This window comes from Ammospiza nelsoni, chromosome 5, assembly GCF_027579445.1.
Source record: "Ammospiza nelsoni isolate bAmmNel1 chromosome 5, bAmmNel1.pri, whole genome shotgun sequence".
NCBI classification, from domain to species: Eukaryota; Metazoa; Chordata; class Aves; order Passeriformes; family Passerellidae; genus Ammospiza; species Ammospiza nelsoni.
This window is the reverse complement of record NC_080637.1, coordinates 44,019,994-44,091,303: the sequence shown is the minus strand read 5'-3', so window position 1 is coordinate 44,091,303 and position 71,310 is coordinate 44,019,994. Positions and strand designations below refer to the sequence as shown.

The following is a 71,310-nucleotide window of genomic DNA, read 5'->3' as shown; positions in this document are numbered from 1 at the left end:
CCTTGTCTTAACAACAAGCATCAATGGAAATTACTACTCTAAGCTAATTTTGCTCTTCCACAAACAAAACTGCAGGGCTACTGGGAGTCATCAACATGTTTAGAACGAGTCCTGCGTGACTTTTCATTACATTGAAACATTAATTTCATAACCATTACTATCAGAGACAGTACTTTAGCTGAAATCATTACATATATCCAATATTGGCAATAGATGTGTTTGATACTATTATATGATGACTTCAGGACAGAGAGAGAAAGTAGCCCTGGAATACACATTACATGAAAAGGCCACAGAGCAAAATATATTTACATACCAATTGTAGTCTTCAGGGAGAACTGAGTATGTAGATTTATGGCAAGCATGATACACAGCTCCACCTGCAATAAAAATAAAGAACTCTGATGTAGAAACAAGCAGAGCTGTGCCCAGTTAAGAAAGTTTATATTTTCAATTTTCATTATTTCAAGTCTTAATCAGGGATTATAATCATATTCAGTTTTAGATTAACATAACCCAAATACTGTCTAAATAGAAGTTCATTTTAGTACACAGCTTTCTAGCTCAAAAAAAAAAAAAAACAGTGTGCAGGCAGCTATGACCTATACTTATCTTCCTAGTTGTATTGTTTTCCTGAGTAAAATCACTATATGAACAAAATACCTGGAGAAGTCACCATTAGGAAATATCCTTTATATATGTAAAGAACCTTAGAGGACTTAGAGGGAAGGTCATAATTTCATTCACAGCAATATTTATTATAAAAATGAAAAGGAGTGAAAAGGAGGGGCTCTGACTGGATATGTAGAGAAATGTTTTCTTCATGAGGACAGCAAGCCAAGGGGATGGGACTCAGGCAGGTTTGTGAGTTCTCTGTCCTTGGAGATTTGAAAGACCCAGCAAGCCCTGAGCAACCCAATATGACTGCAGAGCTGACCCTGCTTTGAGCAAGAGCTTGGATCACAGACCACTCAAAGTCCCTTCCCCATGGTTTGATTCTCATTGTTTTAATAGGATCACAGAATAATTTAGGTTGGAAAAGACTTTAAAGATCACAGAGTTCAAACACAACTAATCTAAGTTGTTCAATAGCCCCTCACACAGGAATCATCCTGTAGGCACTGCCTTCCACAACAAAGCAGATATCCAGGCCTAAGGTGGGCCTGGGAAGTGCCTGGAGTTGACTTCCACTGAGAAGCCCTTTCCTAATTGCCAGAACCTGAGACAAATCCACATGGAAGTTTCTGTGTCCTGTAAAGCTTTATTCAACAACTACACTTTTAGAACACAATTATGATCACAAGAAACAAGTCTTCACATGTTCTGAGCTTTCTGTTAAGTCATAAAAAGGTTTCAACTTTATCTGACATTATTTTATTTAGACCATCTTTTAATACAAATAGGATTCTTCATGGCTGCTCCTAGCACAGGGAGAGAGCATTCATTGTGTCAAGACTGCAAAGGCTGAAAAAGCCAAGAAGAAACTTTTGTGTAGCTATTGTTCTCTCAGAAATATTTTAGATGCAAACTCTTAAATTCAGAATTACTGTTAGCACTTCCACTCTTCAGTTCTTCTAATTAAACTATTCTTAGCTATTAAGGAGTTGAGTTCCGGTAAACTGCAATTAGTTTGTATGTCTTCCTAAAATTTCTTTCCCTTCCTTGCCCACTTACCTCTAAGTGGTAACATGTCTATTCTATTTCCTCCATTACTGTCTTTTCTACCACCTTTACTATCTTCCCTATTTCCTTCTCTTGACATCTAAAACATGGACAAAAATCTAAGAAACAGTACTGCCTGTTTCTACTTGTTCTCTGTTTATGTTAAGTGAGATTTTACTATAGCCTTTTCTCACCACTTTTCTAAGTCTGAAAAAATCAACTTAAATCTTCAATGATAATCAGTGGTAAGAGGGAAGTATTTACAAGCTAATCAATAATTTGGGGTGCATCCTACTTGGACCATGAAGGTTTTCAAAGCATAAAAAAAGAAAAAAACAAATTAAGACATCCTTTAGATTACTATTAGAATACAGCACAGACTAACAGACTAGATTCTGTTCAAACAGAAAAATCACTTCCATGCTTCATTACTTTAAACCCTACAGGAAAGAGGTTCTCAAGGAACAAATTTTAGTACAGGACTTCCACAATTCCATCACTACTTACTCTGCAGTGGGACCTGCTTACAGGTTGCTGCTGAACGCATCCAGAGGAGGCTGGGCCATACAGTTCTAAGTGACACTGCCATGGTGACAGCAGAGAGGAAACCAGTCCTGGACAGATGGGACTTAAAGAACTTTTTCTCTGCAGAACACCCTCTGAAAGAAACCAGTTCTGTAACTATTCAGGATACAAAAGACTAACAATTAAACTTCTTGAATATCTTAAGGAAAAAAATTGTGCAACATATTTCTTCATTATCAATTGTTTATAAATCCTTATCACTTGAGATAATGGTACCTGTCTCCTTAACAGTCAAAAATAGCACAAGACATTATTTACTGAAGGTTAAACTTTAAAAAAAAGCTTCCATGCCTGTGCCTTCTCACAGGCTTTTCTACTGGTACTCACCCACCTAAAACTTGCATCCTTCTTTCTGACACTCCATAAAATTACTCATGAAATATGCTTTTCTTGTTAACAATGTAAATAACACCAGCCCGTACAAAAATAGAAATACTTATAAACTACACTTGCTGTAGTTAAAAAACTCTTGAATGCAGTTAATTGGTTTCAACCATTTCAGCAATAGACCTGAAAACTCACAAACACCATTTAGGATACCTTAAATGTTACCTAAATTTCACAGAAGCAGAAGGACACCTTATGTTTCATTGTCTACTGAAAAAAAATAATTGCTTTAAATAGAAACTTATAGTGAAAACTAGAAAAACGTAAGTGGAAACAGTTTAAACACACACACATTAAAAAAAAAGAAAAAAAGAAACAAGAACCTTTCAAAAGTACTTGAAATTTTGGGCTTCAGAACATCACCAGAAACACGCATTTTCCAATTTTGACATATAATTTTTCAGCATTCTTTTTATCTGTGCCAATGCTGCTGAAGTTAGGGGAGCAGCAGCACCTACAGAGGCGCTCATAACTTGCCCTCAGAGGCTCATGAACAAAGAGGGTGCGAGGAACGCGGCGGATCTCGGTCCAAGGACAGGGTCAGGCACCTGACAGGGCTCAGCCCGTTCCCGGCCCGTTCCCGGCCCCACTGCGAGGACCGCTGGGGTTTGAATGGGAACAGCCCCATGCCTGAGACAGCGCGCAGCAAACTCCAGCAACACGCGGGAGCACGAAACCCGCGGCTCAGAACTAAAGATATTTAGCACTACAAACAAACCAAGTCACTAATCCGTCAAAGCAAGGAAAAAAGTACCCGTTATGAAATCCTGAGCACGCCGCACAGGGTTCAGCCCCTCCGAACGTGGGCAGAGTCTCTCCGGCCTTGCCCGGCGCTCCCCCGCGGGCCCCGCACCAGCCCCGGCGGCGGAAGCGGCGCCGCGCGGCCGTTCCGGCTCCGGCGGCGGCTCGGCCCGCGGCACGCCGGGACTCGTAGTGCGGGCGGCGAGGGGGCACCGGCACCGGCCGCCTCCCCTCGGCCCTCAGCGCTGCTCCGGCACCGGCAACGAGCCCTCAGCCGCTGGATAGTAATATGGATGCCTGGCTAAGCCGGGCCGTGGCTGGCCGGGCCGGGGAGCAAGCGGACACACAAACACATATTAATGGAATCAGTTAGGTTGGAAAAGATCTCTGAGATGATCCAGTCCAGTCTTTGACCCATCTTTGTACACCCTGACACCTAGGCCATGGCAATAAGCGCCATGTGCGGTCGTTTCTTGAACACCTCCAGCGATGGCCATGCCACCATCTCTCTGGGAAACCTGTTCCAGTGTTTAACAGTCCTTCCTGTGGAGGAATTCCTCATGATGTCCAACCTGAACCTCCCTTGGCCTGAGGCCGCTTCCTCTTGTGCTGCTGTCCCCAAGAACCCAGATTCATTACCTGGCGTGCAATAAGCCAATAATTAACCACTGTGGACAACACTGTCATGGGTTGTCCAACCCCTACCTTATTACAACCTCTTTTCAGGCAGTTGTAGAGAAAGAAGAGGCCCCCCTGAGTCTGCTCCAGGCTAAACACCCCCAGCCCCCTCAGCGCTCCTCAAGGGACCCTTGGTCAAACACTGCTCACCCTGCTGGTCCCTGTGCTGGGAGAGGCTCAAACCCGCAGTGAGGCGCTGAGGCGACCTCGGCATTGGCAGCAGCTGTTCAGCTGCGGGAGGGGGCACAACGCCCCAGCAACGGGCAGCAGTGCACCTGCCGGTCCTGGGAACGTGCCAGCGTGCCATAGTCTTATATTAGCTGCAAAATAACCCCCTCTAATCCCATAATTCAAAGGGACATCTCTATTGGTTATTTCACAAGCTTGCAAGCATAGCCTGCTTGCTTTCAGGTTAAATTACACAGTGGCTGCAGCAGCTTCCTCTGTTCAGCCAGCCAGATATTCACAGTACCTGTAACAATCTTCTACAGAGAAGGGCTGTGGATTTTATGTAGATGAAATTGCATGTTTTCAATATTCAAGGCATACAGAAAACTCACCTGAATGTCTCAGGCACACGGCTTCTCTGAGGCTACCTGCTGTACTTCTTTCATAGACTGAGTCACAAAGCATTTCAAAGACAAGGTTATATTTACAAAATATTGATAAAAGGCAAGAAGAAAAGACAAAAATCAATTGTCTGACCTGCTGCTCTAGTATCTGGAATGGCTCCAGCACTTCAGGCATTTTCACATCCACAAAGCCTCTAAGTCACATCAGCAGACTGTGTCTCCATTCCTGTCACAGCATTACCGTTTTGGAAACTCTTGGTTATTGTCTCCTGAAAGGCAGCAACCTTTTCCAGAAAGCTTCCAAGGATTGCATCTTTTCTGGTCATTGACTGTGGTACTGCAATTTCATGTTGTCATCAGTGAAAGCCTCACAATTTCAGCTAAGTTTATCAGTGCAGCTACACTGATAACTTCCAGCAGTATAGCAAAGTATAGCCAGAAATCAGTAGTCAGGAGCTGATCACTCCCAGTAGCACTGACAAAGGTTTCTTCTTGAGTATTTTTCTATACGAAGGAAGATGGAAGACCCCCATTTTGGGTCTCCTTGCAATATTAGATTCATTACACCATAGAAAAAGGGAGCACAGATGGGCCAAAATGTTTTACATACTACTTAGAGAGATGCAATCAAGGTGAGAAATCACATCCCCCCTACAAAGCTCCTCCAGATTTGTGGAGATAAACTCATTTTGTAATTCCAGCAAGTTTCTGTGTGCAGATACAGAGGCATCTGATCTGGGCTCATGCACCAAACAGAAGGAACACAGTTCTATCTAATTTCTGCTGTGTACTAGCTTATGATTCCCACAAGGAAATCCTTGTGCTGTATAGGATGAGGGCAGCATCCTATACAATGAAGCAAACATCCAATACAAGCAAGACAGCAGTTCTACTGATGGACAAATAAAACGCTTTGAGGATTTTAAACTCAAGGACAGTGCTGAAAAAATAAAATGGCAATAAACTGTCTGAAATAAATGCACTCTGGAAATTAAAAGAAAGGAATGAATTTTCATTTAAAGAGTGAGCTTCAGGAATATTTTGTCCATAAGCATAATAGGGGTAAACAGAGTTATTTCAGTATTTTCAGGATGGGAACTGCTCAGGATTCTCCACTTTCTTCTGGTCAGCTGCAGTGTGACACACCTGTATGCAAATGCAATGTGTGCTACTTGTGAGTGTTTGTGTGTGAACCTCTGAGAAGTACATTAAGCCTTCATTTCCTTCCTAGGAAATACTAAGTAAAATTAAGGCTTCTCTGACTTTTCTTGAAGATGCTTATGATTTAATTGTCATAGCTTCTTTAAAAGATTGCCTAAACTCAGGGATGATGAGGACTGTGGTTGACAACTCTGATTCTTAGTTGTTTTCTCAAAAGGACATTGTTCACCCATGTAGGAGACAAAAATCCTTTGCTGTGCACTGGAAAACTTGAAATTAACTCCCTTCACAACTGAAGACCACTGTAAATTTCACCTGTTTCTTTCTCCAGTGCAAGACACTTTTTAAAAATCTTTTCTATATGGAGCTGTACCTTCTTAAAAAAAAAATAAAAACCTCCCTAGCCCCTTAGAAATTGTCTCCCAATACAAAATACTAAAACTTGATATGCTTGAGTATACCAGTCATGATTACAATATAAGACTTCTGTGGTGCTCCTACATTACTGTTTCCTACATCAATTTAGTTGCTTTAATAAAGACAATTTTTTACTCTTCAATGCCATTTGTACTTCCTGAGGACTGCATACAGACACACACTTGCAGATACGTGTGCTCTCCTCAGACAGGAGTTTGAAAAAGTAGAGTTTCCAATGTTCCTGATGAATGTGACCAACAAGTCTCCTAATGGTGGGATATTATAGGCTGGTGGCATTGAGTTGTTAATAGCTAAGAAGCTAATTCATTAATGAGATGGTAAAGATCAACAAAAGCTTTAATTTGAAGCTACAGTCTGTACTGCTTGTTTTGAATGACATACTTTTTTCTGTAAGGTTCTTATTCTGGCAATGTGCACTTTTAGAACATCCCTGTAATGACAAATCTTAACTTAAATTAAGATTTAACTGATTTAACTTAACTGTAACTTAAATCCTAGTTCTGAAAAGTTGCAATTGAAAGTACCACAGAACTTTTATTTTTATTTTTTTAAAAGCTGAACCACATACCCTGTTAGGCTTCCAGGCTATTTTTAGGTAGTTTCTATAAAAAGATTTTTAGGAGATAGTAGATGAGGTCTACCCCCTCCCTGACGCATAATGTTCTGCAAGTATATTCTTAGCAGCATGTTCTGACAGATTACAGCTTTCCAAATGGAGATGGGAATTGCTTAAGGACAGCTCAGAAGCGTGACTGCACACTTCTCCAGCATGTCTGGAGATGGGGTTATTAATAACTGCCAAGGCCCTTGCCTGCCTCAGCAGCTTGTAGACAGCAAAGGGGAGAGTCACTCAGTCTGTATTCGCTCAGCAGGAAGATTGTTCTTTCTGTTTCCTCTGGAGATACGATGGAGGCACTACTGCTGAGTTCCAGACCTCTGGGACTTCCTGTCTCTGGAAACCTGGGAAGTTTTGTTTCTAGGTTGCTCTCTTACTGAAGATAAACCATCAACCTGCTCTTACTCCAACAGTCAATTACAAACTTCTCCAGGAAATCTCCAGCTGATCAGATGGCTGAGCTATAGTTAGGCTGCAGACGCTATGTAGTGATGAGGGCAGCACTATGTTGGTTGGCTCTGTTTTAGATGAACAAGTTATAAATCAGAGATATCATCTGCACTGGCGTGGGTTTTGTGTGAGCAGTTGCACACACACATACACAGACAGCCCTTCTGAGAAATGGAAAATTAGGACCTGGCTGTTCCAGCTCTTTTGCTGCAGTGACATATTTAGGAAATTGCTTCTTAGGAAAATCATTCAGGCTAGATCATTGGCAAACTGAATATAATACACATTTATTGTTTTCACAGAAACCACAAGGTTTCAAAATATTCCTAGGAATAAGCATTTGGCTTCCTTTATTTCCTTTTAAACTGGCAAGGTACTACACAATCATACCTAGAAGTGGACCTGAATTTGTGAAGGGATGGATGTGTTTCATTGCAAAGGTTGTGTCTTAACAATGGGGATGGATGGGTCTCCACTCCTTAAATGCTGTCTCTTAATTTCTATGAGGATATCCTGTAAATGTAGAAATCAAATTTCTAATAAGACACTGTAGTTTAGTTATGGTCTTAATTCTCAATTTTTCTCAAGTTATGTTGTAGACAGACAGATTTCTATTTTAAGCCAGTCTGTAAACACCCAGAGTAAACATCAAGGCTTATGTCAGTAGGCCCTCCTTATGCTTCAGCATATCTCACACCATCTCATCACTGCTCCATCCTGTTACTGATAAGGAGGAAGCTGCAACTGTAAATAACAGATGACAAGACTACAGTGCCTCAGCAGTCATATGCAGCCTAAATAATTTGTGTTGATTACCATAGTTCAAGGAAACAACACTGTCTCTACTCAAGCAGCCACTTAACGAAAATCAAAAATTATTTGCTACAATGAAGGCTCCTACTCATAGCATCCCATTTTGATGTTGTAAGTTGGTAAAACGTATAACTGGTGGGTTTTTTTCCTTCTCTCAGTACAGTTTCACCCAGTCCTGCCAGTTCAGATAATTCTGAAATTGTCCAACGACACTTTAAATTACTGCTAAATGAAAAACACTGCACTTCTGTGCCTTAGTTTCCCCCTTTGTATATAGGCATCATAGCAACTCTTGTGACATTACTCTGGGATTTACTGAGCATTTTTAATATAAAATGTGGATATTACTGTGAATATTCATTCTGCTTGTATACATACATCCATCTGGTTTTTGCTGTAGAACAGATTTTCTACAATACTTGGTAAAAATATAGAAATGCTTTTATGCAAAAATAAAGAATCTGGGGTTTGAAAGAGAGTTGTAATTACAGTAAAACTTCTCTAAGATTGCAAAGAGGGCTAGGAGGAGGAAATAAGATTAGTCAGCCACAGGCTCAGCTGGCCTGGATGCACCCACTCAGTGAGTAATTCGATGGTAACTTGATGACAGCAGAAGCTGTCACAGGAAGATGGTCAGCAGCTATATTGAATTGTTCTGGGTGTATTAATTGCCTAATTGCAATTACTTCTTACCTTCCCTGCCCATAGTAGCATTGTACAACCCTGTGGGTGAGTAAGGTGGTTGCCTAGCTTTGTTCTTGGAACCACTGTAATCCCAGCAATGGTGTGATAATCACAGATTTGTGGGAGGAGTACTGTGCTCTCCATCCTGGCCTGTGCAGTGGGCCAAGATCAGCCAACAGAACAGGTCACTGCTGCAGGAGGGGATGGTCCTACACCTGCACCATCTTCCTGCTGCTTCCTGCTGCTTCTCTTGTGCCACCTCTGATGCCTCAGTGAGCTGGTCAGAAGGGTAACTTAGCCCAAAACAACCCCCAACAACAACCCCCTATGCCTCAGTAGATACATACCAATGACAAGAGTGGATAAGGAATACAGGGAAAGGCAGCAGGACCTCACTGCTGCCTGCAGCTTCTCCAAAAGGCTGAGGGGCATCCAAAGCTGAGTTAATTAGTCATGGACACTACAGGTACAATTTCACTCCCACTACCTTTTATTGTCTGGGGCTTGCCAGACCCCACTGTAAGACTAACCAATTCACCAGTCCAGCATGAGGCTAGACTGAATGGCTGTTTTTCTGCCAAGTTAGTGTACTGCATCAGCTCAGCAGAATGAACAGTGGGGAAAATGCCATGTGTAAGGAAAGAAGGTATGAGTGAGATGGGAAGGGAAGACAGAAACACTCTTTTTAAGAGATTGACTCAGCTGTTTGGTTTAACATAACCTCAAGTACATAGTTTCACACTACCCCTAATGCAGGGAACTATAGAGTGTCCCTTTCTCACACCCTCAGGCATGAGTTCTCGTCCTTTTTTATGCCTCACCTGTACAGCTGTGTAGCTGCCTGTGGTTCACAGCAGCTCACCGAGGAACCATTTGTGCTTTTGATCAGCTCATCTTAGGTGAGATCATGGTGTGAGCTGAGGGAACAGCAGTGTGTGGCATAGGAGGAAGGCAGCAGTCCTCTTTAGCAGCAATGCAAATAAAAAGTAGTGTGCCCTTGACATGAAACTACACACTCAATAACCACTGTGCAGGCAGGCCTTGCTGGAGTTGGGCTATAGGAATGATGAATGCCCATTTGAATGGGGACTACAGGCGACAGTCTACAGTTGCTATTCTGGAGTAGCCAGCTTGGATGGCTTTTTCAGCCCAATATGGGTACTCAGGGATCTCTGCAGCAGTCCTTCTGGGAGCTAAAATGGCTTAGGGGAACAATCTAAATCTTTGTAGATATAACAACAGAAATCAATGTTTTTGTTTACTGCCATCTCCTGATCAAGTGGACTTCAAAAGCCCTTTCATAAAAGATGCCAGAAAGAGAGGTATAATGAAAACTCCCAGGATGTGACAGACCACTTGTTGTGCAACAAAAGATGTCTAAACATAATAAGCCAGATTGACTTGCTGCTGCTTCTGACTGATGCAAGGTTCCTGGTCTACGACTCTTCAAAGGGACCACTGAATTCAAGACTGATGAGCATTTATTTGAGCCAATTGTGCTTCACTCTGTTGTTGTGTCTCACAGACTTTCAAGGAACTTTTGGCCTGTGTTTTCTTCCATGTATGCCAGTCCTTGAATGGACAATCTTCTGTGAGGAGTGTAAAAGAGAAAAAAAAAGGGGGGGGGGTGAAGGTAGAAACAAAGAAAGAGAAGTAATTTAGCATGCACTGTAAGAAAATACATAATTTTCCAATTACTTTTGTCTTGAGGGTGTGGCCCAGTGAAGATGCTTTGATATCTAAATAAGGGTTGGAGTCATGGACTCTTACTCCTAGAATTGCCATTGCCAGAGAACTTTACTTTCTACCAGAGTACACAGAAATTATGTCCTGTTTCAAACTGGAAGAAAACACTTGACAGGGAATCATATGCACATAGGGTTCTATTCTTGGCTGTGCTGCTGGCCTGCTTAGTAACCTATGGGAAATTAGTTCAATTTTCTGTGCTTTTATTTCCCATAAATAACGATGCACATTCTTAGACGTTACTATTACTATGAAGCTGTAGTAATGTCCTTGTATGTTCATGCAGTAGTTATACTCCAATGTTTTTGAGTATACAAAAACTTCAATTTGTGTAATTGAAACAAAGGAAGAAGGGGTCGAATGTTTATGGATAAGAATCAAGGGGAAGGCCAACTACGCCGACATCATATTGGGAGTCTGTTATCGTCCACCTGATCAAGAAGAAGAAGTAGACGATTTACTCTATAAGCAGTTGTGCAACGTTTCAAGAGCATCAACCCTTGTTCTTGTTGGTGACTTTAATCTACCAGATATCTGCTGGGAATTTAACACAGCAGTAAAGAGGCAATCAAGAAAATTCTTAGAAACTATGGAAGATAACTTTTTGTTACAGCTGGTAGATCAACCCACCAGGGAAGGGACTACATTAGATTTGTTATTTACAAACAGGGATGGGCTGGTGGGGGATGTGATGGTTGGAGGTCGTTTAGGGCAGAGTGATCATGAAATAATAGAGTTTTCAATATTTGGCGATATTAGGAGGAGCACGAGTAAAACTCGTACATTGGACTTGCGGAGGGCGGACTTTGGCCTGTTTAAGAGATTAATTCAGAGTGTCCCTTGGGAAGCCGCCCTTAAAAATAAAGGAGTTCAGGAAGGGTGGGCTTACTTCAAGGCAGAGATCTTGAAGGCGCAGGAACAAACCATTCCTGTATCCCGAAAGATCAGTCAACGGGCCAAACGTCCAGCCTGGCTGGGTAAGGAGATCTTGGAAGAGCTTAGGAATAAAAAGAGGACGTATCAGAGTTGAAAAAGGGTCAGGTCTCCAAGGATGTATTCAAGAGGGCTGCTAGAGTATGCAGGAAAAAAATTAGGGAGGCCAAAGCCCAGTTTGAACTCAGGATAGCGACTGCTGTTAAGGATAACAAAAAACGTTTTTACAAATATATTAATAGTAGGAAAAAAGGTAAGACCAGCCTTTGTTCCTTAATGGACACAGGTGGTAATTTAGCATTTACAGACGAGGAGAAGGCAGAAGTGTTCAATGCCCATTTTACCTCGGTTTTTAATGAGAAGATAACTTGCCCTCAAGACTCCCGTCCGTCTGGACTGGTAGATGGTTTTAGGGAACAGAATGGTCCCCACATTATCCAGGAAGAGGCAGTTATAGAACTATTGAAATGCCTGGACATTCACAAATCTATGGGACCAGACGGGATCCACCCCAGGGTGATGAGAGAGTTGGCGAATGAGATTGCAAAGCCACTCTCTATCATTTACCAACAGTCGTGGATTACTGGTGAGATTCCAGATGACTGGAAGCTGGCCAATGTGATACCTATTCACAAAAAGGGCGCAAAGGATGATCCTGGCAATTATAGACCAGTCAGTCTGACATCTATACCTGGCAAAATAATGGAACAGTTCATATTACGTGCCATCATGCAAGACTTGCAGGATGGCCAGGGTATCAGACCTAGCCAGCACGGATTTAGGAGGGGTAGATCATGTCTAACTAACCTGATCACTTTTTATGATCAGGTAACCCGGCTAGTGGATGCAGGGAAGGCTGTAGATGTTGTTTTTCTGGATTTCAGAAAGGCCTTCGACACTGTTTCCCATAGCATACTCCTACACAAGCTAGCTGGCCGTGGTCTGGATAGGAATACCCTTTGCTGGGTTCAAAACTGGCTGGATGGCCGGGCCCAAAGAGTGCTGGTGAATGGTGTCACATCCAGCTGGCGACCAGTCACCAGTGGTGTCCCTCAGGGTTCTGTGTTGGGACCAGTTTTGTTCAATATTTTTATTGATGATATGGATGAGGGCTTAGAGTCTTTTATTAGTAGTTTCGCTGATGATACCAAATTGGGTATGAGTGTAGATCAACTAGAGGGGTGTAGGGCTCTGCAGAGAGACTTGGAACGGCTGGACATATGGACAGAATCAAATGGGATGAACTTCAATAAGTCCAAGTGCCGAGTATTGCACTTCGGCCATAATAATCCCCTGTACCGATACAAGCTGGGGATGGAGTGGCTGGATAGTGCCCAGGTGGAAAGGGACCTGGGGGTGCTGGTTGACAGTCGATTGAATATGAGCCAGCAATGTGCCCAGGTAGCCAAGAGGGCCAATGCCATCCTGGCCAGCATCAGAAATGGTATGGCCAGCAGGAACAGAGAGGTCATTCTTCCCCTGTACTCGGCACTGGTGAGGCCTCACTTGGAGTACTGTATCCAGTTCTGGGCCCCTCACTTTAAGAGGGACGTTGAGTTACTTGAGCGTGTCCAGAGGAGAGCAACGAAACTAATAAGGGGCTTGGAACACAAGCCATATGAAGAGCGACTGAGGGAGCTGGGGTTGTTCAGCCTGGAGAAAAGGAGACTAAGGGGTGACCTCATCACTCTCTACAACTTCCTGAAGGGTGGCTGTAGCGAGCTGGGGGTCGGCCTCTTTCTCCGGGCGACAACGGATAGAACAAGAGGACACAGTCTCAAGTTGCGTCAAGCTAGATGTAAGTTAGAAGTAAGAAGGAAATACTTTACAGAAAGAGTGGTCAGAAACTGGAATCATTTACCCAGTGAGGTGGTAGAGGCATCATCCCTTGAAGAATTTAAAAAAAGACTGGATGTGGCACTTGCTGCCATGATCTAGTTGAACAGTTAGAACATCGGCTGGACTAGATGATCTTATAGGTCTCTTCCAGTCTTGAAAATTCTGTGATTCTGTGATTCTGTTTACAATATTCCTCTTTCTACTGAAAAGGAAGGAGGTTCACTAATCAGGTGTTATTGAGACAAAAATCACAGAATTGTTAGGGCTGGAAGATCCTATTTCCAACTCTCCTTGCCAAGGCAGGGTCACCAGGAGCAGGTGAGACAGGAACATGTCCAGGTGGATTTTCAATGTCTCCAGAGAGGAGACTCCACAACCTCCCCGGGCAGCCTGTTCCAGTGCTCTGCCACCTTCCACCTCAAGTTCTTCCTCATGTTGAGATGGAACTTCTTGTGTTTTATTTTATGGCCATTGCTCTTTGTCCAGTTGCTGGGCACCACTGAAAAGTCTGCCTCTATTCTCTTAAAACCCACCCTTGAAATATTTTTATGTATTGATGAGATCCTTTCTCAGGCTTTTCCTCTCTAGACTGAACAGGCCCAGCTCCCTCAGTCTCTCCTCGTTAGAGATGTGCCAGACCCCTCATTGCCTTTGTGGCCCTTTGCTGGACTCTATCAGGATCGCCTTGTCCTTTAGGTGCTGGTGTTCTAAGCTACCCTTGAGGCAGGTTAAGGGACTCTCACGGCAGCTAACAGTCAGGGCCCGGCAGCCGTTTGGCGCTGACAGCGCACACACAGCCCCTGACGCCGGCTCCATTGTGCCGTGCCGGGCGCTGACCCCGCGCGCCGATCCCTTTATCCTACATTTCCCGGCGTCACGCGCGCAGGGCGGTGCCGCAGGAAGCGCGGCGCGGGTCTTTCCGGCCGTGCGCGCGCCCCGAGCGGAGGCGCGCCCCGAGCCTGCACCGACGAGACAAGATGGCCGGGCTGCCCCGCAGGATCATCAAGGTACGGCCGCGCGCCCGGCCCGCCGCGCGCCGCTCCGCCATGCCCCGCCGGGAGCGCCGGGTGCGCCGGGCCGGGCTCCCGCGCTCGGGGCAGCGCTGCGCCGCGCCGGCCGCCGCTTCCGGTGCCCGGGAGCAGGGCCGCGCTAGGGCAGGGCCTCCTCCCGCCCCTGCCGGGCGAGGGGCGCCTCGCTGCCGCCCCGCCCGCGCCCCCGCCGCTTCCCCCCGCCGCCGCGGGGGTCCCCTGCCCGCTGTGTCGGCGTGCGCGGGCGGCGGGAGCGGCTGGGCCCTCCCGGCGGGCGCGGGCCCGCGCCCTTTGCGGCGACCGCCCGGGCGGCGGCGGCGCCCCTCGGCCCCCGGTGCTGCCGGGCGCTGGTATCTGCGCACCCCCCGGGGTCCGGAGCTCGAAAGACACCGGGCACACCCCCCTCTATTCTGCCCGCCCTGCCGCTCCTCACCGGGGGCTTCCGCCAGCCCCCGGCTTCCCCGCGCAGCTCTCGGCGTGCTTGGGCCGGGGGAGGGGAGCGGTGGCGCCGTGCGCGGTTTCCTCCTGTGCGATGAGGGACAAGGCACGGCGAGCAGTGCGCCTGGGCCACAGGGACATCGGCACCGGTGGTACACGCTGGGACAGCCTGGTTACTGCTGCACTTGCTCGGAGCTGTCGGCCCTTACCCATTAACGTGCCGTGCTGGCCGTTCGGTATCATGTTTCCACTTTGATTTGCCCAGCTTTGCAAGGGTTCTTAACTTTGGGGTACTTTCAGCAGATCCTGCGAATTCAGTTCCAGCTTAAGGCATAAGTAATTTTTGGTCACTTACTGGAGATACAGGTAACTGTCTTTCAAGCTATGAAAACAGCTCGCTCCTGTAGCTCACGTGGGTGCTCCTGCTGTGCTGCTGTCTCCTACTCAATTTGTAATGGTGCGAAAGGAAGCCCTCGAATGGGTGATCATTCTCTTTACAAAAGTTATTAGACGATTCCAGTAAGGTTTGTTAGCCCTCACAGGAAATGACAGCATCCTCATAACTTGTTACTGTGAGTGGATGTTAGTTTTTAACACTGTGGAGCTCTCTCGGTTGGTAACCATTGTAAATAAATGAATTTATTAAGTGTTCAATAGTGGATTAAAAAATACAGTTATTTCATCTAAAAGTCAAGTTATCAAGTAACTGATAGAGACGATGAGGTAAAATAAGGCAGAAGTAGCATTTATCTTCTGTGAAGCAGAGCTAAACTATGATTAGTGCTCAGAATTGTAAGTAGTAAAATTAAAGAGGGCAAATCTTACAGATTTTGACACCTAGCCAGCTGCCTGAGTGCACAGCATGCTAATCTGAATGTATTTCAGGTGTGATAGGGAGCAGTGATTCATAATACAGTGGAACTGGTGTTTATCACAGGGTTGCAGTAAGAGCTCAGTCATGAGGCTGGTGTCTGCGTTAAATTTTCATTGGTCTTGACACCTCCCCAGAATACAATCGAGAAGTGCACCTACTTCTGCTAGAGCGTAAATTTTTTTCGTGGTACTTTTGCTTTCTTATGCTTTTCTAGACAAAAACGCTGGCACAATTTACACAACTCACTTCAAAGATGTGTGGTGATATGGGACTGTTTCTTTTCCTCTTGAAGAAGAAAGATGAAGGGCTAAAAAGAGTCCTAGAAAGTCCAGATTTTCTATGAAGGATCCCTCTTAGACATATGATGGGTTGGGTATTTCCATGTGTGCATTGGAGTTGTCTGCAGCCAGCCTAGAGTTATTAAATCTTGGCTTGGTTGTGTTAGATGATCAGCTCTTCAGCTCCTGTGCTGTGCGTGCCTTAGGTTGCCATATGTGCCTATGATCTAGGACTTGAGTCTGACTAGTTACTACAGCCTCAAAAATGTGCAAAGTCATATCTTGAAATATCACAGCTGCAGAGGTGCAGTCCCAGAAATATGCCTGCTAAAATCTTTAGGAGTCTTCAGTGAGGATTGTCATGCCAATTTTGACTTTAATGTTAAATTTCCTATTCTGGATGCCTTAGAGGGAGAGGAGGGAGTGAACTCAGTTGCTAGTGAGTATTTGAAAGATCAGGAAAAGAAATGGAAGAGAGAGATAGGAAATAGCTGAGTAACAGTAAAATCACTCCAGTAAAGAAAATTAAATCTTCATGCTACGTGCAGTAGTAAATTTAATGATAATGAAATGGCGCAGATACTTTTAGGAAAAGACCTTTCTCCCTTTTTGCCACATGCCCCCTTTGTGTTGTCATCCAGGAGAGACCATGGATGGCTGCTTGGGGCTAGGAGAGTGTATTTGGACTGTAATGAAGGCCTGAGCCTGGCTGGCCGCTCCAGAAGCAGTTGGCATTCCCTGTCTTGAGCGACTGCTGGCAGATGGCCGGGCTCAGGTTGACTTGCAGCCCTGTGCTCCTCAGCCTGCGCCTCTGCTCTGCGCAGGCTGTCCTCCAGCCCAGGAGGAGAGCAGGAGCTTTCCTTGCAGTGGCAAGAGCTCTGTTTATGTTTCCAATACTTTCTTCAAAGTCAATGAAAAGGTGACAGTAGGGGTGTTGTAAAGCAGTTGTTGCAGAACATACAGAATTATTCCCAATTTGCTGTCCTCAGATTACTTAGAAATGGACTTTAATAAAGCATGTGTGGGAATGGTCTGTAAGTTCAAAAGATTACTTGCTTTAGAATTATGACTGTTAGCATGTTACAAATGGTGAGTAGAAGACATTGATGTAGTTTTGAATCTTTGAAGATGTAATCAGAATTGGAAAACCTTGTGTCTTGTGAATAGAGAAGAGTATTTTTGTTTTCTTCAGTAGTTCAACACCAAGGGTCCTATGAGAATCATCTTGACCAAAAAACTATTAATGTAAGATAAAATTAAAATGTGTTATTGGCACATATCACAGATGTGTGGTTTTTATGCTGTAAACTTCTTTCCAAAAAGTGCCTATTTCCAGTATTAAAAGGTGAGCCTTTGCAACAGACAATAAATAAGCCCAGTGACTTTTACTTTCAAGCACTTATTATATTGATTCTTTCCCATGTTGCAAAGTCACGTACCTCCAGTCAAGTAAGGAATTGAATTGCATCTGAATTTTTTTCTTGGCTGACATTCAATCCACCTCATTGCTGTGTCAAGTGCAGTCAGAGTATGTGAATGGAATGGATAATATTGTCCCATATCATCTTTTAAAGGGCTTTTTTCTCTGCTGTTTTCATTGCTGCAGTGATCTCATCATTCATGATTTGATGCACAGGTCTCTAAGTTGACTGTAGCCAGTTGTTATTAATGCTTCTGTTACAATCACTGCAGCTGCTCCTAGCATGCAGTAACCATCTGAAGCAGTAGCTGAGGCTACTTCAGATTTTTTTTTTTTCTAATGAATTTATCAGTGTTAAATTACAGAGGCTTTGATTTCCTCCCCTGCACAATACTGTGGTGTTGTCTGAGATATGCATTCCTTGCTATTTACTGTGTGAAGCTATTTCCATTATCTGCAGTGAACTCCTGCTTGCTGTATTTTTTGAAACTCTGAGAACATTTGGATTGCTAGCTACAAAATGCTGCTTTGAAATGTAAAATTTCTGGGAGGTTTTATGGAGATTCGCTTGGTGTGTGTGATGCTAGGCTCTTAGAGCATTCTATAGTAGAGGCCAGTATAATCAGCCTTATATATTTGAGGTTTTTTCCCTGTATAAATCAGGCATTTAGTCTGCAACTGGAACTTTCTAGAAGTTCTTTAAAAGTGTTACTGGCAGCCAACTTGAAGTTTCTTACTTTTTCTTGAAAGCTTTGGATTTTTGAGGCATGGACTTCTGTCTCCACATGAAAATTTAAGTCACTGCTACTTTTTGATTTCTGTGACATGTCTGACCACTTTTTTATTTCCTGAATAAAAAAAAAATAAATAACAAAGACTTGAGGTAAACCTAATACCTTTTTGTGGTGTTTTGTATTTCTTTGGATGGTGGTTAGGCACAGAAAACATTACTTCTGAAGAATGCTGCTCCTTGACATTTATCAGAGAATGTAATGTCTCTTTGCATCTTGTATGCCATTTGAATCTGGTGGATAACTTAAAATTTGATAGAAGAGTGAAAATTTTGGGAATTTTCAGAGGTGTTTTTGTGCTCTTCTCAAAACCATTTTCTCCCTGCTCCTGTCTCCCCCTCCCGCCAGGTGCAGAAAGATGGTACAGGTGCTGTTTTGCAGCCCTCTCTGAGTCTTCTTGCCAGGTGCCCGGTATGGTCTGGGCTGGCTGTGGTAGTGGGAGGAGCATGCAGGCAGGTACTGGGAGCTGCAGCTTGGCAGGACAGGTGCTTTGTGCAGGCAGGGGAGGGAAGCTGAGAAAAAGGCTCAGGCCCAGAGGATGAGAAAACCTTCCAGTTAGGTCTAGTCTAAAAAGAAAATGTGGTGTCTTAATAACAGATCTTTCAGAGGACACTGGTAACTTTTCACAACCTTTTCCTTAAAGAAGATTTCAGTAGACTCTGTAGAATAAAAACTGAGGAAAACCCCAGCAAATAACCCAGACAGAGGCAATAATCCTGTTTGGACCATCTTGAGCAACTTCAAGGCACAAACCTATAGTAAACCAATGGGTTCTTATTGCTTTACATTTGTATGCAGTTATTTTATACTGTAATATGTCTGTTAATGTTTAGATGGCTTTCAGAGTATCACCAAAATTTGTTTTGTGTAATAGTATAAAACAAAATCACATTTTTAAAGTTACTTATGACTGGTGAATTAATAGTGAGAAGCAAGATGCAAATTTTGCATAGATGGTGTGGTGGATTGACCCTGGCTGGACACCACTCTATCCCTCCCCTCATCTGAGCTGGGGAGAGAAAGTACAACCAAAGGTTCCTGGGTCAGGAGAATCACAGGGAAGTATCACTCACCCATTGCAGTCCTGGGCAGAACAGACTTGACTTGGGGAAATTAATTTCATTTATTACCTATCGAAACCTAGTAGATTAATGAGAAATGAAACCCAAATCTTAAAACGGCTTTCCCCCCACCTCACCCTTCTTCCTGGGCTCAACTTCATTCCTGATTTTCCTCTCTCCTACCCCTCAGCAGTGCAGGGGAATGGGAAGTGGGGGTTGTGTTGAGTGCATACGTGTTTTCACTGATGCTCCATCCTCCTTAGGGACAGAACTCTCTGTACTCTGCCTGCTCCAGCATGAGGTCCCTCCATGAACTTCTCCAACATAAGTCCTTCCCACAGGCTACAGTCTTTGTGAACTCCTGCACTGTGGGTCCTGTCCACAGGGTGCAGTCCTTCAGGATCAGAGTGCTTCAGTGTGGGTCACAAGTTCACATGGGTCACACCTTGTGCCAGCAAACCTGCTCCAGCATTTCTCTCTCACCACGACCTGCCAGGAGCTTGCTTCGCTGTAGGCTTCCCATGGGGTCCCAGTCTCCTATGGGCACATCTACGTGCTCCAGCATGGGGCCATCCATGGGCTGCAGGGGAGTCTCTGCCCCCATACCTGGAGCACCTCCTCCTCCCTCTCCTTCTGCACTGACCTTGGTTCTGCAGAGTTGTTGTTCTCACATAATCTCTTTTCTTTGTCCTGCTGCCCAGGTTGTGGGGTTTTTTCCATTTCTTAAATATATTACTACCTCAGAGGTGCTACCACCATTGCTGATGGGCTCAGCCTTGGCCAGGGGCAGGTCTTGGAGCTGGCTGCTGCTGGCTCTTTTGGGCATGGGGAAAGAAGCTTCTGGCATCTTCTCACAGAAGCACCTCAGTGGGCCTGTCCCCCTAGCAGGCCCTTGCCATGCACACCCAGTATAGACAGCGTTTGGGCAGAAGCTCAGTATGAGTTAGTGTGCATTAACCACACTTTGATTGTTGACTCTGCACTGTATATGAATGCAGGCCTCCAGAGCAAATGTGCTCCATCAGGATAACTGCAGGAGTGGTTTACACTCTTAGCTTAGTGAATTCAGTTCTGCTTTACTTTACAATAGCCGAAGATGCACTGTGAAAAGCTCTGTCTGTGCTATCACATAGATAATCCTTTAGGAATTTGCATAGGATCTCAGATTCGCAGTTCCAAAATCCTGTAATCTGCCGTGGAAAACTCGAGAATGAGGTCATTCTCGGGGGAGGTGCTGCTGACCTTAAAATGCCCCTCTCCATGTTGCTGCTTGGCTACAAGGTCTTCTTCCAAGAGTGGGTAGATTCTGGGGATTTTTTCTCTTCTGGGAAGGCACTGTTACTTGGAATACATTTGTGTTCATCTCGTTGCAAGTGGTTTTGCAGTGGTTAAAATTGTGTGATGATGGGATTTAGAGAGCCAGAAGTGTGTGAGAGGATTGTGAGCAATCCAGAGTTCATTCACAGTGCTTGCTTAGCAGAGCTGTAGTATCAATTTGTTGGACAACTGTCTGTATGTCGAATACTAGATAACGTTTTCTGAATCTACTGTACCACTGTTTTTTGGGTTTTTTTTTTAATAGCTGATGCCTTTGACATGTTGACACTTTGAACATGTTTCCTTGCCTTTTTTTTGGAGGTGGTGTTGGATACAGTTGGGGCTAGTTTTAGAGTCTGGGAATCTACAGGGTGGTAGAAGCATTAATTACTGTACAAGAGACAGTAGTCAGTAATGAGCCCAGGAAGTGGGGGCATGTGGAATGCTGACTCTTGGGGATTGTATGGCAGGGGAGAGAATTCATGTGGAGGCTGGCTTTTGTGAACCAAATTGTAGCCTCCTATTTATGATGTTTGTCCCTTGCTTTGCAGTTTAATGGGCTTTGCTGCTACTTCTTTTTTTCCTTGTCCTAAAAGGTAATGTTATTTTCAGAAGATTTTCTTCAATGAAATTGTTTTACAGTTATATAATTTTAATGTAAACATTCTTAAATCTCCCTGACAATATGACATCTGCTTAGGTAACCAGTTTGTTTTCAGTAATGCTGGTTACAGCCGGTTCTTTGCATAGCTGTAGCTAATGAATTGATAGACCCTGGAAGAATTTGTGCCAAAATGTGATGTAATGCAATATTAAGTTTTGAATTAAATCTTTGTAGTTTTCTGAGGCAGCTTTATCCCTATATGTAAAAGACAGTTTTGACTGATAAGTTTCACTTTTTCTTATTGCCTCCCCCTCAAAAATCAAAGCAAAAATATGCATGCTTTTTTACCTTCTTGTGTGCAATTTATCACTCCTCAGTGAAGGAGATCAGTGTGATCTTCCCCTTTATCGCAGTCAAACAGGAAAGAATTGTCATTTGGCAAGTAATTATAACTTGTCACTGTGCCAATATAGTGCTTTAACTAAAGCCTTAAGTCTCTATTTCGTACCCCAAAATGAATCTGGACTGTTGGATGTAGTGGTCAAAATGAAAGTATGAAAGAAATGTATTCTCTTACAATAACTCTACTCTGAGTGTGTAGTCTCAGTTGAAATGCTGCAGTTGGTTATTGTACTTCTGTTTTTGGCAGAGAGCTGCACAAAGTGAAGAAGTTACCACTTAGTTGCTTAACCAGAAGTTTGTGAAGTGATCAATCTGGCTCATTCTTGTCGCAGCCTCCCAGTACCCAAAGTAGGCCTACAAAAGAGCTGGAGAAGGACTTTTACAAGGGCATAGAGGGATAGGACAAGGGGAGTGGATTCAAACTGCAAGAGGGCAGGTTTAGATTGGATGTAAGGAAGAAATTCTTTACTGTGAGGGTGGTGAGGCACTGGAACAGGTTGGTCAGTGAAGCTGTGGATGTTCCATCCCTGGAAGTGTTAAAGGCCAGGTTGGATGGGGCTCTGAGCAATCTGACCTAGTGGGAGGTGTCCCTGCCCATGGCAAGAGAATTGCACTAGGTGATCTTTAAGGTCCTTTCCAACCCAGGCTGTTCTGTGATTCTCATTCAGATTGAACAGCCTTACTGTATGAACAGATTCAGCTTGGACTGTGCTGGCACAAAAATTTTTGTGCCACTGAGGTGAACTTAGGCTGAGGAACTGATTTGGCTCAGAACTCTGCAGTAAAGGTTATTTCTTAAACCAAATCAGTTCTGTGATCTCATCTGTTATTTGACTTTGCAAACATTTGGGCTGATGAGTGGAGTATATGGAATGATGACTGTTCAGATTAGCACTGCTGCTGAGAAATTAAAGCTTCCCATGTGGGCACACTTGCATCTTGTGAGGAAAGGAAATGGTGGAGGTAGTTACAGATGCGAGTGAAGTTAATCAAGAAGAACTGAGAACCATGCTGAAATGGTGGGTAGAAAAGCAATTTGACTTAATTGTAAACTCAACAGCCAATGAAGAATGAAACAAAGGACTTCCACTCTCAATGACTAAAAAATAGGGGAACTTAGGTGTAATTAAAAAAAAAAAAAACAACAACTCTTTGATTTTTGCTATTGGTAGTGTCTTTTCATCTGTTTTAGAAATCTTCCTGGAGGATTTGGCAGCAAATGTCTGATCTCCCTTAGGAAGCAAATACTGAAATAACTGATGAGCAATCAGTTAAACTGAAAGATCTCTCTTTTTCCTCATCACATTTTCTCCCCATAAATTGTTATGTGTGATATCCTGCAAGTGATAAGTGTTGATTATTTCAACTGTAGCAGGAAATGGAGCTAGTGGTTTTAATTTTAAGTCTGTCATCTCTTTCTCAAAAATTCTTAATTTTCTATCATCTGTGGAGTAGAAACTGCCTACTGCATTCTCTCTAAAAGTGGTTCTGGATACCACATCTCAAACACAGATTAAAAAGTAATGTGTGGTTTATGGTGAGGTGGGCTGACCTTGGCCAGGTGCTCACCCAGCCACGTTCTCTCCCCACCTCCACCAGGCAGGGGGAAAAAATAAGAAGGAAACAAGACAAAGAGAGGTCATTTACTGATAATCATCATGGCAAAACAGGTTCCACTTGGGACACATTAATTAATTAATTTGCTTCCAGGTAAGATAGAATTGGATGATGAGAAACAAAGACAAAATTAAAACAGCAGCTTTGCCACCCTTTTCCAGTATTCAACTTCAGTCCTTCACTCCTTGCTCCCCAACTTGCCTGTCCCTGATGGATGCAAGGGAGTGGAGAATGGGGGTTTATGGTGAGTCCACAGCAGCTCCTCTCTGCTGTTCCTTCGTCTCCACACTTTTCCTGTGCTCTGGAGTGGTCCACTCCATAGGATACAATGTGGGTGTGTGCTCCATTGTGGTCCTTCATGGGCTGCAGGGAATCTTTGCACCCGTGCCTGGAGCTTGTCCTTACTGTCCTTCTCTGACCTTCTTGTTCACATTAGTTTTGCACACCTTTTTTTTTTTTTTTTTTACCCCTTGCTGTTCTCTCTGTGTGGTGCTGTTTTCTGTCCTTTCTTAAGTACATTTTCCCAGGTGTGCCACCGGCTTGGCTGATGGATTCACCCATGTGCTTTGGCATGTTTTTGGAGCTGGCTGTGTCTGGTGAGGTACAGCTCCTGGCCTCTCCTCACAGAGGTCACCCCTGGAGTCCCTCTGCTGCCAGCAGCTTGATGCATACAGCCTGTACAAGTCCTCAGTTGGTCATGCAGTTGAATTAGATCATACCAAATACAAAAAAAAAAAATGTAAACTGATGTGGATTTCTTTCAGTTGGGGTGCCTTTTTAATTTTACAAGTAATGCTTTTTTTTCGCCATTTTGGGATTATTCTTACAGTGTTGCATTGCATCCTATTGTTCCCTTTGTAAATGGCCAGGGTTAAAAAAGTTTGGTAGCTGGCTGTTTGGAGACCTTCTCCTGTAGCACCTGTGGAAGAAACTTGTCAAGGGGTGTGCAGATTTTTTTAATTTGTACTGGTGGGAGATGCTTTTATCCACAGCCAGTGCCAGCTGTTCCATGGTTTCTATTGGAAGTTCCTGTCCTCTGCTGGATGGCAGCAGAGTGTTTATGTTGTCAATCGGATCTTTAATCTAGTTAAGAAGACCTAGCTCACTTTTCCTGAGTTGCATTGGGAATGCTGTCAGGGTGTGCTTTCTCAGTAGATTTGCAGAATGGTAATTTCTGGCAAGTTGGCAGCAATAGACACTCATACTTAAGTTGTAATTCCTGTTGTAGATTAAGTTCACATCCATCATCTGTATTCCCTGATCTGTTCAGAATAAAGAGAGTTAGTTGAACCTACAAGTAAAGGTAGATTCTGCCTACACTTTCTCAGTGTCTGACATAGATTAGAGAGGACTTGTACCTTGCCTTGGCCTGACAAAGTTGTAGGAGTGTGATACGGAAGGAAAATTGCTTGACTACTGCTTAGAAAATTGAGCTAGTAAATGTGTTACTGAAAATATGAATAAAGAATCATTCCCCTGAGACTTTGTATAATGATGTGGTATTGTGCCATTTCAGATATTTAATAGCTTTAAGACCTGCAGTGTTTTCTCTTTATGTAAGAGACCTTTAGTAATGTTTTGTGTTTTGAAGTTTCAGAATAATTTTATCACAGATATGTCAGCCTCTGAATGATATTATTTCTTTTTAAGGTAGTAGCATAAAGTTGCTAGCCATAAAGATGCTTTTCTGTAGTCTTAGTGTTATTAAAGGTTCTTTGATAACTGTTATAGACATGCAGAGTCTTTGGTGTTTAAGACTTTTATAGATGGGTGAAGACTTTTAATTTAGTAGTTTACCATCTGTTACTGAAATTAGCCTAGTTGGTAGTTAAGCTTCTTCCTTTGGAATGAGGAGGGAAGGCTCTGCATTTCCTTTTTAGGTTGGTTACAGAATAGTAATCTGTTACACTGGTGTCCTGCTGTGGTTACACTGCAGTCCCAGCTCTCTAAACCAGCCCTTTCAGCAAAAGGAATCTTCTCCCATCCTTCTGAGAGCATGTGTTTGCCCCCTGCTTTTTATTGGCACAGCTGTTTGCATGGAACATCTGGTGCACTGCATCAGGGACTCTTCTCTCTTGAATGACTTTTCCCTTTTCTTTTCTTTTCGGCACTTGCTATATTAGACCATGAAGTCAAGAGATAGCTATATAGGCAAAAGTGAAAGTGCATAATAGGCTGAACTGGAAAAGCACCACAAATTTGTTTTTTTCTTTCCTTTCTGCAGTGGCTGATCATTTATCGCCTTAGAATATTCAGACCCTGTAAGGCGGTGTGATTTCTCTAAGCTACCTTTGTTCTAATGGATTTTACAAAGCTCACTAGGTGATTTCACAGCTGGTATCAAAGGATAATGTGGTCCAGAAGACCATTCTGTAAAATAGTGTGTTCCTTCAATTGTAACACTCACTGAGACCATGGTATTAGTGGACTAATAAGCAGCATGTTTTATTTATTAAAGTAATCTGCATAGCAGTAATATTGAGTGTGAAATAAGAAAATTGGAGTATCAGGGAAATAAAATGCAGGTAACTGAATTACTAAGCAAAGCACATTTGTCTAGAGATATGGAGCTTGGATTTCTTCTCTGAGCTAGTTTGTGCTGACTTCACAGGCAAGCTTCTCTTAAATTCTAGTGGCATTCACACAGTAGCTTTAAAGGTCACATATTTTGTGGGTGTTCAATATTGATTTGTTCCTAACTGTTTTAGCCATGTTGCTTGGCAGGCAGTGTAAAATTTGTGGTGGTTAACTATTGCCATAGCACAGGGAACAGAATTGCACTATTTTTCCAAGCAAAAAATAGTTCTCCTTTCTAAAAAGCAATGAAGAAGCTTGTAAAATTGTCTAATGCCATGCCAAAATTTGTTCCTTCAGTACTGTAGTGGTCTCTGTCAGACGGAGAAGCTTTACAGTTCAGCTGCAGTGACTCTGGTAGGTAAGAAATAACCTTTGGGGTTTTTTTGCAATTACTTGCATACGTGAGTCTTCTGATTCTGGTATTTGCTGCTTTTGTATTTTGGCGCTATCTATTTGTAGTTATTTCTTTGGTCCTGCCTTAGTCTGTTCATAGCAAGCAAGACTTGTGAAGTAGCTTTTTGTTTTTCAAGAGTAGCACACAGAAATCTTTTTAGTTGTTTTGACTAAGGCCTTGACAGCTTGAGGCTTTTGTAAACACTTCTACAAGGCTGAAAGTGATTGAAATAGTATATTTGTAATGGATTCCTCCTTTGTATGCTTGCTCATACCTCCATGTTCATTAGCAGTTGATTTTCCTGTATGTCTGTATGGAAGCATCTTCTAGGCTGTTGCCTTTACTTCCTTAAAGAAGTGCTCTGTTTTACTCTGTATGTGTGAACAAGGAGAATCCTGGTGGTTATGTCTGCTTTTCAGTAACATTTTTCCCCCTTTGACTGAAAGCAGAATAACCAAGCAATAGCTCAAAGAATGAATGAAACCAGCTCTCCTGCAGATCCATCTCTCCTCATTGTGTGGCTTCTCTTAGTCTTGGCAAGCTCAAAAGCCCTTACCCCTGCCTCCTGCTCTGCTGGTCTCTTCTAAAGATCAAATGCTCTCTCTTCCTGCGGCTTCCTATCCTTACATGTTACTGTAAAAACAGGTTGAGGGTTTCTTCCCCCTCAGGTATAATTAGTTTTCAATTTAATGTCTTCATAGAAGAATAGCTGTGCAGAATGTCAGCTACACCATCTGTGCCATCAGTATCATCTGTCACTCTGCTTCAGGCCACCTGTGTTAATAAGGAAAGCTTTGCTTTTGCTTGTCAAAACACCTTCAACACTTCTGTGTTTTCTAACCACTTAATTAAAAATAAAAAAGGGAAGGCATAAAAAGGGGGGAGGCATAACCAGTTGTGGTTGTCAGATGTGGTTTTTTTCAAGTATGGACTGGCATGTATCTTTTTGGGTTTATTAATTTATTTTAGTCAATAGAAATTGTTACATTACTTGGAATTGGAAAAAGTGGAGTAAATACAGGAGTGAGAATAAGTGTCAATCTAAAAACATTGCAGAGTATGACAGATAATTGCCTATGACAGCATGGGAAACTTCACTGAAGGCTCTAGAGCTTTCAGAATATGTGCTGAAATATCTTCTGTGAAACTTCAGTATGCTAGAGGAGAGCTAATAAAAACCACTGCATAATACAATTTGGGAACTCGATGGGAATTTGTATTCTTGTTGGAGACAAAATTAACTGTTCTGTTGTAAAAACATTTTTTGTGAGCAGCAGAACTGCAAAACCCAGTTTTCTCTGAATTTATTATTTGTCCTTTTTATCATGTTTGTATTTGTGTGTTTCAGCTCTTTTTATCTTTATTGTCAGAGATTTTTGCTGGGCAAGGGTTATACTTGGTTGGAATAAATTGGCCAAACAGCAGAGTGGTAGTGCTGGAGCTGTTCATGTCTTCCTCTCCAGTAGCACTGAGCTTGGTTATCCTTAGCCATTGACAGCTTACAAAACATACAGAACAGTTGAAATTGGACAAAGGTTCTAAAGGCAGTTTTGGGGGAAAAAATGGAGGTAACAGAGTGCATAAAACTCACTTCCTCAGTTAAAAAAGTGTAAGAAAAGAAAGTCTACCTAAAAAAACGTGGGAAGTCAAGTATTGCATGTGTTCAATCATCCTGATGAGTTAATAAAGGTGGTAAATTAAAAGTTTCATTAAAAGAAATTAAGCATTTATTTATTTATTTAAATGTGTTTGGGATACTTATTTTCATTGGGTAGGCGTCCTCTGGGAATTAGAGAATAAGATCAATGTGTAGTTCAACATTTCCTTGTTTTGTCCACCTCTCCTCATTCTCTCGTGGGTGATGTACAGGGTGGTAGGTGGCTATTTTTTGCAGTGGCCTTTTTTTTGTATTTCTTTTTGTTTTGTTTATTTAGGGTTTTTAATTGGTAATGTACACTTAAAAAAATTAAAATCTATAAACAGATCAGCTTCCTGACCTGTTTATATGTTGTGACCAGGTGCATAACATTGCCTGTATACTCACAATTTTTTCTCAAATATGACTTATTTTTGCAAGTTTTATGGCAAATCAAATTTATTTTAGTGTCAGCATGTCTGCAGCTGTCTTCTTACCCTAAAATGTGGAAATTGAGTCCCTGTAATTACTTTAGAATTGGGCCTAGTTGTGTATTTAAGCATTTTATATGCTTAGACCTTACAATGTAACTTTTTGATTAATTTCTCCCTTTTTGTTCCTTTTCCATGATGTCCCCCCAAATATAGTTAAGATATTATTGTTAATGTCTTCATAATTGCAGGACAAACCCCTTATTTATTGTCAAAATTTAGGAAGTATTAATGTATTTAAGTACAAACATTGCACATTTTCTCAATAAACAGCATTTTTGCTATGTTCATTGCAGTCTAACAAGCTTATCTGTGTTATACAGCTCTAAAAAGCTGTTTTCTGAAGCTTGTGCACAAAAAGTGTTTTCTGAAGTTCTTGCGCAAAAAGTGTTTTCTGAAGCTTTTGCACAAAGGCAGTGATGTGCTCATGGGATCATGGCCTTTCATTTTGAGTGTTTTGGAGAAGTTTAGCCTGGTGCTTGCTCTCTGCTGCAGCGGAGCCTGGCAGGTGTGAAAGATGAGTGTCAGCCAGCTCCCTCACAGGTGTTCATCCTCATTTGTGTTTGGAAACAGCTTCAATGACACTGATAGTGATGGAGCTCTGTGTGCAGTGCAGGAAGCAAGGTGTGCTCTTTGGAATTTTCATCTAATATTAATGTTCCCTTGTGGGCTCAGAGGAGGCTCAGTACTCAGTGGCTGTATGCAGCACAAACACTCTTTTTGGCAAGCCCTTTTTCTGGTGTGTTTGTAGCGAGGTGACCACAGTCACAGAATGTGGAGGCATGAAGGGCTTTCTGAGCAGGGTGACATGCTCACAGTGGTACGGCCCCTTAGGTATTACGGGGTGCCTGCACTGAAGGAATTGTTTTTCTCATCTCTGGGCTCTCCCGCTGTTTACTGACAAGTGGTTTTTAGCGGCAGAATCGCAGCCAGGACTGCTCCCTCGGATCTGCTGGCAGGTAGAAGTGCTGATGCTGCTGCCAGAGAGCTGCTGGTTCTGGGATGTTTTAAGCCAGGATTGGCTCCCCAGTGTAGTTACAGTCAGCATCCTGGCATAACTAGGGATGCAGTCTAGGGACTGGGGTGACTGAGGGGGAGCTGGGGACTGCTGAGATCAGCCCAGCTATTAAAATGTGTTATCCTTAATATTAAAAAATAGTCTTTGAGCGTGCCCATCAGAACCAAAGCCACGGTTTCCTTACGAGCACATCTCTGGCAAAGTCCAGCTGTGAAAAAGTTTAAAAATTGGTCTTTCCTGTAAGTTACTCATTTTTAGGTTTTCAGTTGGCTCACATTAGTTTATTTTAAGCATAAGACACTTTCCTCTGCCAGAGCTGTCCAACAGTATATGGTCTTTCACAGGCAGAAACCCAAACTGTCCCATTTACTTGAGGCAGCACTCATACTGACAGCCTGCTGAAACAAACTGAAAATGGTTTATGCATTTCAGGGGTTATCTGTAGTTTCTTACTGACTTTTCATACCATTGGATGTAAACTATCAGAATTTGTTATGACTGCTTTTCTACACAATTAGCGTACAAGTAAATAGCCAGCAGAATACAAATGAGTAAGTTATAAAGTTATGCTTATAATATGAATATACTCACAGAAGTAAATGTAGACAGTTCTAAGAGGCTTGGATGGCCTTCCAGTGAGGTGTGTAAGTGGCATCTAATGTCTATGCAGATAAGTAGACAATATGTAGCTGAAACAAGGAAGCACACCAGTTATATTTAGTTTACGTTTGCAAATATACATAGTAATAAATTTTATATTACAATTTGTAGGACCTTGAGAATTCAGAGATGAGTAATTAGATTTTGGAATTAATTCCCATGACTTTACTTCTTTAAGTATTGATCAGTTTTTGTAAAATAAGTTGTTATTTAACTGCATCAGGACAGCCGTATCACTTAATGCTGTGTACACTTATTTCTGCAAGAGTAATGCAGCAGTGCAGCAAGGTTTGAAGAATTTATTTAGCTAAGTAGAGGTAATCTGTGTGCTTTGTGCTTGTATAGAGACTTACTGTATTGGAGAGAGGCTGACTATGAGGGTGTGCATACTGACAGGACAAGAGAAATGGCTCCAAACTGAGAGTGGGTTTAGATATGATGTTAAGAAGAAATTCTTTACTGTGGGGGTGGTGAGGTAGTGGAACAGGTTGTGCAGAGAAATTGTGCATGCCCCATCCTTGGAAGTGCTGTTGTAGACATGTGAATAAATATGCTATAAAATTGAAATAATGAAATAAAGTTACACCTACAAGTTGACATCTTCTGTCAGTAGAAACAGGATGATTTTTCTTTGTGAAAGCCAACACAGAAAGGTGGTGAAAAAATTAAGTGTACACAGTAAAAGCACTCTTAGAAGGAAAGAGGAAACGGGACTAAAATTGTGTGAGGAAATGAGGCGTTAGCAGGAGTTTTTTGTCCCTGCCTAGTGTCCTTTTGCCCATTTTGGCCTTGGGGTCTTTTTTTATAAGAGCTGGAATGGTGCCCATAAGACTTGTGAAGGCAGGCAGCAGAGGAAAGGAGGATGTACCTGCCTTGGTGTGTGTGCTCAGTGCATTGGCAGGGTGGGCAGCTCTTAGCTGTGCTCACAGCTTGGTGCCTGAGGTGGGATTGGCAGAAGAATAGAGCAACAAAGAAACCAGGTCCCTGTAGGAGACTGGCCTTCCCTTATTTTGCTGTTTACAGAACATCTTTACTGTCTTCCACTGTCTGTTATGGTGACTTTAAACATGGGTATATGTAGGCTGAATGTGCTCACACCAAAGCTATTTATGCATCTATATGTCTAAATATATAAAACATCCTTAAAATATACCTTTAGTGTTGCAGAAGAGTAGCACTTTAAATTCTTCAAAGTTGGATCTGATTCCAGTACAAATGTTCAGCTAAATAAACCAGTCCACTCTTGTTAAGAGTAAGCCTTGAACTCTTTCTGTGGGTGATTAATCCCTTTGGCTTTTCACTTATGGGAGTTTTTATTTAAGGTAGAATGGGAAATGCTTTTGGTGTTATAATTGTGGTATTCTTTAAAGTGCTTTTAAGTATATTGAGAAAAACACAGCAGCTTGGCAATAGTTCAATCAAAAGTTAAGAAAATTGAGGCAGCTGAGTTATCTATTACTGTGTGTTACAGAAACACAGCAGGTGAGGATTTGAGAGGAGATGGGTATCAGTTTACCCCTGCCTCATCTCCTTTCTGCAGATGTTCTTTGACTTTGAGGAATGTAACACAGTTTCTGTGAATGTAGGCTAAATGAATGCTTGTTGCTTTTAAAATGGTTTGTATGGGTCTTATGGTTTCTATGTTTATTTTAAATTGGTTTTATTTGTTTCATTTTCTCCTTTTCTTGTAGGAAACCCAGCGCTTGCTGGCAGAGCCAGTACCTGGGATAAAAGCAGAGCCAGATGAAAGCAACGCACGCTATTTTCATGTGGTCATTGCAGGTCCACAGGATTCCCCCTTTGAGGGTGGGACATTTAAACTTGAACTATTCCTTCCAGAAGAATATCCAATGGCAGCTCCTAAAGTACGTTTCATGACCAAAATTTACCATCCTAATGTAGACAAGCTGGGAAGAATATGTTTAGATATTTTGAAAGGTAAGTGGTACTATGTTTTCTTTCTTCTTACCATATTAAATACAGATGTTTGTAAGTTGACCCTAAAAAGAGTTTTCTTGTGTTTAAAGAATATCTTGCCTTCTTCTTTAATCTGGAAAAACTTGCTATTTCTGTAGACTGTGGTGAATATGGTGTTTCATAGTGCTATAAATGTTTCTTCAGATAAATGGTCCCCAGCTTTGCAGATTCGTACAGTTCTGCTATCAATCCAGGCTTTGTTAAGTGCTCCCAATCCAGATGATCCACTAGCAAATGATGTAGCTGAGCAATGGAAGACCAATGAAGCCCAAGCCATAGAAACAGGTGATGTATCTTCTAACTTTTTTTTTTCTCTAGGTTTAGGAATGGCTTACTCTCTAGATTTTTTTTTCTCTAGGTTTAGGAATGGTGTGTAAAGCCTGACCTCTAGTTTTATGTCTGCAACTTGAAGAAACAAAACATTACTACATACAGTCATAGTCCAGGTGCCCTGAATGTGCCTGCAGTGGTCTATTTTTAAGTTCTGCGGGGCCTGATAGAAGAAGAAACTGTATTGAACTGTTTGATCTTGGATTTTGATGGTCCTAATATGGTAGTCTGTCTAATTTGGAGTTCTGGTAAAATGAAGGAGCATTCTACTGCTTGTCCTCTATGGCTTAAGGAATGGAAAGTACATCTCTGATATTGCATCTCTTGCAGGCTATAGTGGAATGCAAGAGTTGCTATGTTATGCCTCTTCACTTTTGAATCCACTACTGTCAGACTGCTTCTATAATACATAAAAGTTGACAGCTGCTGGAATTCAAAATTGCACTTAAAAATCTCAGAACTGATACATTTTGTGTGCTTGCAGCAGTGTTGTAAAAGAGATCTTTAAGAATATGAATTTAAAATTACTTTAATCAAGCCTGGAAACTGCATCTTTTCTTAAATGTGTTTCTTTTTCTTTCCAGCCAGAGCATGGACTAGGCTATATGCCATGAATAATATTTAAATGCGCTTTGAACATCAAGTGTGCATCACTTCTCCTGTTCTGCCAAGACCTCTTCCTTTTTTTGTTTGCATTTAATGGACACAGTCTTAGAAACATTACAGAATAAAAGCCCAGACATCTTCAGTCCTTTGGTGATTAAATGCACATTAGCAAATCTGTGTCTTGTCCTAATTCACTATTGTACCGCATGAGCAGAGGCTAGAAGTATCATCTGGATTGTTGTGAAATTGTTTGAAAGCAGCAGCACATCTCTGCTTTTAATCATTTTTCCTGTCATGGTTTAAGTATAAGCACTGTGAATGAAGGTAGGCAGGGTTAGCTGCGGGGCTTTTTGTTTTAATTCTGTGGGCTCCTCCTCCCTTTTTATGGTGATGCTAATTGCATTGGTAAAAGCAGCTAACCAGTTATATTTTAGAATATACCCTCTAGCCCAGTCTAACTTAGACGCTGTAGATGGACAAGCTTCATTGTTTGAACAAAAAACGGGAACATTAAACATCCATCACCTTCACTAATACTATAGTGATTCTGCTGTCAAGTGTAGAAAAATCCCTCCAAGAAAAAGCTTGTGACCATTTTGTATGGCTTGTCTGGAAAATCTCCTGTAAATCTTATGTTTTAGTAAAATATTTTTTGTTATTCTACTTTGCCTTTGTATAGTTTATTTTGCTGTGTTTTCATTTCTCTGTGACAATCATATTTAAAAAAATTGAGTCCAGAATTGACAATTTTTCTTCGCCAATCTGACATATTTAACAGTAAAGAAGGGGAATTCACAAGGGATTTTTTGTGGGTTTTTATTTGTTTTTCTTCATCTGTTTCCTGACTTTTTTATTAGTTTGTGTTATGTGGGTGACCTTACATGGCCAATTTAATATGAAATTGCATTTGGAGTGACTTTTAGAAACAAGTCTTGGATGGAGCAGTTGTAACCTTAATTTTAGCAATGCGTCGATGTGTGTTTTCATGGACATAACCAGAATGAAGTAGGAGGTGGAGAGCAAACAGCAGCACTAATTATGGGAATCTGCATAGCAGCACGGTTTTCTAACTTCTTTAATTCCTGCTCTCTATTAACTTGAAATTCCAGTGGGTAGAACCACTGTTAGAGCCAGCTTATGCATTGACTGATGTCTGCTTAGCCCCTTACAGCTAGCAACTCATACCACTGGTTTTTCTCTACAAGCCTTATTAAGCTACTTGCTTGAGCAACTGGTCAGCTTAGATAGCAACAAAGCTTCTTTATTGGAGGGAAGGAAAGTGATGAAAAAATTCCTTCTTGTCCTTGTTTTTTGTGTATGCATCCTGTCTAGAAGTGCAGTATCTCTTCTGGGAACCCATCTAATTGCTTCCCTTCATTTCTTGTATCTTTGTTCTCTTCTTTTCCCCAAGCCCTCTCCCTCACAAAACCAACCAACCAACCAAGCAACAAAAAAGCTTGAAAGCTTTTGGCAAGGCCAACCTGAAATTCATAAATGACAGCTTGTAGTGGTTGCAGTAAAGGGAGTATTTTGTCATGCAGGGGCATGATTATGTAGTCTGTTGGTATTCTCCCTCTTTCACCTCTTCTTCCTCTAGTATCATCTGAAATTTCTATAGAATGTGGTGTATTTATTGTGCTCTTATGTAAGATGAAGCATATCTATTAAAACTATGTTTTCCAGCAGACAGTGCTTTCAGTGGTTAGTAACTGCTAATGTCCCTGGAAGTTCTCTCCAACATGGTTGAAGAATGGTTCAGAATTCAACTTTTTCACCAAACTGAGTCACAAAAAAAACTGTTTTAAAAGTACTTTCTGTGTTGAATGTAAGCCAAAGCTGGTCCAGGGCTTGTAGCATGTTCTTCAGAGTGGGTAAGCACCATTAACCCTCTCTTCTTACAAATGTCTGTTTGGGGCTGGCTGGGCTATGTCCTGGATCTGCTGCTAGCATAGATAACTTCTGTGGCAGGCAGCTGAGAATAAGTCAGCTGTGCTGTAGACTCTGGATTCACTTCACCTACCTCTTAATGCTTTATCTTATACTACATATGCAGCTTTCCTCAGCTCTGTCTCTAGTCTAAGGGCTGGTGGCACCCCCAGAGGACAGTCAGACCCACCTAAGCATCCTCTTTGAGAGTGGCTTTCCCTCCCTTCAGCAGAGAAACAAGACCTGAGCTGGCACTTAAAACGGTTTCATTTTCATAGGCAGAATGAATCCAGACCCAGATAATGTATATTAAATGATACTTTACTTTTAAACCTCTAAGAGCCCTGTATAGAGTCAAGCTGGGAATGATCCAGCTTGTGTCAAGGAATGTGTGACAGGCTAAGTTCTTTGAAGCCAGTAAGATAAAAGCTTTTCCTCAGCAACTGGGAATATACACCTGCTTAACTATGTGAAACTCAGTTATCTCTCTTCCACCTACCATTGCAGCTGATAAGCAAATGCAGCTGTCTTTTAGGGAATGTTAGTTTTATCTCCATTTTTAGTATGTGTCTATTGAATCAATTTACAGCAACTTCAAAATAAATGGGTTTCCTCTACCATTACTGGTGCTATGTGTCAAATGTCCTAAAATCCTGAGCAAGAGTGATGACATTGCATTTTATGTGTCAAGTGTTTGGGTAGTAACTGTGCAGCTGTTGAGCCTGGGTTATCGTGTGGGCTCTATAACCATACATGCAAAATACTTTTGCAGTAGTTTCCTGTAGATCAAGAGGAAGACTTTTGGTTTTGCATAAATATTCAGTGGTGGTCTCTTCACATGTAGCCATGTTCTGTCATGGGTATGAAGTATATGATTATTGGGAACTGATGGAACAGGTGTTTTGTATCTTAGCTGACTTTAGTCTAAACCAAGTGAAACATTGCTTTGATAGCTTTCAAGTAATTGTATTTCTAACACATTGAGACTATTGTGGACCATCTTAATGGACTAGTGACATCTCTATTTATATACATTTCTTCTTGGGTTGGGTTTTTTGTTTTTTGGGGGTTTTTTTTGAAGGTTAAAGTAAAATGTCTGGTAGGTTTTGTCAATAACATGTCTTGACTGTAATGTGATATGACACTGAAATAAAAGGAAGAGTGATTATTCATTACTTAGGCACTGAGCTTCATTTAACTGCAGTGGGCTGCCATCAGTGTTTAACAAGTTTCCTAAGAGTTCTTAACATCTGGTAAAATAAGAAAGATAACCTTTAACTACTCTTACAACTTTTCAATTGCTTGTGGCTTCCCCTCACATTGTAGAGAGAAGAGCAGCACTTCTGTCCTAGAAAATCTGAGGAGACTGCGCTGGTACACAGCCCAGAGGATGTGTTGAGTCCCTCCACTGCTTCCCCACCTTTTTTGTTTGTTTGATTTTGTTTTGTTTAGGAGTGTGTGGGGTCTTTTGTTGTTTTTTGGGGTTTTGACTGCTTGTTCAAATCTGTCTGGTTTAGTACAAGGCTTTCCTACTTACTTGCAAGTTTGGACAGTTTCTAGTGCAATCAAATTGATAAGTGTATTGAGCTTTGCTGAACTGTGTTGCATTATGAGCATGGCTGTGTTGCATTATTAACAAGGTTAATTATCACATGCCTGCTGGAGTGGAGTTTGTACAGTTTATTGCAGCCTTTTCCGTGGAAGTGTGCAGGATGCTTTTAAAGCAAATATTTAATTATGTTGCACTGAAGTGCATTAGAAAAGAGGCATCAAGCAGCATGACTGCTTTATCTGTGGTGTTTGCTTTCATGAACTCCCCTCAACTCTTAGATAAGGGTTAGGTGAGCAAGTAGAGTACACCTGGGGAAAGGCTGCTCCAGTGAAGTGCTCAGGGGAACTACCCACTGGCTGACCTGGGTTAGGGAAGGGAATTGTCCCCCAAGAGGACACACCTGGGTAGCTCAGTTAGTTGCTGCAGAGCTGTCACTCTTGGTCAGCTCATCACTGAGACCGAGTGCTCTACCTGGAGGAGAATTCTTGAGCACTGGCAGGTAGAAACCACAGGTACTTCCACACTGCATGGTAAGAGATGGATGCAAGTGTGACATGTAACAGAAGCATTTTTATTAGTTCATGTTTTAGGAAGGTAAATACAAATTATTTCACATAAAATCATCTCTGACTGAAGTACTTGTGCAAGGTTGCTCTAGATACTCGTGTAAGCTGGGTTCTTGCCTTTAGAGCTAGAGTGAAGGAGTATTTTTGGTTCAGGCCTAATCTGAACCTTCCTACCTAAGCTGCCTACTAAGGCTTGAAAGGTCATTTATAAATCAGAAACATTCTATGTGTGATGTTCAGTTGTTGCTTGCTGTAGTGGGTGTGCTTGTCTCAGCCTGAATACCTGCTGTCATTTTCCCATCAGCTACTCATGAGTCATACAATGTTCTTCCAGGTAAATCTGAAGGCTTAGGCTGGGTCCTGGTAAATTTATGGAAGAATGTCTGTGGTCCCATGCTCAATTATCAAGGGCAGACTAATCCCACAAGACACAATAAAGTGATTCTAATGGTGTTTTTTCTTCCTTCAGTTGCTGTGGATGTTCGTCCAACTTATTCAAAGACAGGTTGCATTAGTGTCCCAGCCAGAAAGCAGGAAAGGAAATACTTAGGAGAGTGAAGCAGTTGAATGACAGCAAAAAGGCCCTTAGGACAAGAACCTTGTTACAAAATTTGTCTGGATGTTATGGGCACTAGGCCACAGGTAAGCCAACAGCAGGGTAAGTGCACAAGCTGATGGTCTTTGGCCAGCATCATACATGGCTGTAATGCTTCTTCATACTGCCCATCCATCAGAACTGGTGGTAAAATGAGGGAAAGCTGCTGGGAACCAGTGCTACTACCACTGAGCTGCTGAAAGCAGTGCGGGCTGTGAGGCAAGCAGCAGCTGATCACACAGCAGCCACATTCAGTGGCCTCTTGCCTTCCTAAAATGGCTATTTGAACAGTATTTCATGCTTATTTAAGGGAAGGAAATTGTCTGAGAGCGTTGTTTGGGGTGGTGGTGCATAGCACGTAGCAATCAGACTATCACAAGCAGCAAATGCCTGTGATTGCTGAGTCTGCAGGTTAAGAGGTGGCACCATTCCTTATGTGGAGCATTGTCCTAATGGGGATGTGGTGCTGTTCATCACTTGAGCCAAGGAGGCAGTGCCTTGCCTAATGCCACAGCAGTACTGAGACCCTAAGAGTATTGAAAGAGGCTAAGTTTAAAAAAACCCTTAACTTTTTCAGTTCAAGATTGAAGATTCTTACAATCTCTCCCAAGTCTTGGGAAAGTCAATCACTCTTGCCTTACTTGCCATGTGTGTGCTTTGTCACACTTCTGCCTTGAGTCTTACATGTCACTGGATGCCTTGGAGATCCAGTGATAGGAGCCAGACAGGACTATGGCACAACTCCTTAAGCGGAAGAGAGAGCTGTGGTAACTGCTTGTCACAAGTCATATTGACAGGGGCAAACACAGGAGCTGCTGTCCAGCCTACCAGTGTGGAGGATTGCAGGTTCAAAGAACAAGGTAAGGGGAGGTAGGGCTCCAGCAGGCTGAGCACTGCCACCAGTTTTCAGTTTTCAAGTTGGGACAGGCACTGGATATGAGTGCTAAGGGGAGAGGGGAGTGTCATGTCAAGTTAAGGAGAAGAAGTGATTATTTGGAACAAGGAGCTTGGTAAAGCTTGAGTGCAGGGACAAGGCAAGAAGTAGGAAACATTAGATGAAACTTAAATGTAGTTTAGATGGGGCTGAAGCCTTTCATACAATCACTTCTGGTGAAGTATTTGCAATGGAATGACTACATCATCCACAGGACTAATTTAGATTTTATTCTGGTATTTCTCAAATATAAAAAGTCAAAATTCTTACATCAATCTTTAAAGAAAATCCATGCAAGCAGGTCAAAATGTGTACAACTTAATTCCCTTCCCACCCCCCCTCCCTTCCTTTCAGTTTTCACTTCACAAACCATGCTGGTAAGTAAACCAAATGTCTGCCCCTCATGTTTCTTTTCACAGCACATTGTTAACAGAACAATGCTAGGCTAAGCCAGGGGTGCAGTAAGCACCAAAATAAGATTTTTCACTTGAACAGCCTCTCTGCAATACCTCAGGATTTCTTGTGTTTAAAAGCATGTCCATTTTGCTTAATTCTGTCTCCATGAGATTTTAAACTTTAAGGCTCTTTTTCTTTGATACCACCATAATGTAACTGATGAGAATCTCAAAACCATCAGCCAGGAAAAGCAGCAGTACAAAGGAGACTCCAGCAATTGCAGATGACAACCTGTCTCTTCCCTTTTTCTTCTGGAGAACCAAATTGGATACATTGTACAGAATTTTTTGGTATGAGAGAAATCTCAAATTTGCTTTGTTTGAAACAGGTTTGGCCCATCAAACTAGTGATTCATGTAAAAACAAAATGCTTCTAACATTTAAATTGACTGGTAGTAGAAAAATTATAGCCTTCCTATTCCCATTTTTACAGCTCTTTCTTTCTTGTTGTAGTTAAGTGTCAGATTTCATTAGTGCTGAAGCCATACTGCTATCCCTTTACTGCAGTTGTTCCCTGTAGCAAAACTGAAATGTCTTCAGTTTATGTCTGCAATTCACAAAACATTTCTCTTTGAAAGGGAGTAGAAGTCAAAGCAATAGAACTTCATTCTGAAGGTTGCATAGAGACTGAAGAGATTTGTACAACAAATGCTGTTTAAAAAAAATCTGTCTGGCACTACTGAACAGCTCAAATGTGTGTGACCAAAAATATTTATAGGCAATCAACTCTGAGTTTGTTAGCAACAGCAATACTGTACATTTTACATTATTATCAAATACATAATTCAAGAGTTACAAAATAAGATCATGCATTACCACTAAATCTCATACAAGCTTGGATTGATTTCATTCCAGGAATCTGAAATGGAGACAGAGCATTTTCTTAAATGAATAAAAACCTCAAACTCTGGATTCTGTTTTAGCTTTCATGGATTTAATATAATCTTGTTACAAGAAAACCTATACAAGTTTGCTCAATTTAAAGTGTTAAAATAACTACTGAACAAAAAAGGTGAGCATTAAAGTGATCAAAAAAGGGAGCTAAATGATTCATTCTTTTAAAGGCAGCTTTGGAGTCAGAGGTACCCTTCCACACCATGAGTATGATTTTAATAAAGATTAGACATTCATTATGCTCAACCCCTCCTTCTCCTGTTTCACCTGGCAGAACAGTTTAAAGTAGTGAGCTGAGCAAATGGTGTGCCAGTCTGGAAGAGGTTCAGTGTAAAATAGGGATTCCCCTGTGTGCACTACTGAAACAGCAATGCTCCTTCCCTGGCCTCCCACCTCATGAAAGGATGGACAAGCTGTTGGCAATGCTTCCACCTGTAGGTGCACCTGAACACTTGTGTGTTCTTTCCAGTTCTGGAAGTGACCTGGACTAGGAGCTAAGAGACATGGAAAGCAGTGTCCTACCCATTGTTTCAGAAGTCTTCAGCTTTGTGGCTCATGCCTCTTGTCAGTAGTATTTATGCCTCTTCAAAGAGAGCAGCATTAAGAGATCAGATCATCTATCTCCCTAGTTTCACTGCATTTACATATGGCACAAGATTGTTTTTCTAGGAGTAACTTGTGGCAACAACATTTTTTTTCCTAAAAAAGTGTAACAGCACAAAAAAATTCATAGCAGCATTTTACACAATTTGTGTTAAAAAAGTAGAAGTTAACCATTTGTGTATTGAGTAACAAAAGATTTAAATTACATTTATTTTCCATTTTACACTCACTATTTACTAGTTGGACTATTTACAAAGGTTCAAATGTTGTATAAGAGAATGAGCTTTACCCAGAATAAACTTCACGAGGTAGTGGTCTACCTCGACCTGTTATGGCTGGATATAAAGGAGGTACAGTTGGGTTTAAATCCTAGAAAAAATTCAGAAGTAGGATGTTCATGTGAATTAGACTGTGTTCTTGTAGAAGAAACCATGCACACACACATACAGAGAGAGTAATCCTATGGTAAAAACATTAAGACCAACAGTGGATTTAGTTTTCATCTTCTTGGATGAAAAGCAGGAGAAATAATTAGAACAGGGAGGTTGTCAGCTGTACCTCATTTATTTCAACTATATTTTTACCAAGAGGCCAGCTTTTATTTGAAGAATCTAAAGAAATTGATGTTCAAACAGTAGAACTGAAGGATTTAAGAATTAACTTAAAACCGGGGGTTTCAGCACTCCTAATAGGACAAAGGAGTATTTTTTCTCTCCTGGTGTAGTAGCTGTCAACACTCCTGTCCCAAGCACTGCAGGCAGCACTCCTGGCTCCTGCAGGGCAAGGCACCTCAACACATGCTTGCTAAGAGACACCTCTGCAACCTCAGGGTGCCCCTGGTTAAGTCTTACTTTCCTCCAAACATTTTTAAATTGCAACAGACTGCAGGAACACTATATGAGATGTTTCTAATTGAAGAAAGAAGTTTTTGGAACCTGCAGTGTAACCACACCATGAACAAAACATGGATCAAGGTTAGAAGGAAAAGAAAGGGGGAAGAAAGATCTACAATGCTTTTCACACAAATCTTCTGACAGTTCACCAGCTGACCAAGTGATGAAACTACAGTCTAGTGGATAGTTTTGGTAGCTGCAAGACAAAGTTCTTGTTCTTGCCCTACTTTTATGTTACATGAAGATTGCATAGGACAAGGCAACCTTTTGGATAATTGAGGCAAGCAGTGCTTAGTGTTGGTATCCTTTGCTCTTGACAGGCTGAACGTGGTTTAGTGCTTTATTGTAGTCACCCTTGTGCACCTCTGCCTTCAACACATTCATTTACCCAAATACTGCCAGCTCAAAGTCTTAGCACTTCATCTGTGCATACCAAATAAGAGTTTAGTATTAGACTATCTGCTCAAGCTTTAACTACTGACTAAAACTCACAAGTTTTAAATAAGCTGAACACCACTGAGATGCATATTTTATTTTAGCAGATACGCAAATTTATAAATTTATATAGTCAAGTTTTTTTTTAATGGCCTAGTAAGGCATCTTAAAAAATCCCTATATGGCTTTGGTTTGCTGAAATACTACTTTACACTGTTAAAAGAAAAACATGTTCAAATAAATTTGACATTATGACACATTCACATATTTCACTTAGAACTGACAGTTATACAGATGCCTACATGTGATCACAGATGTCTCCTGTTGTGATGACACGAATAAAAAGGTAATCCAAATGTTTATCTCACAGTAGAGGGCAACCCGGAAGTCTGTGCAGAAGTGACATATAAGGAGTTATTATCTGGAAGAGGGGGAACCACAGAGTTTCCATTAGTGGGTGAACAGCTCAGTTTCAGTTTTTCCAAGTATTCTGCATGAACAGGCTTGTGACACTGAAGGACCTTGATTGCATCTTCTACTTTAAACCATTCTCTTTTCCTTCCTGAATCCACAAGAAAGAACAGAGGTATAAAATGTTAACAGCACTATTGGTTGCTATCTAGTTATTCACTTTTTCTCAGTTCCTTGGAAGTTGAAGTTGTCAGGCAAAAGAGTGAACAAAAAGACCTTGAAAGAACTGATTAACCCAAGAGATTCACTCAGGCTTACTGAAATGCAATTCATAAGAAGGAATTTCAGGTAACTCTCTTGAAGCAGATAGTGGACAGAAACTCATATGACTCTTTATATGCTCCGAAAGCCCCAGCTGGTCATTAGAGGAAAGTGTGATGTTATTTAAATTACTAGATACTGCCATCCTACATTGTTGTGCCCAGCAGAAAACCAGTCTTGAGACTGAACATGCATGCATGAGAATGGCTTGGTCTGATTTCAAAAGCCATGTTCCATACTCAAAGTCTTCATATGCATCCATATATGGACTTGCTCAGGTTAGGTATGAGTTTTAAAAAATAATATACCTTGTATCAGACATGTTTATGTAAGTTTCAAGACTTTACTAAGATCACTTAAGACCATCTTAACTTTTACAAGCTGGTCCTTTAAAATTCAAAGTCTCTGAAAATACATATAGCCAGGTCAATGATGGTCTTGTTAAAATGGAAGGAATTCTATTTTTTTTTTTTTTTGGTTTTACAGCATTATATGTACTCTGCTGGAATATACATAAACCACTCATTTAAGATCAAGGACACTTTCAAAAACACCCTAGAGTATCAGACAGTAAAACATTCTACTTTTTATGGAAAAAACAATTTGGCAGTTTAGTATTTGGCCTCTAAAAAATTACAATATTTATTTTGTCATAATGTTATAACAATTAGAGTATTCTAAGAATAAGAGTAGCACTATGTTGGAAGCAACCCTACTTATGTATTAAAGTATACAAGAACCGCATGCCTTGAATTTTTCAAGAACAGAATTAGTATTACCCCTGAATTAAACAAACTGCTTAAGAAAAATGAAGAGTTTGCTCACAACATTTTCAAGTGTAGCACATAAGGACAGATAATTAGTTTACCTATATTAACTGAATCCTCCCAGTCTTCCAGTATTTCTGTCACAGTAAGAACATAAACATACGTCCTATGCTTCCGATCCTGGTTCTGCTTGAATATGAGAAGGACAAGTTTAAATTCTCATCTAAGTAACTTACAGACTTACCACAACTACAAGATAGAAATTACTTACCTCTAAAGGATAGTTGCCAGCAAGCCTGACTTTTATTTTCACTAAACAAACATCTGTACTGATGAGACCCAAAATAATGGGAAAACAAAAGTTTTATTTGAAACAGCTATTTTCTTTTACTAGACTGAAAAAACTGAGCCAAACCAAAGACAATACTAACAATTTTGAAGATTGTGAAGTTCTGACCAAAGTGTCATCCAGCTAAATATTAGCATTATCCACTAGTACTGCCCTGGATAATTACTAGTACTTATCTTTTACACATGTTGTAAATTACCACCATACTCCACATTTGCTAAAACTGTTTCCACAACACATTTCGTGGATGAAAGTTCATTTAAAAAAACCCAAGCACTTTTTTCAAGATGGAACCACTGCATCATGTGGCCATGTCATCTACACAACGCTGGCTGTAAAGTTTCACTCTGTGAGTGCGGCAAATTAAATAGCCTATGCTTGCAGTCATGCCAAATGCAAAAATCATTGCCATCTGCTCATTCAGCAGGTTTGCCACCATGGCAGCACTCACCACGTGTTTCAAAGGCAGGTGTTTTGCACGGGGCAGGTTAAACACAGTCTGACAGAGCTGTCTGCTCAGGGCAAGGCCCCTATGCTGCAGCCAGCCCATGGGAGGTTGGCAGAGACATTGCTCCCTGCTACTCCAAAGCAGGCCAGTGGCAGTGTTTGAGGTGTTAGCCAGCCCATTAGACCGTCCTTCCCCTTGGAGAATAACTGAGCTCCTAATAAAACCAGGACCATCTGCAATTACAACTGTACTAAGAACCAAGAGATGTTATGGCCTAGCTGCCCTAACATATGACTGCATTCTTGTGCAAATAACCTTTCCCACTTAACTTTATTTCACTACAAGCTTAAAATAGTTTTGAAGTGATGTGCTTTACTAGGAAATAAAAATTCTCCAGGAGTTCTTTGTCAGTACCACCATTAAATGAAATACATTTATTTATAACATATATCCTTTCTGGCTGTAGTTCTAGAATAAGAGGACTCAGCAGCAGCATTTATTTCCATCTTAGTTTCATCTCCAAGTCACAAGGTGTGGCCCCCTCAATGGTACTAACAACAGTTTGTGGGAGCCTGTTGAGAAAGTAGGGCCTTGATTTAAGTTAGAAGTAACCTAGAAAAGTTACAACCAATTTTAAATGGCTTCAGAAGAACATATACCTGAACTACGAAGGAATCAGCATGCTTTGCAGCCAACAAAGTGACAGCTTATCCTGGGCTTTTTGGTCTGAGCTGAGAAATGGAGAAAACTTTTGTAGACTGACCAGCAGAGTTAAAACAGCCAAGTTTTTAATGTGTGGGACCATCCAGTTCAACTCAAATCCAAAACATATCAGAAAAACTACAAAGCTTCAGGAGCTCCTCTAATTGTGTCATGGCTTCCATACTTCACACACTGGGACACATGACTAAGTAATACCTCACACAGGAAATCCCTGTCAGGAATACACTGCCTATAAAAGCTGGGTGAAGATTTGTACCTCACTGAGACTAAGGGACTTAATATACAGCACAACATAGTAACAACTGGATGTATTAGGAGCTGAAGACTATTTAAACTACAGTCTGTTCTGGTCTAGAACTCAAGCAGGACTAAAATAGAATTCTAGCTAACATGTGTCCTTGCACTGTTGGTAGTTCAGAGTCTGATGTTAATACCTTCAAATAGATGTTTTGAACCACACAGTTTGCTAAAGGTTTGATATATCTGTTGTCCAAAGCCTCGGCCTTTTTTTAGCAAATTAAAGCCATAAAGAGAATTCATATCCCGACTCATCAATTTACATGTGTGAAAGTTGACAAATTACTTCAGCAAAATCTAACCAGGGAGGAAACGTCAAAAGAGTGCCTCAGAAGAGGCTGGTGTAATGGTTCAGAAATCCTAACTTTATGACTGGTTTGGTTTTTAGGGAATTTTTTTTCTCCATAAGTACTAATTTAATCTTTCCAGTAGAGGTCCAAAATGACTGAGATTAGCTCAGCTGGTGAGAGCTTGGTGCTGGATAACACCACATTGATGAGTTTGATCCCTGTACAAGACATGCACTTAAAAGCTGGACACTGTGATCTTTGGGGTTCCCTTCCAACAGAGAATATTCTGTGAAACTGGGATAAGTATCTTGAACTCGTCCTATACAAATCTTCACAGATCATGTAACACCTAAAGTCCTGTCTAATGCAGCAGGTCCAGCAACACTGCAAAATTATAGGTAGGTAATACTTATGAACTTAAGTGTGATGTTGCAGCTTACCAGTTTTCACAAAGCAGCCATTGCTTTTAGAACTCAAAGGAAACAGCTCACCTCAAATATCCCAAGTAGTCTGCCTAGCTTTCCCTTTACTCCAGCCTACAAAACAAACAAGAAAAAGTGTTAGTATTTGGTATTAATTTAAAAAATATAAAACATCTGTACCATCATCCTACATTAGCATACTTCTCCTTATTAGGGTTATTTAAGTAAGAGTTTTAACTTAAGTTTTAATTAAATACTGCTGCACTAATTTTGGAGATTCTAGTTTTAGACTCTTTATGAGTATTAGAGTACAAAAGCTTGCCCTATTGAGTAAATCAAAGAATCCATAAATCCTTCAAGGTTCCCATCCAGACCAAAATACCGTATTACTTCCCACATTTTTAATGTACTGTATTTAATAAAATAGATAAATCATACCCAATACTGAAATAATCTAGGAAAGGAGAAAGGACAAGAGAATTTCAAATAGTATTAGAATTAATCTGAAAGAAGCAATCATCAAAACTCCAGTGCTATTTTACACAGAAATTTAAGTACAAGTTTTAAAAATACAATAATAAATAAACTGTAGGTTGTTGCATGGATTTTGCAGCATAATGACTTCATGTGTGCTAGTTTTCATATCCCAAGTAGCTTTTGTCATGTAATATAAGCCCCAAATTTACATCCCCAATTCTCTGCAGTTTTGAACTCTTTCTAGCTAGTACAATTACAAAACACTTTCAATTCAGACTTTTATTCCAATATTTTAAAATAATCCCTGTATCAGCCTATGCTTTGTGATTTTTATCAATTCAGATAAGGTGGTCATTACTTTCTACTAAGACTCTGAGGTTTGCTTTTCCAAAAGTAATATATCATGCCTCTTCCAAGGGACATGCTTATGATCCTCCACTAATTCTAAACAAAACTCAGTCCATATGCCTGACACATAAAGGCATATGTTGCCTACTGACAGACAATATTTAGATTGTTTTTGTCTTGTTATACAACCAATATTTAAAATAGGGCTTCTTAGTGCTAAGATGACATTTTCTAGTTTTCAGTCTTTGCTTCCAGCCTTAGCTAAAGACAGTTATTGATGTCTTATGTCTTTATATAAAGGACCATATGGATCTTTATTACATTTTAATGAGTAACTCTGACAGGCTTTAGCAATAAGTCTAATCAAAGTCTTACAAGTGAATGTTTTTTGTGACTGCCTTTTTAAAGAAAGCAGACGGCTGGTGTTATTTATTAAGCCATTTGGATGAAGAAAGCCCAATCACAGCCTCTGCAAAATTATCAAGGCATTTTGCTTATCTAGAGCAAGACCTAGAGCAAAAGTTAATGCAAAACTAAATGCAATATTCTGTTTGTCTGCTGTGATGGCCAAGATACCTGTTAGAGCTCATAAAGCCAAAATACACAACGGGACCTGATAGATAAGTGATTAAGCAGCACATTAATTAGGAAAGTGACAAGCCCTTGTTTTGGGCTGAAAGAGTAAGGTATGCCACAAGAGGCACTAGATTGCTTGTGTTTTATACTGGGTAATGAAAAAGCACTTATTTGTGAAAAGCAACATGCTGAAGAAATGATTTTTACTGATCAGTCCTAATTTCCTCAGCATTACAGTATCACTTCAAGTGAGAGTCTGACAACTAATATTTAACACATGGCAACACCACCATGACCAGCTAGGTTTACTGATACTGAATAGCTTTCATAGAGGGCTTTTGTCAACTTACTGGTATCCCATAGTCACAATGTGAATTTATCAATGTAACTCTAAGTGGAATTTGCTTAACACTTTCTCTTTTCTCCCTCCAAGCAAATAAATGGTTTAAACAAATGCACTTAGCTGAGTAATTCTGAATGAAACTATTAGAAGCACTCCATTAGATCATGTGTAACAACTTCCCAAAGCTTGAAGTGAAGCTTTGGTGCAACCAGATGTTGCTATGTAAATGTGATTACTATAACCGATGCCTAGTTACTCTCAAATAGACATGTTTACCAAATGTAGCATCATCCCTGCAGACAGCAGTATATTTAGAAAATCTCTACACTCAGAAGTGCAAGAAGGTAGTAATTCAAAGTCTTGTGATTTTTTCCCAAAACCATTATTCAAGTGAATAATCTTCACAGTTGAAGAAGCACCTTGAATTTGACAGTCATCTTTTAAGTGCTTTTACTAACAAGAATATTTCCTTCAAGTTTTTTTCATAATGTGCTTCAAAATGTGTCAAATTTAAGTGCTAGAGGACCAAGAAATAGTTCAGCTTTATCCCCAGAACATCAAAAGCAGTTTCCCCTTTCCCAATGGTAAGCTTCTAATCCAATACAGTGGTTAAATTCTAGACTTTGAACCATTTTGCCTCTCATAAAAACATACTTCTTCCTTTGGCTTTTATGTACCCATGGCTCTTAAAATATGGTTCTTCATGTAAACAGAATCCTATTGGCTTCTGTAAGTGTGTAAGGCCATCCAAAAGTTTGGGAAAAAAGCCTGAAAAACCCCAGTTTTCTTCTGACAGACAAGCTGTTGAATTAAGTGCTATACTTGCCCAGAACAATTCTCTAAGGAAGTCTGAGTGCTCTGCAAACAGGACCTCAGATCTGAACATTATGCATATATTTTAGCATTAGTCTAACTCAGCCACAAGAGAGAGAATTCAGCGCTGCATGCCATGATCGGTGTGCCCGAGGTCACTCCTGCTGAGCTGCGGAGGCACTGCAGCCTCAGAGGAGCGCCACACTCGCCTGTGCCCTGCAGATGGAGCCAGAGTCACGCTGCAGTTCCACGGCTAAGCCAACAGCTACCAGGGCAGAAAGTTGCTGAAGATCTGAAAGATTTGGGTTATTTTTAACTCCAGCATTTGTAGGATAGTATTGTTGCCATTTTATTGGCTACACTCCTGAAGAGATGGTGGCAAGACTACTCCTGCCCCATTTTTGCATACTTTTACAAAACAAAATGCTTGACTACATCTGCCCTAATCTTTCAGCTGAGAGTGTGCTTTATTTATTTCTGCAGTGTCTAACTAGTTCTAGTCTGTAGCACCCGGTCATTTTTCAGATATTATATGCTCATTGGAGCTAATTCCTTTATTTCCTGTGAGAAGTCTTAGATGATATTACTGTCATTTTCACAGTTGCAGCAAATGATCTTCAGGATCATCCTCTTCTTCTCAGAAACTATATCCACACAGGGCTGAGGGAAACTGCATTTTTTCTCATAGGCCTTTCAATACACTACTAAAGCAAACAAAGCAAGAGTCTCTTTTTTGTGAGATGGAGCCAGAAAAGGGAGTGGTTCACAGTTCACAGAACATCTCCATTTACAAGGCTGGGCATCATTGGCTTGCCACTCATTTGTGTCATTTTTCTTTGAACAGTGCATTTTGCAGACAACTTATTTTAATCTTTCATGCTATGCAATTAAAGGCAAAGTTCCAAATTCATTAATGGAGTAGCTCCTCATTTTGATGAGGTTCAAGTTCAATACCCTTCTGGGATTGCTTTATTCTATAACTTCATTTCGGTATTCTACTTGCAGGTTTGCAAAAGTTTATTTCATCTAAATAATTAAGGTAACTGTCAATTTCCAGTAACCTGTGAAATGTCAGACAACCTAAAATGAAACACTAACTATCTAACTAATGAAACACTAACACTAACTAATCATTATCACTAACACAAACAGAATTGAAGAGTAAAAAACCCCTGGAGTCATGTACACAGGCAGACAATGAAACAACTGCCATGCATGTACATTACAGAGATCTCTGAGTTGTAAAACATTCTCAATACACTACTGTTGATGTTGAAGTGAGGGTATTTAAGCCAGTGGGCTATCAACACTTCTACCATTAAAAAATGCTATTATAACTCCCATTATGAATTTATCCATTTTAATAAATTAATAGAAATACTGAATCATGCTTAGTTTGTGCATGACCCAATACTGAAGAAACACATTTCAAACCAGCACCACTGTGCTTTCTTTGAAGTTTATTCATTCACAAATCTCTTAACAGTTCACTGTACTGTAACCAGCCTGCCAGGTGACATTGACCTTAGTATAAAAATAGAAAGGACATCCACCTTTAGAAAGGTCAGTATGAATTTCCATGGCTCAAACCCCTAAATACCATTATTTTTTCTTTAAAAATGGCACTTGGCAATCTCATGGAAGCATACAAGACTTACCCAGTAGCTGAAGAATATTTTACTTTATGGTATGAGGTTCTAAGTCTGATCAGCTATACAAGCTATCATACCCCAGGAATTCTAAGGGAGTAGAACAAGTGTAACCAAATTGTTTTTGCTTATTAAAGCCCCTAGTCTGTGAAAACTCTTCATGCATTTGCAAGCACAGCTCAAAGCTGAACATGGCTGGAATTTTGTATTGTACTCCAAAACACCATAAAAAGCACAGTCCCTTCAACATCATCCATTCTTTACCATCAAAGAAAAAACCCCAAACATATGACTACAGTTTAATCAGCTTTAATTTAACATGGAGATGAGACTTTACTATCCTTCACCTTGGACTATAAGTCAGATCAGCAATTATAATTACCACCATTCCTAAGAACACTGAGCAGAGGACTGGGCTTTTTAATCCTACCCATGGAACTTGTGACAGTGGGAAGACAAGACTCTCCCTAGAAGTGTTACTACTGCTTGGAAACCTAAATCTTTGCTGAGTCATTGCTAGAACCCAAACTTTTTGCTCCTTTCAAATGGACTGTATCCTGTGGCTGAGTATGTCTTGTGTGGGTCAAGATGAGCTCCTCCAGCCTGGAAGAAACACCTTTGGTTCAGTGAGGTTTATTCATGCTTGAACCTTGCTGCAGGAAGGCTGCTGAGAGCAGCCAGTAATGAACCAGTCTGTTCCCCCAGGAAAATGGGAGAAGGGTCACTGAGTCGCAGCTCACAGATCTCATTTTGGCACTGAATAGCAGGCAGTGCTTGGTGCAAGTCACATCTACATCAAGTTCCTAAGCCTCAACATCACAACAGAACCAGTTTTAAGGGTAAGCAAGATGAACCATCAAATAGTTTAGCTAATAGAAAAAAATCATTACAAATACTAATCACCAACAATATTAGCCATAGCAAAATGGGATGAGAAAACTGGTTAAGTCTAGTTGAAATCCTACAGTTCACTCACTTACCAGAATGTATCCAATTTATAAAAAAATCATGTACCTTCTATTTCAAAGTCTGATATTTTGATTTTTCTTGCAGTTTTATTTGGTTTAGACATGGCTGTTAAGATATTAAAGAAACACTTAATATTTTTCACAATTTTCCTAGGAAAAATAAACAGCAAATGAAACCCCAGAATTCTGAATTTGAAACTAAAGTGTTGTAGTATAGGGAAACTGCATGAATTCATCATGATTTAAGCTCTGTTTTACCTGGTCATAGGGGTAGAGATAGAAAGGCAGACTATAACCATAGTGCTTTCTTTATAGATAAGCAGCCATAAACATATGAATTCTCAGCTGCTCAGACAGATCAGTTTCTAATCTGTTTAATTTGAAATGTCCTCAAATGTTTGCTGATTTCTTGTTCTTATACAGCTACATGTTAATGGTTAGTTTACCTTCACTCTGTTCTAAAAGAGCTGCAAGTCAAACATTTTCTTCACAAACACAGAAATGTTACAACACTATAACATGCCATTTGGCATAAAGTCACAGTTTTACTTCCAGTACTTGTTTGTAAAGGCAGAGAAAAATTTAGTTATGAAATGAAAAAAGAAGCTAAATTGATTAGCTCACCTCACCACACTATACCCCAATTCTAACACACAGAACTGCAGTTCTTTGAATTTCATAGCCACAAAGGTCTGTCAAGTACTGGATAAAGGAGGTAATTCCCTCTTCCTTCTTGGTTCCCATCTGAAGACAACAGCAGCACAGATCAGCTGGATTTTTTGCTTTGTTTGGTTTTTGTTACCTCTTCATAGACCTCTCTCACGGCTGCTCCCCCCGGCTCTTCCTCTGGTTCCATTCCTCCACCTGGTACAATCCACTGGTCTGGGTATCGGCTACTGCTTACCAACAGCACCTGGAAAGAATTGCAAGGGACTGTTAAATACAGCTCACAAGTCAGGAATCTCACTGCTACCTGCTTGTCCAGCAAGGCACTTATTCACCTAGCCAGATGGATTACAGGCTTCAGAAAGAAAACCTAACAGGCAAGCAGGAGTTGGAAAAAGAGGAACACAGTTAACATCCAATGTGTTTTATGAAACTAAGTCAAGACAATGTCATTGTGATCTCTTTGTGCAAATGCTTTCATTGGATGCTTAACACGATGTGGAAAATACAGAATAATGTGCACAGGAGTGAAGGCATACAACAAAGTTTTAACAATATTTTCCAGAACTAAGCTTCAAATCCTAGAGATGGCAAAGTGTGAAAAGTAAGACATTTTCATCACAGAGACGTTAAATTAATTCTTCTGGAATGGCATCTTCTGGCTAAAAATAGACCTTTGAAAATATTTCTCATTTTTAGACAGATACAAGCTTCTTTTTAGTTACTGAAGTGTTATGTTAGCATGACATGCTTACACTATTGCATAACTAAGATACAGCAAGAGTATTTCATTGGCCCTTGTCCAATTTGATTTCTTTTAAACATTTATGTAAGAGGAAAAAGCACAACACATTGAATTTGATTTCTAAATTTAACATTTTTTCCCCCAAGATGCTTTAATTTCACTTAATTTGACTCTAACCTGGTTCTGTCATTGATACACACCAATTTAAAACTCCCTCTCTGTAGGACCTGCACTTCATAATATTCAGAGCAGAAAGATGTTAGCTACCTGTCCAACAAACTAGTTTATGAAGATAAGACCTTGATTCAGGACCCCTTGGAGATAAGCAGTTTAACTTATATTTGAGACACATCCCAGGTACCAAGACATACTCAGTCATCTGTGTAGTAAAAGACTTCCTATTCTAAGCATTGCTTACATGAACCCTACCCTGAAGTCAAAGGACAACTGTGGGGAGTAAAAGGGCAGGGTCAGTGCTCAAATCTTGAAAAGCAATTATAAGACTAGAACAAGAACCTCAAGTCTAAAGGTTAGAGTTTTAACTGGTGCCAGACAATTTAAGTGACCGTCCCAGCCCTCACCTTTATGGACTTCAAACTTACCCCTGTTGGCTTAAATAGGAAAATGACTCTGCTGACAGTAACAGGGAGATGATTACCACTTACACCACGTCCCTTTGGCACTCAGGGAAATAGGCTGTAGGTTCACCTACAGGAACTGCGAGTGTAATTCAGATGGCTGCACACTTTGTGCATGCAATGATATGTGTGCATACTGAGGTGCACCTGGAAGAGCCTTCTCTGACAGATACTGTCCTGCAATGTTTATCTTGTGTGCAGTCAAGATTAGTACAGTGGAGAATCCTTTAGGGTAGGACTAATTTCCCCAAAGCTTTTTCCTATGCTAAGGAATACAGCAGAGACATCATTTAGTACAGAAGCATTCTTAGCATCTGATCTAAAAGTTCATGTTTTCAGTCAACTCAAGTACTTTACTCAGCTACCTAAAAACCTAAGAATATTCACAAAAGCAATAAGGTTAGACTCAAATGCATCTCAACTTGATTTTTACAGCCAAAGGTTTTGGTTTCCTAGGATCCTTTGACATTAACAAAAGATTCACAGAGCGTACACAGCTCTACTGAAAGTAATTTTAGAAAATGTTTTTGAACACTTAGTGGAGCACCTATATCACTACAAAGAACCACTTTAAGCAGTGCTTAAAAAGCAGTTGTAAAAATCAAGTTATGAATTCACTTCTGAGTTCCAGATTTAAGCAGTAAAGAATTTTCTGCTGATGAAACTAACACTCAATCCAGTCACGTAAAAGCTAGCAACAACAATAAACAAAAGGATGATTATCATAAAATCATTCCCAGCTTGGCAGAAAATTTAAAATCAGCATTCATTGCTTAGATAAGGCTAAACAAAAAACTCATAATTATTACCATGGGATAAATCAGGTTGCTCATTCTGGCAGTGTAGTGTAAAGCCAGGAGTTTTTACGCCTTTATATTTAGTAGTTGACTACTGCTAATCAGATCAATAGACTATTAAGATGGGCTTGTACATATGTTAGCTTTAAATTACCCTATTAAAAAGCAGAAACAAATACATCTATCAAGTAATCAACATTAAAATACATCAACTCTTGTAGATAGGGTTTACAGCTGCATATACAATAAACTCGCAAGTGTTACAGCCTGGGAATTAATTTTAGCAACCATCCAAACCTCTAAGCCTGGAACTGAAGCATTTTCTCAAACATCTTTCCCTCTATGCTTTATTGTCCTGTGATCCCACTGCTTTTACAGTCTGAATCCAAGAGATCACACTAAGATATATCCCTGAGATCCTCAGATGCACAATTTTTTTTACCATTAACACACGAAGCCACTAGGGCATGAGGCATCCATGCTGGGGCAATGCTATCAAAAACATACTTCGTGCTAATCAGATTCCACAAACAACAAGACCTGATAGCTAGCAGCTGCAGGATTGTGTGGTAAGGCTGAAAAGCATTCCACAGACTTTTCCAGTATAGCATCAAGCAGTCTTCCATGTTTTTGGGTTTTTTTCTATGCTGTTTTTCATTTCATATAGTTTTGAGGTATTTCCATCTGTAAGTGGCCAGAAGATACATCTCCCAGTATTTAATGATGAGAGTGTAAATAGAAATGTGATTTAACTATGAAGACACCAAAAAGCTGTGGTTGGTTGACACTGCACTCACATGCCAAGAGAAGTGCAAAAATCAGCAGCAAAAATGCAGCAATTCAGCTTCCCTTAACAGAAGATAATCAAACTAGGAGAAATATGATCTAGGTTGCCTGGACAATCCAGTCTTGTCTGAGGAGGCTCATGGTCAAGCAGATTACAATAGTCTACTGGAAAAGAAAAGACTGCAGAACCTCACACACCTGTATTTTTTCCTGGTTTATGCACACCAAATTTTACACCAAAACCCCATTAGGCTCAGAAGAAAAAAAAAGCAAAAGTACTTCCTATGCAAAGAAGTCTGTGTCCTGTATCCCCAGATGCAGAAAAAGGGCTAAGATTTGAGTTGCATTACTAGAGGTCACTGCCTTTCCCATGTCTCTAAGACTTACTGTCCATAACTTTTGTTCAAAAAGGGTACAGAGTACTGCAGTGCAATCTGCTTGTCTAGGTATACAGCTGAGCTTATCTTACTCCAAAGACTAAGGTAAAGATGCTGTAATGCTGCCAAGTGAAGAAGTAAAGCTGCAAAGTTCAGCTAAGAGGAAACAAAAGGAAAAATTCTTCCATTAAGTGTTACCAGCCAAGTTTCACCTCACTTCCAAGTCCAGGAATAGAAATGACCTTTGAGTGTAGTGAGGAGGAGAAACTGCTAGCCAGTCTGCTTGTAATAAGCACCTATCAATACACATAACCATAATATGGTTAACCAAAAAGGTTATTACAGGGCAGGTGGCATCATGGGACTTGGTCACTATAAATGCTACGCTTGCAGACAAACAACTGAAAATTTCTAAAGATGCTGAAGTTTTGGCCTTTTTAGTGTTCTCAAGTCAAAAGCACTCATGAAACAGTTAGTAGCCCTGTATTCCAGAAGACCAAAATGGTAACAGCTCAGAGTAATATAAATTATAACCACAAGATATTAATCTTGATATTTTTTCATATTAAGCTTTAGAGAGATAAAAACTGGTTTAAGTTTATATCATTGCTTTCTACCTTTCTTAACTGAAGGACATTATACTTTACCAAAATAATTGTATTAAAAACCAATTTACATTAAAAAAGCAAGAATAAAGTTGCTAGAATTAGCTAGAGCAGACCCCCTCAGAGCTGGGTTCTTTAGACTTCAAAACAAAGTGATCCCCAACTTGAAGTTGAAAATATACCATCCAATTTTACAATAATTATTTGTCATCAGATGTCAAAATTCTCTATTCCCAGCCTAATCCCATCTATTCTTGTCTTTCCCACTGCACACCTCATTTTCATGGCTCCCACTACTCCAGTAAGCTGTCCAGCTTAATGTCTGAATTACCTGATGGAGTCAAGTCTGCCCTTCTTTATAGCAAAGCTGGCAGTTAGAAGGAGCCATGTCCAAGAGAAAAGGAATCAACCCCTCACTCCCAAAAGACAGCTGAGCATTTGTGACTCAGCTGCAAAGAACATCACACTGCCCAGGTGTACTGCTCAGAAGACAGGTGTGAGGAAGACAAAGGATTCAGCTCCCAAACTCGACAAAGGTGAGCACACACAAATCATTTCAGAAGATTTAAACAGGTCAGAGTATAGAAAAGATCAGTAAGGCATTAAAAGGTACCTCTCAGGTACAAAACAGTGCCAAATGCTGTTAAGATGTATTGCATATTTTCATAGGCATCAGAAACATTAAGAGGATAAAACAACCAAGCCTACTTGGAGAAAAAAGACAGGACCTACTCTGATGGAGTTAATATAATATAATTTAACACACTCAATATGGAAACTCAGCCTACATGGTAGGTCTGCTTAAGTCACAGGCAACTGAAAGAGTCAGAAAGATGGTTTAATCCTAATACAGCCAAAAGGGTCAGTCAAGCCCTAAGATTTGTTTAAAACCAGCCTTATGCTCAGGGAAGAATACAAACAGTAAGTGCTTTATTATTCCCTAAAATTTTCAACTTCCAATTGTTTTCACCTCAGGAGCTTCCTTAAAAGCACTAGGGGACAACTTTGAATGCTCCAACTCAGGAACACTATTGAGAAGCATCTTTTACAAACACTGGATCATATTTGCAGATTTAACTGTAAAAATTTTTAGGCAGAAGCACACATTTCAGAGAGCATATGTCAATCTGCTACTGTAATTAAAGAGATTTCCTTTATCTAACAGTTTTTTCCTCTATTTCAAGAATCACAGCCTCATTTTAGTAGTTATGAAACAGTTTTGCAGTTCCCCTATAGGTTGATGTGGTATCCTTGTCCTAGAATGCCATTACCTTTTGGCAATGAGGTTGGAAAATGCAGCTTTAAACCTTGCCATAGCAATGCTACACAGGCAGCATTTAGTAAGGAACATTTGCCTTCCTGAAAAGATTCTCAGGAGAGTGACTGCTTTTAGTCCTCATTTGTTACTGCCAGAATTTTCAAAATTACTTTATTTTTTAAACACGGAGAAATAACATGTGCAAAGTTATTGTAAAGTAATAACAAAACCACAGGATCAGACTGGACAGCATTTTAAGAGCTAATTAAAGTCAAGACTGCAACACCTTTACTTTCCCCCTAACACTGGGATAATGAGTTTATAGGAAGCTGATCTGGATGAAAAGTAGATTCCCCATGAAAGCTTTGTCCAGCCTGCCCACACAACACCCATCAGGACACAGCTGTTCAAGGGGCAGTGCTGCACAAACTGGGGCAGGAAGGCACCACTGCAGCCTCCCAATTCCAAATGGGCCTGCACTAATTTTCAAGAGCCTCTATTAAAGGCCACAGACTGAAAAGCAGTCCCCAGCTGTGACAGAGGTTATAAAAGATGATTCAGCCTCACTGAACAGGAGCTAGCACAACAGCAGAGGAATGGCTAACTAGCAGTACATTAATCCTAATGCTCATTAATTTGAGCACAAATCTTGAATGCATCTCGGAAATCTGGGTTCTGTCTACACAATATATTAAAGTCTGAAATATCCTCCCAACTTTACTTGTATATCCCTTTTCAAAGCAGCAACACAGCACCTGGATATCAGTCAGTGCTACTGTTCCCCCATTCTGAAGATGAATGGTAAAGAAATATGGGTATAATTATATAATACTATATATAAATAATTAGATCTGCAAACTATTTTTCCTTTGAGACTTTTTAACTTTAGGGCTATATAGCAATAAGGAGAGACGTGTCAGCTTTTTTTCAGAAGAAGTTTTGCATTGACTTGCAATTACAGCTGTAATATTTCATAAAAATTTATTTCATATTAAACACAAATATTTGGTTAACATGTTACAGTGACAGAATTTTAGTGTCTTCCTCTGGCTATTTAATATACTTCATTTTGTTCTTTGGCTGAAGTGTTCATATCAGGAATAGAACAGCACTGTACTACTATGGCATGCCAGTCAGAACAGATTTCCTCACATAAAGTGACTCAAGTCACCTGTAGCATTCCATCTCCCCCTAAGCTTTAGCATGCTTTGGAAAAACAGATGTGACAGGTCTCACAGTGTGATGAAGGGTGCAGATCTTGCACCCAGACATATGACAAAAGGAAATAATGAAAAAAAACCCTGCAAACAAATAAGAAACTTCCCACATGTACCTATATAAAAGTTTTACTTTTTACTGAGCAAGAGTTTTACTTCTCACACTGGGCCAGTTCCCAAATCCTCTGTACCCAACAACCTTCCTCCCTCATGCTTGCTAATGCAGACCAAGGGAGAAACCACAATTCCAGGTACCAGGGGAAGAGCTAAATTAATATTGCAGCCCATTTCTTTTTAACTTGAAACCACATCCTAATCTCAAGCTGGGGAACTGGGCTTTGCTGGTTACTCAGCAACATAATCTGTTTGACTGAGGGATCAGCTTCCAAGCACTTGTCAGAAACAGGAGCTCCAAGCCTTTGAGAGCTGCTCAGCTGCAGGTAAAGATTTGACAAGGTTATTTCTTGACAAGTACCAGTTACCTTTTAGCCTTTTCTATCTTTGAGATACATCTTTGAAGACTAAAATTTGTTTTAAAGTATTTACATTTGTAGAACTGGTTTCACCGAAGTGCTTAAGCACTAAGTCAAAAAGCCAACAAATTAAAGTAAGTTTTCAAGAGTTCTACAAACAAGACTGGGAAAAAAATACACATCAACCTAAGGTCTGTGAACTCACATATCTACAAAAGATGTTTAAAAAAACATGTGTACAAACTCTAGCTAGAGATAAGAATGCATATATGTGTATGTAAATAGGCATATATATATCTAGCTATGATATTAATGCATTTCTGAAGAAGTCTGCCAGTGCTATTTCACAGTAACTTGGAAGTTTTGAGCCCCACTGAGTTAACTGAAGCAACTCAAATAGAAACTCTGCCACCAGTTTAAATCCTAAGTAGACTTAGGATGGTGCAAGTAAGCTAAAAGGATATTTTTTCTAGTATCTTAACATAAATATAACTGGCTCAAAAAGACATCATCTTCAAAACAGGGTAAAAAGTGCTTTGTTACAGGACATCTTAGACTGATGTTATACAAGTACAGCCATATTTCCTTCTCCCCTCAGCCCAGCCCTCTTCAAGCAACTATCAACCCCATTAAACATATCCATATGGCATAGAAAAGTAATACCACAGGTATAGAAAAAAAATTTTGAGATTTCAAAATAAAAAAAAAAACCATCATCGTTGACTGATGTCAGTATCTGAAGACTTATGAGTGAAGACTGAAGATTTTTGCCATGGTGGACAGTTGAATTCCCACAGCCTCACTAAACCTGCAGGCTTCCACTGCTGGCAAGTAGTTGGAATTTGTGGAAAAATATTCCAGCATGAAAACATAGTGTGTATGCCACACCTGCAGAGAGCTGCTTTGCTGTGAACATAACAAACACCAGTGTCTTGTATCCAGAGTTGGCTACCTGACAACATTCAATTTTTCTTAACATTAACACAAGCTTTAACCCCCTATGAGCTTGCAGGGATACACTATAAGCAAATACTGCCTCTGTAGACACATCATAAAGAGCCATTTTGGAAGCTGTTTATAGGTCTTGTTTTTACAAGCTATACCCTTTTCTACAGCATGCAGATCATAGATTCATAGAATGGTTTGGACTGAAAGGGACCTTTAAAGATCACGCGGTAGCTCCAGCCCCCCTGACACAGACAGGAACACCTGCCACTAGAACTGGTTGTTCATCCAGTTGAATAATGTCCAAGTGTCAAGAAAATGCTGAGGAAAAGCTAAGGCAGCAATCACCCTGTGTTAATTACTCTTCCTGTCCATTAGCAGGGCAGGGACATGAAACAGAGAAAATAAAAGCCACAGTGTGCTTGAAGTCCACAGTGAAATGTGTATTGTCTGTCATTTAAAATATGTCTATATTCTATCAGACCATCATAACGCAAGGTAGGTAACCCATACCACTATGGAGACCATGCCAGCCTTAAATGAGGTGCCATGGTCATATCCCAAGTTATTTGAAAGCACACATTATTTGCATGTTGTCACCTGAGAGCTCTACACTGAAGGATAAAGAAACCAAATGAAAAAGTCCATGTCAAGAATGGAATATCTTTCATGACTCTGCAAGTTTAATTACAATAATTCCTCGAACACTCCATTTTGCCAGGGTAGCCAGGTGATACTTCTGGGCTCTGGTTTTATGGATCAGGTTGCATAACAAAAGGTCCTTCTGGCTTTCAGACCATTTAACCCAATGCACATAAAAATAACATTTTGCTTTTTTCTTTAATAAAACCATTGCTAATATAAAGTAACATCTGTACAAACTAAAGAACACTATCTTTTAAAATGATTAAACTGTGACCATCATAACAAGATATAAGAAACGCTTGCTTAATCAATCTTGATATTCTACAAGCAAATAAAGTTATTAAATCAGACCAAAAAGGAGCTATAACACTAGGAGCTTATAATTTTTAACTCAAGGACACAAGATAAATAGTTGAGATGCAAGTGTATGCCCTGCTACAGAGGGGAAAAAAATTTCTACATTTCCTGTAAGTATGTAACAATACATTTTTCCTCACTGTCTCAATATAAAAAAAAAAAAACACCTTCCCATCTGTTTTCATCTCATGTACAAGGCTGAACAACAAATGCAAAATTAAAAATTGAAAAGCTTGAAGACTTTTTTTGCACATTAAACTATTTTAGGTCTGCCACTAGTAACTGCTGACTGAACACTAAACTAGGGCTTTCAGTACCATATTTGATTACATAAAGCACTCTTACAGATGCCAAAGTAATTAGAATGCACTCAAAGTTTATATTCAAGATACTTAAAAATAACTACTCATTTATTTGTAGTTGATGGAAAAAAAATTAGGTTTTAAAATTATTTCAGTTACTCAAATTGCTACAAAAATTATGTTTATTACTATTTGCTCCTGCTGCTTTAAAGGCATGCCTTGTTCTCTGCATTGAAAAGTAAGAATCCCCTTGCATACCTTCTGTGCAGACCCTAAGACAGGAGGGTTTTTATGTAAAACCACTGTTTGCAGCACACTGAATGTCTAAACAATTCCAGCCTGTGGAAGCCCTTCAAGAGGGCTCTCCTGCAGGCTTATTCTAGAGCTGCCATCCCCTCCCAGTTGCTTAAGAGAAACTTGCATTTCCTCCCAGCCCAATCTGCCAGCCCATCCCTGCCTGCTGAATGCCATCAGCTTTTTGCACACACCTACCAGCTTCTTGTTTGTTCAATGCAGAAAGGCTGCACCCCCCACACACTGCATGCCCACACAGCCTGGTTTCTTTTTTTCTGGGATTTCTCCTGCTTCATTTCCAGGATGTTTTTTCTTCCTAAGGGCAGACAGTCCCTGCAATTACTCATTTATTTCCTTACAGAACAAAAGGAACCAGCACTTCAGCTCCTATCCAGCCATTTTGCTCTCTCTTCAGCCCAAATGACAGTGCTAAGACCAAAACAGGCAACACTTTAATGGCAGTAGTCCAGGAGACATCCTTTAATACCCAAAAACCCCAAAGCTACTGGGCACTTTACTTGGCTATTTGGGTTTTCTCCTTCTTAAAGGATTTTTCTTTTTAAATCATACACTATGACAGCATGAAGGAAACTAAATCTAAACCAAAGTGGGCTGTATAGCACTAAATCATTCTGTGTGGAGGCACTTCCAGATGAAGAAACATGATTTTCACAGTGGTGCAGCTGAACAACCATCAGTCATCTCGGGTCCAGGTTTTCAGCTTCAACATCAGCTCTCCAAGCAGCAGCTTTTGACAGGTGGCAGGACTGCAGGGAAGCCCGGTTTGCAGCCTGTAACACTCAGGAGAACTGACTCAACAATTTTAAGCCTGGCAGCAAGGAGTGGCAAGTCCAGCAGTAAGCCAAACTGGACAGGGGGCTGGAGCTGGGAAATAGGAGCTTGGAGGAACCACCAGGCTGAGTTCTGCCTCAGCAGTATTCTACAGCACACCTATGTTCCAAATTGAGAAATAAAGAGCAAACTGAAACTCAATGTAAACAGTTGTGTAATAATAGTAATAAAATAAACAGAGGTATAATGAAGTGTAAGGGATGGGTTTGGCCAGTCTTTTTCCATTGACATGTTACTTCACCGTGCATAAAACTCAGCTGTAACATCAACATCGAGGAGGCTGCACAGGCAGCAAAAGGAAAGCAGTATGGATAAGAAATGGACCAGGAAGCCATAACAAGCAGATTTTGCTAGATGAACAGTAGAGATATTAACTGTATTAGTGACTTGCCCAGTTTTTGTCAATGGGCACAAAAAGCTGTTACTGAACATGCCTGAGTCTTTAGTCAAGAGGCAGCATCCAGAAGTCATGATATCAACAGGGAACATCACATGAAGTTGCAGAAGAAGGATCACCTCAGGTGAGAACACTGCTGTGGATTTCTGGTACAAGTTTAGATTGGCAACAAGTGACGTGGCAACAAGTAAGAGACTTGGATATCACCAGAAAACACAAGATAACTACACAACAGCTTTACAGTCATGTAGAGATGGGTCCTATTGCAACATTTTTTCTGGTATAGCTAGAGAAGTGTTAGCAACCTTTTGCACAGCATGATCCCATCTAAAGCAACCACAAGTGTCACCCACATTAAAAAATACATTTTCCAAATGGAAGGAGATGTAAGAGCTACCATGATGACCAAAAGAGAAAATTGTTTCTAAGAAAAGATGATTTAAGTCTTAAAGTTCATAAAAAATGCTAAGAAAGGAACGACTGCTCTCTACAGATATGTCAGAAAACTAAGTGCAAGAAAGGAGGAAAAAAAAACTTAAGCTCAGCTATAACTGGCTAGGGACAAGCCTTTTGGACAGTCAGAATGGAAGTAGAAAGAAAGGTTAATTCTAAGATCTGTACCACAAGATTGCTATAGATACTCATTCCTCCAGAGAGAACCTAATCAGATGAAAAATAGACCAAATTTAGTCTGCAGACAGTATCTCTAGAAAAAAAAAAGTTGAGATTTGGATTTCTTGCTTTTAAGAGTCCTAAAAAGAAATGTATTGCTAAAAATTGTTTTCAGTTGCTGGTTCTATTTTCTCAACTCCAGTGTCAAGCAACTCTTTGCTTATCCTGTAAATCAAAATAACTATGAAAACTATTCTATTCTGTAGTTCCCCTCCACCTCCCAATAACTTCTGCAGGAGTCTCCTGTTCCCTTCTTCTCCAGCCGCTGAGACACCATGCTTGTGTTCCTTTCCCGCAGAAGTTACCCTACCCTTAAACACCCTGGAGGTGTAGCTTGGCTGAAAACTGATGGTGCAACCTCTAAAGACTTAGAAAAGAAACACTGAAGACATTTACATGGAGTAGACCAACAGAGAAATCACCTGGACAAGTGTTCAAGAAAACAGAAGCAAGCCACAAGCACCCAGTTTGGGGAACATGGCTCATGACTGAAGCTAACCACAAACAGCAGTCAGGCATCAAACTTGTAAGGAATAGATTCTGTACTGACACAGAGGAAGCTGGCACTTGGGGAACAGCTCCTAAGCGAGTTCAAGCTGTTGGCACTGCTTTCCTGGAAATAACTTGTCAGAAAGCAATTTTAACTGTTTTCACAGACATAACCTATGTCCTAAATCTGATCTGATGCTCTCCCATCCACTTCATCCTCAAGTATGTCTACCTGCATGATGCCAAGGCTTCATGCCAGCAATACCAGTACTCCATCCAGAATACACAAGGAACTGCAGTGCAATAATGGTCAGCACCCACTCTTCTCACACAGCCCAGCCAAGCTGCTACTACCATGCTTAGCCTCAAAGGATGTTATTATACACAAGCAGTATTCTGAAGCAGCCAGTGATCTCATTGGACGCAAGACTGAAAGAGAACGACAAGAAGTTGTATCAGGAAATGAAGAATGAACACAAATCACTGACAAAGGGTGACCTTAACCATGAATTTCCAACTACAATTGGTGCAAAAAGTTGTAACAGTGGCTCAAGTGTACAAACTCCAAATAAGTCTGGAGTTGCATCCAAAAATTCATATTAAAGTCACATAAATGGTGAAGTATGTTGGAATGTCAGAGACCAAAGAAAAGCTGTAACCCATAACAAGACCTTGTAAGACTCCTGCTGGGTGCCTTTCTCCCTCACACTAGTAAAAACTCATCAGCACGGTCCCAAGGTTATATTTATAACACAAAGGAAATAATTTTTCTTTGCTTAAACCCAAGTGCCTGTATTTTTTGATCAGGCCTCTTCCCACTGCATTATATTTACTTAGCAGATTTGTAAGGAAGACATTCGCTGTACTGACAGCTTGGGAAGGGCACCAGCATCTTCCAGCATCTAGATAAAGGCAGGAAAAGCCTCTAAACACTAACCTTTATAGTTATTTCATGGCTACCAAACAAGAAAATGGAAAGAGAAGTCGCAAAAGGGTACGCGTCCAGCCCGAGACCATCTACAAAGCATTGTGCAATGAAAGCATCAGCGAGCTCCCAGATAACGGGCAGTGCCATTGACCTTGGCTCGGAACACGGGACAACTTTGTTGCCACCTCCCGACTCTGCTGCAACACAAAATTCCGGGGGAGCGCTACCCGCTACAAACACAGCCGCAGCAACAACTCTCCCGAGCCCGTTCACAAAAATATTTCTAAGCCCCATTTTACTCTCTCCGTGAGAAAACCAGGTGTTCCAAGCGCAGGGTTTTTTTATCGCACCCAAGCAGGAGGGGCAGGAGGTTCGCCTTAGGATGACACACCAGCCCTGCCCTCCACGCGCCATTATACATTAACCGGTTTTCCGCGTGTCACGGGCGCACAGACGATAACCCTGGAGTTCCAGCCGGTGTCCTGGCCCATCCCGCCCCGCCCGGAGAGCTCGGTGTCCCCCTCCCTTCCTTCCCTCCCTGCTCTCCTCTCCCCGCCGCGGGGGCCGGGGCCGCGCACAAAGGCGGCGCCGCGCACGTGGGCGCGCACCCCGCCGCCCCAAGATGGTGGGCGAGAGGCGCGCCCGCCCCGCCCCCGGCCCCGCTCGGACCGGCATGGCCCGGGGGCCGCCCCCCCACCGGCCCCGGCCGGCCGCCGCCCCTGCCGGCTCTCGGGGTGCCGGCAGCCCCGGCACGACCGTGCGCGCTGGGGGCGTCCCCCGGGAGGCGCCCGCGCCCCGCGGCCAGACAAAGGGATGCGGCGGCGGCGGGGCCGGCGGGACGGGATCCTCGGCCGGGCCGGGCCCGGCGCCCCCCGCCCCACGTGCTCGGCGGGCTCACCTCGTCCTCCCGCTCGCTGCGGAAGCACAGGCACGCCGCCCGCTTCTTGTAGCCCTCCCGGTCGTACGTCCGCGTCTGGTTCGGCTTGAATTTCATCATAGAGGCGGTGACACGCGGGCTGCCCCCGGCCGCCGCTGCCGCCGCCACGGCTCCTCTCTGTGAGCGCCGCCGCCGCGCCCCTGGGACACCGGCGCGGGGCCCCCGCTCGGGAGCGGGGCTGGAGGAAGGCCAGTCCCAGCCGCTGTCACAACAGCGCCGCGCCGCCTCTGCCGCTGGTGCCGCCGTCCCGGGAGCTGCGCCGCGCCATGGAGGCTCTCCCGGCGCCCCGAGCCGCCGCCGCCCGCCCGCGGCGGCCGCCCCTGCGCCCCCACTATTTAACCGTAACGCGCATTCCTGCGCCCGCCGCGCCGCTCCGCGCAGGCGCCGGGCGGGGCGGGGCCGCGGGGGGCGGGAGGCGAAGCGCCGGTCACGGCGGGCGCGATCGGCGCCCTGGGGCGGGCGCTGTGCGCGCCGGGGCAGCGGGCGGGCTGTGTGGGGCGAGCGCTGTGCGGGCCGGGGCAGCGGGCGGGCACCGCGGGGTGGGCGCTGTGCGGGCCGGGGCAGCGGGCGGGCTGTGTGGGGCGGGCGCTGTGCGGGCCGGGGCAGCGGGCGGGCCCCGCGGCGTCTGGGCAGGCGCCGCTCCAGGGCCGCTGGGCCGGTGCCCGGTGCCCGCTACGGCTGCGGGGCGCGGGAGGGCTGCGGTCTGTGCCGGCAGCCGCCGTGGCGCCGAGCCCGCCGTAGGTGTGCGAGACGGAGCGGCGTTCCCTGAGCGTACATGGGGTATGCACATGGCTCGGGTGCCGTAACAAGAGTGTAGCTTTGGCACTGTAAGTTAACCCCTTTTGGAAATAACTTGTTTTTGGAAAACATGCTCTACGCAGGGTGCGGGCAGCTCAGGCTGGTTTGGTTTCGTTTATATTATATTATTTGCGAGCTCAGGATGGACAAAAGGCCTCCCCAATGGTGCTAGTAGGCTAGGACGAAGTCTACTAGCTCCATACTTTTATTATCGTCAGACTGTTGTCATAAAAATCCCCCAACCAACTCACAAAACCCATCCAAAATCAAAACAAGAAAACGCTACTCCTTTCAATGTCTCGGATTGCTGTCAACTGCAAGAAGTCATCAATGCCTTCAGTGGTCGCGCATGAAAGATTACTCAGCTGTGTTGGCAGACAGAAGGTTGTGTGTCCTTATTTTAGTGGTGTGATTGTAAAAATTTCCCATCTCAAGTGTTCCATAAACTTTTTCCTTCAACTGAACCTTTTTGCTGTTCAGCAGGCTCTCTTAGGCTTCTAGGGTGGAGCAATGTGCTTTAAACTTCTGTTCTGCTTGGTTCTTGGTGTTACAGAACACCTATTTTTTTCATCCTAGTATTATTTTTTAAACAGTTTTGTTGATCTGTAACAAGTCAGACTTTTTGTATGCTGTTTATGGCATGTATTGAAGGGAGATTGGATTGTCATCACTGGTTGCTCTGGTCCTTAGTGAAATTTGGACCTTCTCTTCTTCAGAATATGAAGTGCAATGAATCAGTGCGACGTCAAGCTTCAGAACCATGAAAGCTGAAGGAAAGAAAGCACAATTGTAATGAGTTATATTATTCTGCCAAAGTTATAATAAGCTGTAAAGTCAAATACCGAGAGATTAAGAAACTCCATATTTAATTTGCTTTTCCACATTAGTTACTTGTATAAACATATATGTTTAGGAAGGCCTCTGCCAATTTGCCACTTTTGCCGCTTAGCAAATGGAGTGGCAGATAAGATTTCTTCCTTTTCTGCTCATTTAGTGCAGATCCAGGTCTCATTTATTGCTGCTTGTTACCAGTCAGGCCTCAGGCTACATATGATTTTAGCAATTTAATGGATCTCCAGTCAGGATAAATTCTTTGTAAGTTTTTTGTTTTTTTTTTTGTTTTTTTTTTTTTAATAATGAGGGAAGGACCAATACCTAATTAGTGTCTGACATTTTTAGTTCAAAGGTTACCAAGTTAATATTGGAAGGCTTTCAGAATACTGAGGAATGCTTTTGATGCTTGTATTCATAAATTTGTCCATGATACAGGGCAGGGAATGTGGTGTAGTCTGTTGAATTCTTGTGTAGTTTAAAAGACTCATCTTACATCTCTATAAACCAGGTAGATGTCATTCATCAAGTGCGTAAAGCAAAAAAAAAAATCTTGTTATTCTTTTGCTTTTTGAAACAGACCAGGGTAGAACTCATTTTGGTTTGGGTGGTTCCTTGGGCTAGTGTTTCAGGGTTTACCTTTCAATACAAACCCATTTTTAGTCTTCCACATGGATCTTTCCGAATTAACTTTTTTTGTTGTTGTTTTTTGTTTTGTTTGTTTGGGAGACTTCACCTCTCATGGATTTGGAGGAGGTTCAAAAATAGGATTTATACTTAATGAGAGCACTGTCCAAAGATCAGATGACCTTAGGCCAGGTTTTCCACGTCTGTACAGCTCACCCCTCCCAGCCCCCAAAAACAAACAAAACATTTGGCTGCCAAATCAGAACACATCACACAAATCTGTCTCTTGTGAAACTCCTGGTTTCCTTGTCATGTATTGCAAAGGTAAGGGCTGGAAGGCAGAGTTCTGTGAGACGGGCCCATCAGTGGCTGGCTGTAGTTACAGCTTCTAATCTTTCTGTTTGTTTGTTTTATTTTGGTTTTTTTTTTGTTTTGAGAGAGAAAAGCTGAAATTCATTGTGCTGTGAATTCATCTTAAGTGCCTGAAATGACCTTTTTTTTTGTTTGGAAATGTGATCCTTAAACAATCCTTGGTTTTTAGTCATCAGGAGGCTTGAATCGTCAAAGTTTTTGTGTTTTTTTCAATTCTTTCTTTTTTCTTGTAAATCTAAGTAATATGGTCTGTGTATACACTGAAATCAGCATCAACTGGGTGAAAAAGTCATATAATCAGTGAATAATTGATAATTACAATGCTACCAAATACTTATATTCATAATAGTTTTGTAACAATGCATTGCTTTGTATTTTCTTAAGGCAGTGCATGAATAGTGGGTATTAAATGGGATATATTGCTGAAAGGAACTGCTGCAGTGTGGTACCAAAGATGTATTTTAATCAAAGATGGGGGTTTTTTGTCTGCTTTTTTTCTGATGAGTGTCTCTGGATTTTGTGGTTTACCTCTAGTAATTGTGAAGTAAGTGGTGATTCCTTGAGGACAAGTGTGAACCAGACCTGAGTATACAACCCAAGGTGCAAAGAAGGAGGTTCAAAAACCTCTACATTCAGGCAAAAATTATTTATCACCTAGCTGTAGTTACACTTTGGAGTGAAGTCTGCTTAAATGCAAAGGAACAATTTTCTTTTCCTTGAGAGGAAAGAAACAGGTTTAAAAATTTACAGAGTAATTAGATTTTCCAGTTCCCTTGACCTACATTTATTGCTGAGATTAGAAACTGCAATGTTCAATAACTATGTTCTGGCGAGTTTTATGTGACTTTCTTTGCCACTCTTAGTTTATTATGGTTAATAAAAAAGAAATATTTGCTTTGGAGGTACTTTTAGTGCTCTGCTTAATATTTGCTCTGGAGAGGAACAGATACCTCAGATTTTTTGTCACCTCTTCAAATAGCACATCCAAATAATGACTTTATGTTAGGGAAGCCAGTGTCTTTAGTTATTATTCTAGGTGATCATTTGCTCTGCCACATTTATAACATTTTTTTGTTATTCAACAGCTAAACCAGCACAGAACCCCCAAAGTTCAGGAGCAAACAGTGTCTTAAGAATGCATCCCCCTAGTGCTGCATAGCCTGGGCATTTGGAATGGTGGGTCCTCATCCAGCTGCTCTGAGGCCGGGTGAAAGGCTGCCTGGAGCTGCAGCCTTGTCATCATTTCAGCAGAAGCTGCAATAACTGCAGTGCTGAGGCTGGAAAGGTTAGCCTGACTGCCACACTGGTGAGCAGCTTTCCCCAAACTAGAGAAAAAGTCTTGAACATGTTTCAATACAAGAACATCTGGTTTATGGAAAATGTAAGGATTGATTGGGTTAGTTCTTATTTAAGTTGATTTACTCCACCCAGATACAATAGGAGGGAGTAGTGATTCTTCTGGGATTTTATATATTTGGCAGGAAAAAAATTACTTTAGGTAAGTGAGCAAGTGAGAACTGTGCCAAGCTAGCTTCCCTGCAGACTTAAAATATTATCTTTTTAATGATTTAGCAGTTATGAAAATGCCAGCATTAGTCTTAAAATAATTTTAAGTGCCAAAAAATATGCAAAAGTCTTGCCAATTCATACATGCACTCTCTTCTGGTAAACACTGAACAGGAAGAACTTTGAAAAATGGAGCACTTACATATTTCTAAATCATTCTGCTGCATAAAGAAGCTTTTGTGTAGTAAGTCCCACATTATCTTTTCCCTCAGAGCCAGATTGTCACCTGGCTGTTTCAGCTGCACTTTGAGGAGAGTACACATATATGCCCATTAAAACAGGAGTTGCATTCTCCATCCACAGGGCTCCCTAATTTTCAGGTGAATCTGGACCACTGCTACAGGTGCCAACAATTTTTTTTTCTTTGGTTTATTGCTGCTGAACAACAGGTATGAACTGTATGCAATTACACTGTTATTGTCTGCGAGTCCAGCTTTGTAATCTTGACTTTTATCAAAAAGTATAGTTTGCACTGCTTTGATGTCTGGTAAAAGTGACCCTGCCAGTAAAGATAGGGATTAATATCAAATGCTTATGAATGGGGATGAATAATAGTCACCATTTAATTGAAAGGGGGAATAAATTAAATGCTATTATGTTCATTCGAATGTAGACATCTGAGCATGTTTATTTTTTATATATTTAGAGAACTGCCTATTTTTGTGCTTTTTTTTTTCTTGTGTTCAGTGAATTTTGATTGATTTGGATTTGCTTAAAATTGAGCTTTTAGTAAAATAGAAAAATTACTACTTTATGTAACTGTTTAGCATATATTATTGGGCTTCTGTAATAAGGTTGTTTTGACAATACTCAACTTCATTCAAAGTACCTGAAGATTTTTTTGAAGTAATACAAAATTATTTTATTTTCCTCATAGAGACAATACAAAATCTAAAGGATTTGTGCAAATTCCATGAAATAAGTAAATAGAAATTAAGATCACTGTTAGGTATTTCAGATTTTCTGTGAGATTATGTAATTTTAGATTTGGGGTTAAGCTCCTAAGGCCATAAAGCTTTGTTAATTGTATCTCCTGTTGTTTAGTTTTAAAGTCATAAATGTTCCTCCCGTAAAAAATGCATTTCACAATAGGGTCCTTAGTATTTTCTCCTCTTTAGTTATGAACTCATTGCCATAACACTTGTTAAATTCAAGTTTTGATTTAATTCTGGTAGTAGACTACTTATAGTGCAAGTGGGTGTTTGGAGAGACTGTATGACTTACTTACAGGCTTGTTCAGTGATAAAGTTATGCCTTCTAAGTGACAGCAATGAAATCCTGATTTAAGTGGAAAGAAAATGAGAAGTGTGGCTCCATGAAGATTGTGATAGTATGGGGTTCTTTGTTGATCCTCATTCAGTTTCCTGGATAGCAAAGGGTAAAATTTGTCTAGGTTTTGAGGAGTTTGGCTTATTGGAAAGATAGGACTTCACTTATTCAAAGCTATGAAAATACCCAGATAGTTTGGAGGTCTACCTGTGGTTAAGATGTTATCAATCCCAGAGCAGCAGCAAGCCTGTAATAAATACCAGCTGCTCCAGTGTCCTGGTTTAATGTACAGAGGAAATTGGACCATGAACTGAGTTGCCAAGAGATGGACACATGTTCTGTTTGGCTAAATCTCTGCAGTGTGTTTTCCAGCCATGGGCTGAGGGAAAGAGTTTATAGTGGCCTTACATCAAAACCATGCAGCTCTTTCTGGCAGAACCTACTTACTAGAAGCCAGGTTAATATTAAAAGGCTTGCTGTATTATTATCAGTGCATCCAAAGTGGAAGAATAGAATGTCATTTACACAATCTTCTTTCCTAGTCTAACAAAAGTCTTCTTGGCTAGACTTGGCACTCAAGTCTCATAG

At 41.1% G+C, this 71,310-nt stretch overlaps 3 protein-coding genes across 5 annotated transcripts in view; 1 reads left to right on the top strand and 2 right to left on the bottom strand.

The window, feature by feature from the left end:
- MRPL42 (mitochondrial ribosomal protein L42) overlaps nt 1-3,621 on the bottom strand; it is a 9,317-nt gene extending 5,696 nt beyond the window's left edge. For both annotated transcript variants that reach the window (XR_009418493.1, XM_059472244.1), the window contains exons 1-3: nt 3,389-3,621; nt 2,170-2,321; nt 317-380 (exon numbers count right to left, since the gene is read on the bottom strand). Coding sequence is in view for 1 of the 2 variants with exons in the window: in XM_059472244.1 (XP_059328227.1) it covers nt 317-380; nt 2,170-2,251 (146 nt within the window). In the remaining variant the exon portion in view is untranslated. The remainder of the gene's footprint in view (nt 1-316; nt 381-2,169; nt 2,322-3,388) is intronic.
- Nucleotides 3,622-14,223: 10,602 nt separating this feature from the next.
- On the top strand, nt 14,224-33,487 carry UBE2N (ubiquitin conjugating enzyme E2 N). The gene is made up of 4 exons (XM_059471997.1): nt 14,224-14,312; nt 31,603-31,849; nt 32,033-32,173; nt 32,803-33,487. The coding sequence occupies exons 1-4, from the start codon at nt 14,283-14,285 to the stop codon at nt 32,841-32,843; spliced, it is 459 nt and encodes a 152-aa protein (XP_059327980.1). The 5' UTR covers nt 14,224-14,282; the 3' UTR covers nt 32,844-33,487.
- Nucleotides 33,488-38,849: 5,362 nt separating this feature from the next.
- NUDT4 (nudix hydrolase 4) lies at nt 38,850-65,572 on the bottom strand. 2 transcript variants are annotated; one of them, XM_059473402.1, is made up of 5 exons: nt 65,221-65,572; nt 51,682-51,792; nt 45,775-45,819; nt 43,278-43,365; nt 38,850-42,239 (listed from the first exon to the last, which is right to left on the bottom strand). In XM_059473402.1, exons 1-5 carry the CDS (start codon nt 65,317-65,319, stop codon nt 42,037-42,039), a joined length of 546 nt encoding a protein of 181 aa, XP_059329385.1. In that variant the 5' UTR covers nt 65,320-65,572; the 3' UTR covers nt 38,850-42,036. The 2 variants fall into 2 exon arrangements, with proteins under 2 accessions (XP_059329385.1, XP_059329386.1); XM_059473403.1 differs by having other exon boundaries at nt 43,278-43,362; nt 65,221-65,563.
- Nucleotides 65,573-71,310: the final 5,738 nt, after the last annotated feature.

Bases quoted from the DNA above. Each gene is read 5' to 3' on its own strand.
- UBE2N (XM_059471997.1), top strand. From the start codon at position 14,283: ATGGCCGGGCTGCCCCGCAGGATCATCAAG. The intron at 14,313-31,602 runs GTACGGCCGCGC...CTTTTCTTGTAG, and splicing joins TGCCCCGCAGGATCATCAAG to GAAACCCAGCGCTTGCTGGC. The intron at 31,850-32,032 runs GTAAGTGGTACT...ATGTTTCTTCAG, and splicing joins ATGTTTAGATATTTTGAAAG to ATAAATGGTCCCCAGCTTTG.
- NUDT4 (XM_059473402.1), bottom strand. From the start codon at position 65,319: ATGATGAAATTCAAGCCGAACCAGACGCGGACGTACGACCGGGAGGGC. The intron at 51,793-65,220 runs GTGAGCCCGCCG...AATTCTTTCCAG, and splicing joins GCAGCGAGCGGGAGGACGAG to GTGCTGTTGGTAAGCAGTAG. The intron at 42,240-43,277 runs GTAAACTAATTA...TTGTGGATTCAG, and splicing joins GGAGGATTCAGTTAATATAG to GAAGGAAAAGAGAATGGTTT.